The sequence below is a fragment of the Hyaena hyaena genome, unplaced genomic scaffold, assembly GCF_003009895.1.
Source record: "Hyaena hyaena isolate Hyena2069 unplaced genomic scaffold, ASM300989v1 scaffold_1933, whole genome shotgun sequence".
Taxonomy (NCBI): domain Eukaryota; kingdom Metazoa; phylum Chordata; class Mammalia; order Carnivora; family Hyaenidae; genus Hyaena; species Hyaena hyaena.
Window position 1 is genome coordinate 1 of NW_024082550.1, and position 61,337 is coordinate 61,337.

Genomic DNA, 61,337 nt, shown 5'->3' on the forward strand with positions numbered 1-61,337 from the left:
CTCTCTTTCTCAAAATAAACATTAAAAAAAATACATAAAATATCATAAACTATACTTCATCAAATTTCAGAATTCTGTTCTTTGAAAGACATTATTAGGGGCGCCTGGGTGGCTTAGTCAGTTAAGCATCCGACTTTCGCTTAGGTCATGATCTGGCGGTTCGTGGGTTCGAGTCCTGCGTCGGGCTCTGTGCTGACTGCCAGCTCAGAGCCTGGAGACTATTTCAGAGTCTGTGTCTCCCTCTCTCTCTGACCCTCCCCTGCTCAAGCTGCCTCTCTCTCTCTCTCTCTCTCTCTCCTAGAAATAAATTAAAAAAATATATTAAAAAAAAAAGAATGAGTTCACTTGTCACTGAGAAGTGACATCAGTAAAGTGCAGGGGTGGATCCAGGTTTGGTGGAGCTTGAAGTTTGTACAATTTTGGAATTCTTTTTAAGAAACATACTATAAATCAAGCAGGAAAATAAACATTTCTGTAGAAGGAGAAAATAAAGCACAATAAATTACAAATAGTATTTTATTTATTTTTTTAGTTTTTTATTTAAATTCCAGTTTGTTAACATACAGTATAATATTAATTTCAGGTGTAAAATTTAGTGATTCATCACTTCCGTCCATCACCCAGTCTCATCACAACAAGTACACTCTTTAATTCCCATCACCTATTTAACCCATCTCCCCATCCACTTCCCCTCCAGCAACCTTCAGTTTGTCTCTATTTTTAAGAGTTTGTTTCTTGGTTTGCTTCTTTGCCCCCCAATGTTCACCTGTTTTGTTTCTTAAATTCCACATATGAGTAAATCATATGGTATCTGTCTGTCTCAGGTTGACTTATTTGGTTTAGCATCATACTCTGTAGCTCCATCCATGTCATTGTAAATGGCAAGATTTCATTCTTTTAGATAGCTGAGTAATATTCCATTGCATATATACACCAAATCTTATCCATTCATCAGTCAATGAACTCTTTTCATAATTAATAGAACTGACAAACCCCTAGCTAGACTTATCAAAGAGAAAAGAAAAAGGATCCAACTAAATAAAAATCACAAATGAGAGAGGAGAAATAACAACCAGTACCACAGAAATACAATTACAGTAAAACCTTGGATTGTAACTTGTTCTGTGAGTGTTTTACAAGATGAGCAAACATTTCTAATAAATTTTAACTTGATAAATGAGCTATGTCTTGCAATACAAGTAGTACATGATGCCAAACATGACATGATCACAACTGAGCCAATGGTTCTTGAAATTTGCTTTGATACACAAGTGCTTTGAATTATAAGCATGTTTCCAGAATGAATTATGCTTGCAAACCAACGTTTTACTGTATAAGAGAATATTATGAAAAATTATATGACAACAAATTGGATAATTTGGAAGAAATGGATAAATTCCTAGAAACAGATAAACTACCAAAACTGAAACAGGAAGAAATAGAAAATTTGAATAGACCCATAAGCAGCAAAGAAATTCAATCAGTAATCAAAAATCTCCCAACAAACAAAAGTCCAAGGCCAGATGGCTTCCCAGGGGAATTCTACTAGATTCAAAGAAAAATTAATACCTCTTCCTCTCAAACTATTCCAAAAATACAAATGGAAGAAAAACTTCCAAACTTCTTCTCTGAGGCTGGCTTTACCCTGATTCCAAAACCAGACCAAGACTCCACTAAAAAACAGAACTACAGGCCAATATCCCTAATGAACATAGATGCAAAAATTCCAAACAAAATACTACCAAATCAAATCCAACAGTACATTAAAAAAATCATTCACTATGATCAAAAGGGATTTATTCCTAGGCTGTAGGGGTAGTTCGATATTTGCAAATCAATCAACGTGATACACCACATTAATAAAAGAAATGATAAGAACCATATAATCCTCTCAATAGATGCAGAGAAAGCATTTGACAAAGCACAGCATCCATTAATGATAAAAACTCTCAAAAAGTAGGGATAGAGGGAACGTACCTTAACATCATAAAGGCCATATACAAAAAATCCACAGCCAATATCATCCTCAATGGGGAAAAACTGACTTTTCCTCTAAGGTCAGGAACAAGACAAGGATTTTTACTCTCACCTCTATTATTTAACATAGTATTGGAAGTCTTAGCCTCAGCAATCAGACAACTAAAAGAATTAAAAGGCAATCAAATTGGCAAGGAAGAAATCAAACTTTCACTATTTGTGGACAACATGATACTCTATATAGAAAACTAAAAAGTCTCCACCAAAAAGTGGAGCTAAAATTGACACACAAATTCAGTTAAGTCACTGGATACAAAATCAGTGTATAGAAATCTGTTGCATTTCTATACACCAATAATGAAACAGCAGAAAGAGAAATCAAGGAATCAATTCCACTTACAACTGCACCAAAACTAATAAGATACCTAGGAATAAACGAAGGTGAAAGACCTGTCTTCTGAAAACTATAACACACTGATGAAAGAAACTGGAGATGCCATGAGATAATGGAAAAATATTGCATGTTTATGGATTGGAAGAACAAATATTGTTTGTATAAATATTGTTTACACTACCCAAAGCAATCTACATGTTTAATGCAATCCTTATCAAAATACCACCAGCATTTTTCACAGAGCTAGAACACACACTCCTAAAATTTGTATGGAACCACAAAAGACCCCAAAAAGCCAAAGCAATATTGAAAAAGAAAAGCAAAGCTGGAGGGATTACAATTCTAGACTTCAAGTTATATTAGTTTATTTTATAAAGTTTGTTTATTCATTTTGAGAGAGAGAGAGAGAGAGAGAGAAAGAATGTGTGTGTGCATGTGAGTGAGGTAGGGGCAGAGAGAAAGGGAAAGAGAGAATCCCAAGCAGGATCCAAGCCTTCAGCACAGAGTACGATGAGGGGCTTGATCTTATGAACCATGAAAAATCATCGCTTGAGCCAAAATCAAGAGTCAAACACTTGGGGCACCTGGGTGGCTTAGTCAGTTGAGTGTCTGACTTTGCCTCAGGTCATGATCTCACCATTCTTGAGTTCAGGTACCACATTGGGCTCACTGATGTCACCCTGTCAGCACAGAGTCCACTTCTGATGCTCTGTCCCCCTTTCTCTGCCCTTCCCCCTATTACAGTCCCCCCAAAATAAATAAATATTAAACAAACCACAAAAAAGTGTCAGACACTTAACTGACTGAGCCACCCAGGCACCCCAATATATTACAAATTTTAAAAGGCTGACAAATTTCATGAACATAAACAAATCCATAAAAATACTTTTATTAACTACCTTACATAGCCTCTTTAATACTTTCTATATTATATTTATTAGATTCGTACTATAACTTATGTTCAGAGAGAATGAAACAACTGTTTGGCCTTTCCTTCAATATAGTTGTATTGAAGTTTATTATTTATTTATTAAAAATGTTAAATGCTTATTTATTTCTGAGAGAGAGATATAATACAAGCAGAGGAGGGGCAAAGAGGGAGGGAGACACAGAATCTGAAGCAGGCTCCAGGCTCTGAGCTGTCAGCACAGAGCCTGATGTGGGTCTCAAACCCATGAACTGTAAGATCATGACCTGAGCCTAAGTCTGATGCTTAACTGACTGAGCTAACCGGGCGACCTGAGTTTATTTTTTATTGATGAGATTTGAGAAAAGTTTCTTCCAGCTTCACAACTTATTATTGAAAAATGTCATATAAAAATGTTAGATTGTTGTATTAGTTTGCTAGAGCTACCATAACAAAATACCACAGACTGGGCAGCTTAAACAACAAACATTTATTTTACACAATTCTGGAGGCTGGATGTTTGGTATTGGTAGGTTTAGTTGCTTCTGAGGCCTCTCTTCTTGGCTCACAGTTGGCCTCCTTCTGTGTGCATATTTGGTTGCCCGTCTTTGTTGTTTGCATCCTAATGTCTTCTTCTTATAAGGGCACCAGTTATACTGGATTAGGGCTTACCCTAATGACTCCATTTTAACTTGATTACCTCCTTAAAGGCCCTATCTCCAAATATAGTCACATGCTGAGGCACTGGAGATTATGGACTCAATATATGAATTTTGAGGGATTAAAGTTCTGCCTGTAACATTGTGAAAATTGGAGAAACATGTCTCAATTTTCTTTCACTTATGAGCTGAAAGATTTCAGTACATATTTTTTCCTGTACAGTGACTGATTGTTAATACTCTGAATTGGTGATACATTAACTAGTTTGGTGTCTATGTCTTCATGATATTGATTTGTTGCCCTATCTTTGTATATATCAAATCAGGAAAAAAAATTGAAAACATTTTCCAATGATTCACATTTCTTCATTATTTGGATTTTCAAACAATGTAGGCATCTACATATTACTACTATTTGAAATTATTACTTTCCCTTAATTAGTTATTGCTTTTGGTATTCTAAAAAGGATTTTACACTTTCCTTCTCAATACCAGATAAATTTTAATTTATTTCATTCTCATCTTTACTGCTTTTGTTTTAAAATAAGGATTTTTTAAGTCAGGCAGAGAAGGACAGATACCATATGTTTGCACATATAGGAGGATTAGGAGGAACTTAACGGAGGACCCTGGGGGAAAAGAAGGGGGAAAATAGTGGGGGAGGGGGAGGGAGGCAAACCATGAGAGACTCTTGAATGCTAAGAACAAACTGAGGACTGATGGGTATGGGGGGAGGGGAAGCGGGGTGATGGGCATGGAGGAGGGCACTTATGGGGATGAGCACTGGGTGTTATATGGAAACCAACTTGACAATAAACTATTTAAAAAAAAAGAAAATTACTAAAAGGAAAAAAATAAAATAAAATCCATTGGTTTTTATTTAACCTTTAAAAATTTATTAAATAAATTTAAATTACAAGAAAAGCTATGGTTTATATAAAACCAAATCAGGAGTTTGCAATTTCTTACTGTTTTTTAAAAACTAAACTTTTGCCAGATTGAAATTGAGCTTTCTAAGTATGCCATTTTCATAAAAAAGAAAAAAATAATGTAAGGTGTTTTAATAGCTGGAGATGCTGCATCACTGAGTATGTAATCTTGACAGGAGACAGCTTCCATTCTGACAAGATATAGATGAGAATGGAATCCCTCCCTACCATTTTGTATGTCTGGTGTTGGAAGCACTTTTACAAACTAACTTTTCCCTCCATACATTTCAATTCTGGTTCTCGTTGACAACCCACAAGCTTCCGGTGCTGACTGCAATATGAGAGGCTCATTTCTTAAACTGGCTTTGTCCATGATGCCGGGTGACTTGGCACAGAACGTGGTAGGGGTATTCCTGGAAGCCATCTCTATAATGGGACAGCTAGCAATAACTTCACTATATATGGAAATGACTGTAAATCATATAAATATATCCCACTAAACTCAAACTGAATGCATCTCCATTTCACATTTCACTTTAACTAGATTCAGAAAGTGCCTGCATCAGTGGCCATAAGGAGAAGCTGGAGTGGAAAGAGACAGAAGTATTTATTGATTGTGGTTAAAATTTCTTACTTTTGCAAATTTTATGAAATCATCTGACCATGTAAATATGGTCAAGATTCTGGAAGGGGTTGTACAGGTGAGGGCTCTGAACCTTAAACTTCTTTCTTTGTCTTCGTGAAATCTAACCTCGGTGAAATGTGCAGGAGCTCTGCTGTCCCCAATACCATAAATGTCACGTGAGATTTCCACTTAGTACAAGTGGTTCCCCAGGACTTGCCTTCAGATTAGTGTTATTCCTGAGAAAGTTTTCAATATTATAAAATGAAAGGAAATATACGTGTCATGTAGAGTTGCCCATGGTTCTCTCTTAAGGACTGTTATCTTTTAATGAGAGTATATCCCTTCTATTTGGTGTTAAAAATATCCTTCCTTGTTGAAATACTGGTGACAATTAAGAGTAAAATTTAAGTTTGCCACCTTAGATTAGTCCCTCTATGTTCTGGCTCTGCTATCACAGATTCCTTTGCTTTCAGCATGTTTGGACAGGGGGAAAACAAAAGATTGCATAGGCATAGAAGAACATTTGCCTGTTTTGCTCACATTCCTTTGATCAGCATTCAGTCCTATGGTCCCACCCTAGATGCAGAATAACTAGAAAATGTGTATGTAGGAAGGGAATGCATCAGTAAACCATAGCATTTTCTATATTACACTATCTTTTCCTAGATTCTGATAAAGTTTTCAGCAGTAGGAGTAAGATATGATCATGTTTTTAGGCCTTTAGTCTAACTATTAGACTAACATTATTTTTTTATCACATAAGATGATAACCTCAGTACCTGGTGTATTCGTTTTCTATTGTGTAGCAAATATCACAATGGCTTAAGATAACACCCAATTTTTATCTCACAGTTCTATGGCCATGGCTGTATTCTCTGCTTAGGGTGTGACAAGTCAAAATCAAGGTGTTGGCAGGGAAGCATGCTCTTCTGAAGGCTCTGAGGAATTATTAACTTTCAAGCTCATTCAGGTTGTTGGCAGAAATCAGTTGCTTGCAGGTGTAAGACTGAGCTTCTGACTTCCTTGACTTGGTGGCTTCCTTCAACTTCAAGCCAGCAATGGTGCATTAAATACTTCTTTTGCTTTAAATCTCTCTCCAATCTCTCCTGTTTTCAAGGTCTCAGTGGTTACCTTGGGCCCACCCAAGTCATCCAAGATAATCTCCCTATTTTAAAGTCAACTGATTCACAACCTCAATTATACAAGCAAAGTCCCTTTTGCCATGTAAGGTAATATATTCATGGGTGTAAAACCAGGGGACAAAGGTCATAGGAGCCAACATTTTGCTTTCCCCCACTAGGAGTATCCTACAAGTTTAGACTTTCTTCTTCTTTTATTCATTTTCTAAGCACACTGGGTCCTAAGGGACCTCCATTACCTTGCCAACTTTTCAGCCTGAAATACCAAATGTTATCAGGTTTTTTCCTCTGCCCAATTACAGTGGATGCAGAGGAGTTGGATAGTGTGTCTAACTACTGTATGGCTGGGTGTAGAGGGGACTGGAGGGGTTGGGAGGGGTCTGGTGCTATCAACAATGGGGCATTAATGAGCTTGATTCTTCCCTATTCTAAAAAGCAAACACATTGTGCTATGGAGCTGGTACATTTTCAATTCCATTCTCACTCTTATCCTTACCCGTGGAGCCGTAACAGTAACAAAACATAAAAAATCCAAAAATAAAGACTCTTTTGCTAATACTAGAAAAGACTATTCCAGTAATTCTTTTTTTAAAAAAGTCATGTGTTCCACATACATTCAGATCCTGAAGTCTGCAGTAACTTGCAAAGCTTATAGTCCAAGGTACTGAATATCACAGATTTTTCTCCTCTGTCCAAGTCCAGTCCTATGTAGAAAGTGTACTAGGTACACATTTCTGACATATTTCCAAGCAAGTTGAGTAACCAATTTGCAGTGCTCATAGGCAAAAGATGTGTTACACACTTCTTTGTAATTCTCAAAGAGCTTTCCAGGTTGCTATTAACATACTAGCAATTCACTGAATTATTGTTGGGTGAAAGAATGAGTGAATGAATAAAACTGAGTAAAGCATAATTCAACCATTGCAACATTATAAGCTAATAAAATTTAAAAAGACAGATAACAGAGAGTTCTGGTTCAAGATTGTGATGTAGGAAGACTCTGCATTCCCCTTCTCCACATACCAGATTATACCTATTAATAGAACAATTCCTTCTGAAAAAGAATTGAGGGCTTACTGAACAGCTACTGAATAGCCAAAGACAGAGAGAAAGGCAAAAGAACACGAAGAGACACAGAGGCATGGTAACCCAATTTTTCAAATGGTAATGGAGAAGGATGGTACTGAGGGGCCAAGAAAAGATTCCTCTGTCCTTGGGCACAGGTAAAACCCATGGTTTAAAAGAGCAACTGGCATATAAAAGAGACAACACTAAAACTCTGCCAAGCAGTGGAGAAGCTGCAGGAAAGCTCTCCAGATAGAAGAATTAAAGAATTATATAGTTTATGTTCCCACCCCACTTTAAAAGCTTGGGACACCTGGATGGCCCAGTCAGTTAAGCGTCCCACTCTTGGTTTGGGCTCAGGTTAGATCTCAGAGTTCATGAGTTTGAGTCCCATATTGGGCTCTGCACTGAAAGCACAGAGGCTTCTTGGAATTTCTCTCTTTGGCCCCTCCCGCTTCCTCTCTCTCTCTCTCAAAATAAATAAATAAACATAAAATTCTTTAAAAGTTTTTGTAATGTTTATTTTTGAAAGAGAGAGAGAAAGACAGAGAAAGTGTGTGTGTGTGTGTGTGTGGGAGAGAGAGAGAGAGAGAGAGAGGGAGAGAGGAGGGGCAGAGAGAGATGGAGACACAGAATCTGAAGCAGGCTCCAGGCTCTGAGCTGTCAGTATAGAGTCCAATGTAGGGCTCAAACTCACAAACCATGAGATCATGATCTGAGCTAAAGTCAGGTGCTTAATTGACTGAGCCACCCAGGTGCCCCAATAAACATTAAAAAAAATTAAAAGCCTAGACAGGAGCAGGGTCCAGACACCATAACAGGTTGGTCCCATGTCTTGCTGTATTGGGGAGCTCATGACTTCAACAAGCCCAGGGTCCATAAGCCCACACCAGCCCTACATGTACTGAGGTACACACACACAAAACCAACACAGTTTAAAAGGGCAGAGGAATGTTCTTTCTCCCTCTACTTCAAAAGCCCAGACTAAAGCAGGGTCTGGCTGCCATAAGAGATGGGTTTGGATGCCATAACTGGAGGGAGAGTGTAGACACCATAACTGTGAATCAGATCATTACAGAGAGATTGTGACCTCAGCAAGCTCAGGATCCTGAGGCCCACACCAGCCTTGGTCTCATTGGGGCACAGAAAAAAAGTCATAGTTTTTCAGAGTCAAGGAACTGCAGGAAATGTTTCCTCTCTTTCTACCTTAAAAGTCCAGACCAGAACAAGACTGGACCAAGGTCTGGCTCATCATAAGCTTGTGACCTCAGTGAGCTTAGAGTCCATGAGCCCATATCAGCTGCCTTGTGGTGCTGTGGTACAAAAAATAAGATGTGATTTTGGTATGTGTGTGTTTTGTGTGTGTGTGTGTATGTGTGTGTTTGTATTTTTAAATTTTTACTGTTTATTTTTCTACTTTTTAAAGTTGCCTTGTTTTTATTTTTTCTTTTAGTTTTGTTCTTCCTTGTTTTATTTTTCTCTCTTCTCTTTTTCTTTTCCTTTTACTTTTTCCTATCTTTCATTATTTTTTCTTTTTTATTATTCCTATAATAAGCTATGGCTTATTATGGTTTTATTATTCCTATAAAAAGCTATGGTTTAAAAGAGTAACTAGTATATATAACCAAGGGTCCAGCCAGCCAGCAAGGCACCAAGTACACACAGTCTGCATAAAAGTCAATATACATGAGGCCATTCCTTCAACTTTAGGAGAAGTAGCAGTTTCACTTAATCCATAGAAACAAACAGAAAAGCAAAATGAGGAGAGGGGAGAGATTATGAACCACAATAATGAATAAGAAAAAAAACTCAGTAAAAGAATGAAATGAAACAGAGATAAGCAATATGGCTGGTAAAGAATTAAAGTAATGATTGTAAAGATACTCACTGGGCTGGAGAAAAGAATAGAAGAACTTATTGAGACCTTTAATAAAGAGATAGAAAATATTAAAAAGAACCAATCAGAGATGAAGACTATAATAACTAAAATAAAAAACACACTAGAGGCAATCAACAGGTTAGAGGATGCAGAGGAACATATTAGTGATCTAGAAGACAGGGTAATGGAAAGCACACAAGATGAATAGCAAAAAGAAAAAAAAATTTTTAATGAGGAAAAACATCTCTTGGGCAACATTAAGCAAACAAAAACTCACATTACAGGGGTCCCAAAAAAGAAGAGAGAAAAAGAAGTATAGGAAAATTATTTCAAGAAATAATACCTGAAAATTTCCCTTACCTAAGGAGAGAAATACACATCCAAATCCAAGAAACACAGAGAGTTTGAAACAAAAGGAACTCAAGGCCACATCATCTCAAATAATAATCAAAATGCCAAAGGTTAAAGATAGAGAATTCTAAAAGCAGCAAGAGAGAAACAAAAAATTACCTACAAGGGAAAACCTATAAGGCTATCAGCTGATTTTTTTTTTAGCAGGAATTCTATAAACCAAAAGGGAGTGACATGATATTTTTAAAGTGCTGAAAGGAAAAAAATTACAACCAAGAATATTCTACCCAGGAAGGTTATCATTCAGATTTGAAGGAGAGATAAAGAGTTTCTTAGACAAACAAAAGATACAAGAGTTTATCACCATTAAACCAACCTCCTTGCAAGAATGTTAAGGGGATTTCTTTAAGTGAAAAGAAATGGCCATAGACATAATTATAAGAAAAATATGAATAAAAAGATATAAAACAAAATATGACAACATACACATAAAATGTGGACAAGGGACTAAAAAGGGAAGAGAATGGGGAAAGAATAAGAAAAAAAATTTTTTAATTTTGTTGTTGTTTTGTTTTAGAATGCATTTGAACTTAAATGACCATCAAATTAACATGGACCGCTTTTTTACTTAGGATGTTATATATTAACCTCAAGATACCACAAACCCAAACTCATGATAGAGCCACATAAAATAAAGAGAAAGCTAAATAAAACACCGTAGTGGTCACAAAGAAAGAGAACAAGAGAAGAAAGGAAGAAAGAATTACAAAAACAACAAGAAAACAAATTTTTAAAATAGCAGTTAGTACGAAGCTATAAATAATTACTTTAAATGTAAATGACCTAAATGGACACAGAGTGGTGGGATAGATCAAAAACAAGACCTATCTACATGCTGCCTATAAGAGATTTGCCTTGGATCTAAAAATGCATACAGATAGAAAGTGAAGGGATAAAAAAAAAATTCAACAGGCAAATGGAAGTGAGGAAAAATAAAAGGCCAGGGTAGCAATACTTATATCAAACAAAATAGACTTTAAAACAAAGACTATAACAGGAAGCAAAGAAGGGCATTACATAATGATAAAGGGATCAATCCAACCAGATGATATAAGACTCCACCCAGGGGTGCCTGGGTGGCTCAGTTGGTTAAGCATCCAACTTTGGCTCAGGTCATGATCTCACGGTTCATGGGTTTGAGCCCCATGTGTTGGGCTCTGTGCTGACAGCCAGCTCAGAGCCTGGAGCCTGTGTCAGATTCTATGTCTCCCTCTCTCTCTGACCCTCCCCTGCTCACGCTGTCTCTCTCTCTCTCAGAAATAAATAAAACATTAAAAAAAAAATAAAAAAAAAGACTCCACCCAAAATTGTAGCATGTAAATACATAAAGCAAATATAGACATAAAGAGAGAAACTGATGGTAATAGTGGGGGACTTTAATACTCTACTTAAATCTAAGACTGATGATAATCATGAGGGACTTTAATACTCTACTTAACTCTAAGGATAGAGCACCTATACAGAAAAATCAATAAGGAAACAGTGTCATTGGGACGCCTGGGTGGCTCAGTCGGTTAAGCGTCGGACTTCGGCACAGGTCATGATCTCTCACGGTTCATGGGTTCGAGCCCTGTGTCGGGCTCTGTGCTGACAGCCAGCTTAGAGCCTGGAGCCTGTTTCGGATTCTGTCTCCCTCTCTCTCTGACCCTCCCCTGCTCTCTCGCTCGCTCTCTCTCTCTCTCAGAAATAAATAAAACATTTTTAAAAAGTTAAAAAAATAAAGGGAAACAATATCGTTGAATGACACATTTGACCAGATGGTAATAACAGATATATACAGAACATTCCACCCAATATAATAAAATGTACATTCTTTTCAAGGGTACATAAACAAATCACATATTAGACCATAGAACAACTCTCAATAAATTTAAAAAGATTAAAATCATAGCATGCATCTTTTCCAACCAGAATGATATAAAGCTATAAGTAAATCACAAGAAAAAACTGGAGAAAATGCAAATATGTGGAAACTAAACAACATGATACTAAATAACCAATGGGTTAAGGAAGCAAAGAAAAAATCCAATAAATACATGGGCAAATGAAAATGAAAACACAATGGTCCAAAATCTCTGGGATAGAGATAGATAGATTGCAAAAGCAATTCTAGGTGGGAAGTATATAGTAATACAGGCTTACCTCAAGAGATAAGAAAAAATTCAAACAATCTAACTCCATACCTAAAATTACTAGAAAAAGAAGAATAAACAAAGCCCAAGGTGAGTAAAAGAAAGGAAACAGTAAAAATGTGAGCAGAAATAAGTGATGCAGAGGAAAGGAGGAAGAGGAGGAGGAGGAGGAAGAGAAGAAGAAAAGGAAGGAAGGAAGGAGGTAGGGAGGAAAAGAAGGAAGGAAGGAAACCAAGAGGTGGTTCTTTGAAAAGATAAACAAAATTGATAAACTTTCAGCCAGACTCATAAAGAAAAAAAAATGAAAGGACCCAAATAAATAAAATCAGAAATGAGAGAGAAGAAGTAAAAATTAATACCACAAAAATTCAAAGGATTGTAAGAGGATACTATGAAAAATTATATGTCAACAAATTGGGCCGTCTAGAAGAAATGGATAGATTCCTAGAAACATACAATCTTCCAAAACTGAACCAGGAAGAAATAGAAAATCTGAATAGACTGATAACAAGTAATGAAAATGAATTAAAAAATAAAATAAAAGTCTAGAATCAGATGGAAGTACAAGTGAAGTCTACCAGACTTCTAAAGAAGAGTTAACCTATTCTCCTCAACTATTCCAAAAGATAGAAGAGGAAGAAAAGCTACCAAATACATTTTATAAGGCCAGCATTATTACCCTGATACCACAACCAGACAAAGACACCACACACACACAAAACTACAGGCCTATATTCCTGATGAAGATACATGCAAATGTTCTCAACAAAATATTAGCACACCACACTTCAACAATACATTAAAAAGGTCAAGTAGGGGGCACCTGGGTGGCTCAGTCGGTCGAGTGTCTGACTTCCGCTCAGGTCATAATCTCACATTTTGTGGGTTCAAGCCCCATGTTGGGCTCTGTGCTGGCAGGTCAGAGTCTGGAGCCTGCTTTAGATTCTGTGTCTCCCTCTCTCTGCCCCTCCCCTGTTTGTGTTCTGTCTCTGTCTCTCAAAAATAAATAAAATGGTTTTTAAAAAAGATCAAGTAGGATTCATTCCTGAGATGTAAATGTGGTTGAATATTCACAAATCAATATCATATACCACATCAACAAAACTAAGGATAAGAGTCATATGATCAACTCAATAGAAGCAGAAAAAGCATTTCACAAGATCAACATCTATTCATGATGAAGACTCTCAGCAAAATGGGGCTAGAAGGAACATACTTCACCATAATAAAGGCATTTATGAAAAAAAACACAGCTAACATCATCCTCAATGGTGAAAATTTGAGAACTTTTCCTCTATGATCAGGAACGAGACAAGGATGTCCATCTTGCCACTTTTATTCAATGTAGTACTAGAAGTCCTAGCCACAACAGTCAGACAAGAAAAAGAAATAAGAGGCATCTATATTGGTAAAGAAGTTGAAATGTCACTATTCACAGACCACATGAAACTATGTATATAAAATCCTAAAGATTCCACCAAAAACCCATTAGAAGCAATAAGCAAATCCAATAAAGTGGCAAAATATAAAATTAACAACCAGAAATCAGTAGTGTTGCTATACACAAACAATGAAGTTGCAGAAAGAGAAATCAAAACAACACCATTTACAATTGCACCAAAAAAGAATAAAATACCTATGAATAAACTTAACCAAAGAGTTGAAACACCTGAACTCTGAAAACTATAAAACACTGATGAAAGAAATTGAAGATGACACAAATGGAAAGATATTCCATATTTATGGATTGAAATAATTAATATTGTCACAATGTCCACATTACTCAAAGCAATCTACAGATTCATTGCAATCTCTATCAAAATACCAACAGCATTTTTCACAAAACTAGAAGATATAATACTAAAATTTGTATGGAACTACAGAAGATCCTAAATAGCTAATGCAATCCTGAGAAAAAATAAAGCTGGAGGTATCACAATTCCAGACTTCAAGATATACTTCAAAGCTATAGTAATCAAAATAGTATGGTACTGGCACAAAAGCAGACACAATAGAACAGGATAGAGGTTCCACATTTATATGATCAATTAATCTATGACAAAGGAGGCAGGAATGGGGGAAAGGTGGTCTTTTCACAAATAGTGCTGGGAAAACTGGATAGCTACATGTAAAAGAATGGCACTGGACTACTTTTCTTACACTATATACAAAAATAAAGTCAAAATGGATTAAAGACCTAAACGTGAGGCCTGAAAAACAATTGGAACTAAAAAGTTTTTGCACAGCAAATGAAACCACCAACAAACAAAAAGACAACCTGTGAATGGGAGAGATTTGTAAATTATATGTCCAATAAAGGGTTAATATCCAAAAGATAGAAAGAACTCATACAATTCAACCACCTAAAACACAAACAATCAGATTAAAAATGGGGAGAGGGCCTGAACATTTTTCCAAAGAAGACACACTGATAGTCAAGAGACACACAGAAAGATGCTCAATATCACTAATCATTAGGTAAATGCAAATCAAAATCACAGTGAGATATCACCCTATGTATCACCTTACACTTGTTACAATGGCCAATATCAAGAAGACAGAACCAAGTGTTGGGGAGAAGGTGAGGAAAAAAGGGATCCTTGTGCAGTATTGGTGGGAATGTAAATTGGTATAGCTACTGTATGAAGGTTTCTCAAAAAGTTAAAAAATAAAAATACTATATGATTCATTCATTCCACTATTGGGTATTTACCCAGGAAAACCAAAAACACTAATTTGAGAAGATATACGTACCTCTATGTTTATTGTAGCATTATTTACAATATCCAAGACACGGAAGCAAAATAAGTGTCCATCAATAGACAAATACATAAGGAAAATGTGGTATATATACACTATGGAAAATTATTCAATCATAAGAAAGAATGAGATTGTGCCATTGGAGACAACATGGGTACACCTAGAGGCTATTATGCTGAGTGAAATAAGTCAGACTAAGAAAGACAAATACCATATGATTCCACTCATAAATGGAATCTAAAAAATGAATAAACAAATAAAAAGTAGAATCAGAACTATAAATACAGAGAACAAGATAATGGTTGCCAGAGGGTAAGGGGCTGGGGGGTTGGGCAAAATGGGTAAAGGGGAGAGGAAAATACAAGCCTCTAGTTATGGAATAAGTCACAGGAATAAAAAGTAGAGCATAAGGAATACAGTCAATGATATTGTAATAGTTATGTAATGGGGTAAGTAATATCTATACTTGTGGTGAACTTAGCATAATGTATAAACTTGTCAAGTCACTAAGTTGTACACCTGAAAGTAATGTAACACTGTATGTCAACTGTACATATGTACACATTAGAAAAAGACATCATATCTTGTGGCCAATGTGGGTCATAAAGTTATTACCAGAAGAAACAGCAGGTTCATGTCATGTGTTTTAACAGTAGTTTCTCTTGTTATGTCTAAACTCCAGAATCACTTTTGTTTTAAGGGCTTTTTTCGTGTGTTTTATGCCACTAGTTTATATGTTTTAAGATGGCATCATATAAACTGCTTTCCAAAGAATAGTATTTTCATAGAAAAACAGTGTTGTCATAGATAATTATAATTTTTGCATTTGTCTTTCAAAACTAGATAACACCATTTGACTCAAAGTTACAGATTTATGTCAAAAGGTAGTCACACAAAACTAAATCTAGCCTGCTGTAACTTTCTGTGACAGGGAATAAATATCAATGCACTACTGATCATTTCACTTGAAAAGAATTTTTTAAAATAGTGTGTGTGGCAATATAAGTGTCTAGGATTTTTGCTTTTCATCAAATTGCCTTAAGATTCTATCAATATAATGAAGATACTTACTTTTAAATTTTTAAATAATTTATACAAAAATAATCCCAAATTTACAGGACAGTTGCCAGAATGGATTAAAGAAATAAAAGATATCTTTCACCTACCTTCTTCAAATGTTTCTATCTTATTGCTTAATATTACTGTACAATATTTGCTGCATCACACAGTCCACTACATTAATGTGTTTCTGAACATTTGGAGAGTAAGTTGCAAAAATGTTCCATTACCTCTAGATACTCTGGTGTGTATTTCCTAAAATTAATGACATTCATATAAAAATAGCTCACCACTTTCCACATAAATATGTCAATACTGGTACAATGTAATTGTCTCATCAAAAGACACCATTCAAGTTTTGCCAAATGTCCCTTTTTGACTCTGATGCTACCAGGAGAATGAGTTGCATTTAGCTGTCTTGTCTGTTTAGACATCTTCCATTTGTTCCTACTCTTTATCTGTCTTTCATGTGCTTGACAGTTTTAGAGTAGAAGCCTGGAATTTCATAGGATGATCTTCATTAGGGTCCATGTGATGTGTTTTCATGACCAGACTCAGGCCATGCAATATTAGTAGGATTACCACTGAAATGACTCTGTGCTCTCTCTTCTCAGTGCCTCAGGGGACATGATGTTAACTCATCCGCCTGCTGGTGGTGTTAATCCTGATTACTTGTCATGTTGCTCTCTACCAGATTTCTCCACCTTAAAGTTATCATTTTCCCCTTTGCCGCTGATTAGTATTGGGGTACATAAGCAGGGAGTTATTTTAATATTTTGCTAGTATCTTGTACCTTATCCAATCTCTGCCCACCAGTTTCATTATCCTTTGAGAGTTTCTGTTTCAATCAACCTTTTTAATGGTTGCAAAAATAGTTATTCCCTATTTTCTACATTTAATAGTTAACATGTTTTAAGAAAAACTTCCTTTTCATTTTATTTATTCCTTTATACCTGTATTGACTCATGGATTCCTATTATATTACTGGTTGTATCCAGTTACTACTATTCTTTATTTTGATGTTCAAACTGTCCCCCAAATTGACCAGTGGGGGGGCCCCAGGCTCCTGTGCTCCTTTGACATGTCCTCAGTAGTCTTTGAGTATTTACACAGTTTTTGATATAAAAAGATATTCCAGGCTCATCTTGTATTTTATTTGCTTCAGTGTTACAACCAACGATTTTTCCAAAGTGCTCTGATTCTTTTCAGAAGAGAATGGTATTTAGAAACCAAAATATAAGTGCCTGGTGTGCTCATTACTACTGGAGTATCATTGCTTCTAGGCTTTCTTAGTAGACAGAACTAGGCTACTTAAGTGTATGTATATATATATATATATATTTCTTAATATATATACTTAAGTGTATATATATATTTATATTATATATAAATATATAAATATTTCCATAAATATTTCTATTTCCATATGTATATATGTATTATAAAACAAGTTCACATTGTTCTTCTGACTCTAATCCCATATTGTCAAGGCTTTTCCTAGCATTTCCCCATTCCTATGGTTTAAACACCTTTTTTTGGCAGTAAGAAACTTGGCTCATATTTTCCCCAATTTGTTTACTCATTTGATCAGTCTAACCAATTTTGAACTAAATCAGTCATTTCCTCCTTCTACTACCTCAGTCTCTCTACTTCCTATTGTCTCGTGCCCTTGGCCAATACACCTGCTGGCCTGTGCCTCCCCATTATGCCCCAAACCCTTTGCTGCATTAACAATTACAGCCATCTTGCTGACTTCTCCACACTGGGAAAGGGTAGGGGAAGGGACAAGATACTGCCTTTTAAATTTCATTTCACAAGTTTTACATGGTACCAACCTGGCCAAATTCCATTCACTTTCCATTGACTAAATTTCAACATTTTTTAGTTAAGATGCAGGATATTTTGAACAAATATACATGTTTCATATTGTTGATAATGATCGTTATGGTTAGTTACAGATAACAATACTTTGGAATGAAAGTCCTAATTGGCATTTTATTTATGGACAACCTTGATTAAGGAGGAAAAAACCCAAGGGAACATGCAAAAATACATATAATCAATGTTGGAAATAGGTGATGAAAGAAAGGAAAAACAAGAATAGGACCATAAAATTGAGCCAAAAAATGAGTGATAAAAGTGTTCCACAGACTTCTTTTGATTCAGCCAGAAATGTGACTCTAGGTTTTCTTAGCCATTCTGCCAAGTGTTTGGATCTCGAGTCCACTATTCACTAATCAGTTTCTGGGCAAGGCACTTACCCTCCCCGTGCCTCAGTTTCCTCATTTGTGAAGTGGGTATACAAATAATATTACCTATTAGACAGTTGTGACAATTAAATAAATTAATCCATGTAAAGCTCTTAGTGTTTAGCACATATTTAAATCCTCAAAAAGCCTAGCAATTGTTATTAGTTAGGGTAGGGTTACTTTATCCAGTTTATACAAGGATAAAGCAATCCAGAGACCTGAAAATTTAATATGCTTCTCACAATTTCTCAATATCACTCCCTTAACCAGACAATTAGCAGATACCTGGTCATAATTATTTTGAAATTGAGGCTTCCGTCCTCAATTCTGAAGTGTACCCATTGTGTATAATTAACGATCTATACTGTTTAGTTATCAAGTAAAAAGGGGCAGGGGTAAAAAAATGCTTAATAAAATTATGGATCTGGACAGTTTTCTTGCTTATGTCAGCAGATACAGCAAAAAGCTTTTTCCTCAGAAGAGAACCTATGGTTATGCCTAAGTGTCTGCACAAAAACCTGATGGAGACCTCAAAGCCCTAGGTCCTAATGTGACAGATCCACAAGAGAGAGTCTGAAAGATAATTACACCAATTGTCTGCCTCATCTATGAAAGAAACAATGGCTCAGAGTCTGAGGAGAGGAGTATCTGAATAAAAGCTACTTGGGTTTTCTACAGGATGTGTCCAAGTAGCTGGATGAAGTGACCTTTTGGGTAGGGTCTCTTGGTATCATTCACTTGTACCCTGGATAATGTCTATCAAAATTCTGTTTACCTTTTCATCTAGATAGTGACTAATCAAGAAATCTGGTCATACCTTAAAATTGCTATTATTTCATTATACAATATTGAACATATAATGCACATAATATGTACAGAAAAGTTTATTTTCTTATTTTTATGAAGCTTTTTTATGACTAAATTATGTAATTCATACTTAAAGTTTAAAAAATTATTTATGAAGAATATTCTCTTCTGCTATTTTGTAGTATGCCTTTTTGAAAGTTTGATTTGCTGGGGTGCCTGGGTGGCTCAATTGGTTAAGTGTCTGACTCTTGATCTTGGCTCAGGTCATGATCTCACAGTTCATGGGATCAGGCCCTTATCGGACTCCATGCTGACACCAGCTTGGGATTCTCTCTCTCTCTGTCCCTCCTCTTCTCGGGGTCTCTCCCTCTCTCTCAAAATAAATAAAGTTAAAAATTTATTTGCTAGCATTAGTGCAAATCAGAATTATTTAAGAAATGTGATTTTATGTTGTGCTTTGCATAATCAAACTATGCACTATGATCTTGTGTCCTTTTACTATTTCGATCCTCTGATATGATTTTACATTTTTTAAATGTTGTATTTATTTCTGAGAGAGAGAGACAGTGTGAGCAGGGGAGGGTCAGAGAGAGAGGGAGACACAGAATCTGAAACAGGCTCCAGGCTCTGAGCTAGCTAGCACAGAGCCCGACATGGGGCTCGAAACCACGAACTGTGAAATCGTGACCTAAGCCAAAGTCGGATGCTTAACCGACTGAGCCACCCAGGAGCCCCTCTGACATGATTTTAGATACTGATGAAATATAGCCCTTTAGATACTGATGAAATACAGCATCAACATTTCAAGTAATGAATCAGTCCTGTCCTGATTTGCAACTTGGGCATGTTGGTGACATTAATTATCACATATTTTCAAATTCTGAGGATGACTGTGGTATAGCTTCCTGCCTTTTCAAACATAACAGCCATCAATTTAGACAAAATACAGACATAATTATGGCCCTGAAAACCAGAAAGTTTGGTAAATTTCCCTTATGACTGAGCACTGTGACAATACTCCAAGTGAAGACCGAGGCCTACCAAACTTAAATAACTTTCTCTTGTGGGGGCTGATCCTCGCCCCAACCTGTCTCCCACAGAAAACACATCCTTTGACATCAGGGATGAGGTATTCCATAGCAAAAGAATCAAGCATTGGCTTAAGCTTATGTAAAATAATACCTTCCTTGACTACAGGTATCACTGAGATATTGATTTATGCTTTTCTAACTTTCACAGTGTTTTAATTTTAAATGGGAATGATTTAAATGTTCTTTGGTATAGTCTCTTCTAAAAATTTTGTGGATGTGATGTCAGTTTGCTATAATTTTTCCTGTCCACTGATTTGGTGCCTAAATCTATCCTCTCTCTCCCAACCTTCTCCTGTTACCACCCCCACACCAGAACAGAGGAAGGCTGCTGTCCCAGTAGAGGTAGACAGCTCACTAATGTTCTTTTTTTCTTTAAATTTTTAAAGTGTTTGTTTATTTTTGAGAGAGAGCACGAGTAGGGGAGGAGTAGAGAAAGAGGGAGACACAGGATCTGAAGCAGGCTCCAGGCTCTGAGCTGTCAGCACAGGGCCTGACACAGGGCTAGAACCCACGAACTGTGAGACCATGACCTGAGCCAAAGTCTGATGCCCAACCAACTGAGCCACCCAGTTCCCCCCAACTCACTAATGTTCTGTAGGTTGTAGCAGGAGTAGCAGCAGGAGGTGGGGGTTGATAGAAGAGCATGGAATTCACAGACTGGAAAATACTACCATGTGCTTTTACTTAGCAGTATCTACCATGTGAACCATATCAGAACTAGGCTCTAGGATACTTAGGTATAAATACCTTTTCCATAGGAAAGGGAGAAATATTATATCCACAATAATAACTAATGCACTTACAGTTCTTTTCTGTTAATAAAGTATTTTAATAAGCATAATCTTGTTTGAGTCTTACAATAATCCTGTGAGGTAGGCATAAAAAGCATTATTATTATTCACCATTTGGCCAATGAAATGACTGAGGTTCAGAAAAGTTAAATGAAGTTAGCATCAGATCTCACAAGTACAGAGCTTAGTTCCATAAGACCACCCCCATTCTGAGATGCCAATTACAAGTCCCAGGACTCCCACGCTTCTAGCTGACTAGCTATAAATCAGGGGTTCCCATAACCTTCTCCTCAGGTTTGATAATTTGCTAGAACAGTTAATAGAACTTTAGGAAGGCACTTTACTTACTGGTTTATTATAAAGACACAACACTGGAATGGCCAAATGGAAGAGATGTGTAGGGGAAGGTATGGAGGGGAGGGGTACTGGAGTTTCCATGTCCTCTCCCAGCACCTCAACATTTTTTAAAATAAACTGGAATATCCCTGAACCCTGTCATTTAGTAGTATTTATGGACGTTTTATTATGTAGGCAGTACTAATTAAATCATTGGCCATTGGTGACTGAATCAATCTCTAGCGTCTCTCCCCTCCTTGGAGGTCAGGGACCAGGAATGGTTTATAATAAACCAGTAAGTAAAGTGTCTTCCTAAAGTTCTGTGAAAGTGTCTAGCAAATTATCAACCTTGAGGAGGCGGCCATGGGAAATAATATAAGAATACTTACTTGAAGGGATATAGGCACCCCCATATTTATAGCAGAATACTGGAAGCAGCTCAAGTGTCAATCAATTGATGAATGGATAAAGAAGATGTGGTATATGTATGTATGTGCGCGTGCCACACACACACACACACACACCATAATGTTATTCAGCCAGGAAAAAAAAAAAACTCTTGCCATTTGCATGATGTGGATGGAGCTAGAGAGTATAATGGTAAGTGAAATAAGTCAGAGAAAGACAAATACCATGATTTCATTCATGTGTGGAATTTGAGAAACAAAACAAATGAGTAAAGGGAAAAAATGAGAGAGAGAGACAAACCAAGAAGCATTCTTAACTATAGAGAACCAATGGTTACCAGAGAGGTGATTAGGGGATGAGTTAAATAGGTGATAGGGATTAAGGATGAGCACAGGGTGATGTATGGAATTGTTGAGTTACTTTATTGTACACTTGAAACAGATGTAACAATGTATGTTAACTAGCTGGAATTAAAATAAAAACTTAAAATAATAAGTTTCAACCCTCTGATTATGCTTTGGTCTTTCTGATGACCAGCTTCCATCCTGAATGTATCTAGGAGTTCCAGCCATCAGCCTTCTCATTAGTATACAAAAGGCACTCGTCACTCTGGAGATGCCAAATGTTTTAGGAGCTGTGTGCCAGGAACCAAGGACAAAGACCAAATGTATATTCTTAACTATCACAGGTATACAAGGCTTCTCCATTATTTCTTACAACTGCATGTGAATCTATAACTATATCCAAACAAAAGCTTTAATTATAAAAATCCATTTGTCATTCGTGATTTGTAATACATTTCAATGAGAAGCTCTCTGATGTAATGATAGAATGACCTTTTTAATTAAATTGGACAATTGTAGAGCAGGCAAGGCTCTACATTATTTCCGAATGAAGAAATTGAGGCCAAGGGGCAATTAAATGATTGTTGCTGTGGTAACTGAATCTATTGATATACAAAATACCTTAAGTGGAAAAAAGGAAACTGACATTTATTAGGTGACTATTTGTGGCAGACACTGTGCTAAAGGGTTTTATATACATGATCCCATTTACTTTCCAAGAATTCTTACAGATATTATTCCTATTTTACATCTGAAGAAATTGAGATACAAGATACAAGTCATAAAATTAAAAAGTGAAAGAGCCAGAATTCAAACTCCTGTGATTCCAGAGCAGTTAGCTTTTTGCAACACATTTTCAAACTTTTCCTACTACAATCCACTATTAAAAATAAATATTACAGTATAACCCCAATACAGACATAGATTTAAATAAAGCTCTGTCAAGTATCCTTACTGTATATGATGTCCTGTTTTATTTTTCCATTAAAAATGCACTAAAATTGATGTTATGATTCATTAATGGGTTGTGACCCACAGTTTAAAAAACACAGTGCTATTTTTCCTTTCCTATGACCATTCCATTAACATTTTGGAAGAATCTTCCTTTTTCAATGCTAAGCAATAGTCTTCTTTTCAACTTTGCTTAGATCTTACATACCCAAATTAAAGGGGACGTTGTCTTAGCCTTTACTTTTTAAAATTCATAATAGCTCATGCAAAACACTGTAGCATGATTCTTCTTGTGGTCTGAGGCACTTTGGATTCCCCTCCCCCCTCCTCCGTCTTTCTCTTCCTGACCACATCCCTGTGAGGGGGCAGAGAGACCCACTGAAATCAGACCCTGTCATTTTCTGAACCAATGGGTGGTTTGTTGTTTGAGGAGACTCCAAGGACATGTCTATAAGAGGCAAATGTAGGCAAGTTATCCGCTGATTTACATTTGGCATAAAACCTTCTCTGAGTGGGTGGGTTGGATGGTGGTAGAGGTGGGGTTGGGCTATGTATCATTTACCCTGGCAATACTCCATGGGACAGGGTGTGCTTGGGTGGTCTGACATTCCTAACTCATTTTCTGGTGGATGCCATCATGTACCCATTGGGTCATCTGTATCAACCATTCACAACTCTTTCCTGGGTAATGGTCTATCAGAACTTTCAATTTCTTGGCCCACCATGATCCCCAAAGCACCATTGGTATGTCGGTGGTTATCTTAGATTTTTATAATTGCTGGCATTCATTTAGCCCTCTAGGTGTTAGGAACTGAGTTAGATACTTCACACACATTCTCTTATCGAACCTTCAGAGCAGCCCCATCATGAGAATGTTATTACAAGATTTATTATTAGCATAAAGGCTAAGTTGACAGGTAGCTTTTGTTCAGTAGTCACTTCGAAGGGGAGGGGAGGGTTGACTTAGAAAATGTTATGAGAAAGGAAGTAGGGGAAATGATGCTTGCACACATGCACACATCAAAAATTAAGTTTTGAAAGGTTTTCGTGCCTAAGCCCAGTCTGTCCTGCTTTCCTCTTTTTCTGGTCTTAACTGTCTGGGCTCTGTCACCATCTATTTCAGCCAACATTATGATAATTTAAATCCTAGAATTTTCTGTCCTTGGCTTCTCTCATTTAGAAAAGAAGATTGAAATTGGCTCTCATATCTGAGCTTAACTTTGTAATCACAGAAAGCTTAAGCTTTCAAACAGAAGAGATTTCCGTTCTTTTGCTGGGTACTGGTTCTCAGATACTAGTGCACACAGGATAATCTAAGAAGCATCTTAAAATTCAGATTCCTGAGCTCTACTAAGACAGATTCTGATTTAATAGATCAGAGGTGGTTCCCTGAAATCTACATTAAAAAATTAGATTTAACAATTTTAATCAAGATTATTCAGATTCAGGTTATCTAGGAGCCTCATTTTAAAAAATGCAAATTCTGGATACTATAAAATATATGTAGAAGTAATCTACTTTGTAGGCCTGCCTCCTTCTCAGTCCCATCTTTACAACAGACATAGATGTCCTCAAATATTTTTATTAAAGACAATAATATTTATTAATAACAACCAAGAACACAGAACTAAACAGTGCTTTGGAATTATCTAAAAGTATCCTCAGCCACATAATCAACCAAAATTCAGGTATCCTGCACAAATGTGAGGATCAGCATGGAGACTGGAAAAAGTGATGCCTGTGGCAGAGACTATTAGTGCTCTTCCATACCTGAGTGCTCCTTCACATTTCCCAGCTTCCCTTGGAGTTTGTTTGGTTGTCCCTGTGACTGACTCCTGGCCCGATGGAACATGGACAAAAGTAAAGAATCACTTGCAGACCTGATGTCTAAAATATCCAGAATAGTCTTGTACATTCTTTGTCTTTTCTTTCCCATCTTCAGAAAAGTAATGACAGGGTGCCCCTGAGGCTGCAGAGTGGCAGAACAAAAAGGAAACAGCCTAGGGGTGTCATGGTTCTTGGGTCAGGCTCTGTGCTGACAGCTCAGTGCCTGGAGCCTGATTCAGATTCTGTATCTCTCTCCCACCATCCCAAACATAAACATTAAAAAAATTTTTTTAAAAGCTTAAAAAAGGGAAACAGCCTGGGTTCATGAGTCGTTGCCCATAGGAGAGCTCTCAGGCCTGAACTGAATTGTGACATGAACAAAAATAAGCCTCTGTGTACTAAGCTGCTTATTTATTGGAACTTATTTGTTCTGGCAGCACACTCTATTATATCCTGACTAATACACTGCTACGTTATTAAAAACTAATTAATAATCATGAATGGAAATTCTTCCTTTATTGTATCAGAACAGACTGATTTGGACTAACTTGGCAATAACCTAGCAGAGCAAAGCTGGGGCAATCTTGCCAATGATCCTTCAAACCAATATCCCACACAGAACTGTTCCAATCAAATATTTGCTGAAAGGTATCAGCCTGTCTTATTTAGCATGCAAGGAATAATTGTCCACTTTTCCATCTATGAAGTTTCTGGCCTTCTGCCTTAAACTTGATCACAAAACAATCTTCTCTTTACTGCTTCATTTATCAAAGATTATTAACTTCCTCAAACTCAAAAGAAAAATAGTGTCTATGAATTAAATGGTTCTTACATTCAACAGCTGCTATATACCCAATGAGAAAATAGAAACTAACATAGTATCTGAAAGGTTGAAAAATAATAAAAACCTGAGGTATTGCTACCACTCTTCAAATTTCTTCAGAATTCAATCATTTAAATTATCCCATTATCTTTACCATAAGTACTGAATCCTGCTTTTATTTACTGATCTTAGAAAAAACTGCTTTTCTTTCTGTGCTAGAACAGTGTTTCCAACCACTAGTCATGATCTGTTAATGGGTTATAAATTAATTCAGGGAATTGAGACCTTAATAAGCACTGAAAGGAAATATGAGAGATTATCAAAGTGTGTCACACATAGTAAAGGTAAGTAATGTATTTCAGAAAAATTTATTATGATATAAATATATGCACACATACACACAGTTGATTTTTCTTACCAAGGTAGTTATGTTCTATTCGGTTACCTTAAACACTGAACCTTTGCTCTTATTGGATATGTTAGGTTAGTTTCCTATGAGCCACGGGTCACAACATTTTCATACACTGATCAACACATATCCTTGTTTCCTGTGTGTTTCTATTTAAAGACACCTTATTAATATACATTGAACAATTAAATTCGAATTCATGACCAACAGCACTATATCTCATGCCTTAATGAAGTTCATTGAATACATATTTTCTCCATGTGATGTATTACATCACTCTTGTATTCTGGAACACTAGATACCATTTTAGTGCTATGGGTTGGGGGCAATTTTATTTTATTTTATTTATTTATTTATTTATTTTTTTTTACAAATAGTTTATTGTCAAATTAGTTTCCACATAACACTCAGTGCTCATCCCCATAAGTGTCCTCCTCTATGCCCATCCCCCCCTCCCCCCCATATCCATCAGTCCTCAGTTTTTGTCAGCATTCAAGAGTCTCTCATGGTTTGCCTCTCTCCCTTTCCCCCACCATTTCCGCCCTTCTTCTCCCCCTTGTTCCTCCGTCAAGTTCCTCCTAATCCTCCTATACGTGCAAACATATGATATTTGTCCTTCTCTGCCTGACTTATTTCGGTAAGCATAACACCCTCAAGGTCCATCCATGTTGCTACACATGGCCAGATTTCATTGTTTCTCATTGCCATGTAGTATTCCATGGTATAGATAAACCACATCTTCTTGATCCATTCATCTGTTGATGGACACTTAGGCTCTTTCCATGTTTTAGCTATTGTGGAGAGTGCTGCTATGAACATTGGGGTACATGTGCTCCTATGCCTCAGCATTTCTGTATCCCTTGGGTAAATTCCTAGCAGTGCTATTGCTGGGTCCTAGGGGAGTTCTATTGTTAGTTTCCTGAGGAACCTCCACACTGTTTTCCAGAGGGGCTGTACCAGTTTACATTCCCACCAATAGTGTAGGAGGGTGCCCGTTTCTCCACATCCTCGCCAGCATCTAGAGTTCTCTGATTTGCTCATTTTAGCCACTCTGACTGGCGTGAGGTGGTATCTCAGTGTGGTTTTGATCTGTATTTCCCTGATGAGGAGGGATGCTGAGCATCGTTTCATGTGTCTGTTGGCCATCTGGATGTCCTCTTTGGAGAAGTGTCTGTTCATATCTTCTGCCCATTTCTTCACTGGGTTGTTTGTTTTTCGGGCGTGTAGTTTGGTGAGTTCCTTATAGATTTTGGATATTAACCCTTTATCTGATATGTCATTTGCAAATATCTTTTCTCATTCCGTTGGTTGCCTATTAATTTTCTGGGTTGTTTCCTTGGCTGTGCAGAAGCTTTTAATCTTGATGAGGTCCCAATCATTTATTTTTGCTCTTGATTCCCTTGCTTTTGGGGATGTGTCAAGTAAGAAGTTGCTGCGGTGGAGGTCAAGGAGGTTGTTTCCTGTTTTCTCCTCTAGGGTGTTGATAGTTTCCTGTCTCACGTTCAGGTCCTTTATCCATTTTGAGTTTATTTTTGTGCATGGTGTGAGAAAATGATCTAGTTTCATTCTTCTGCATGGTGCTGTCCAATTCTCGGGTTGGGGGCAATTTTAAACAGAAAAATCACCAACAAAAAGCACAAAATAACAAAGTGTGGCCCTAAAGAGACCAAAAAAGGACACTTATTTACAGTATGATAGCTGAAACAAGAAGCTTAAGGATTACATCGCTTGACCTCTGCTAGGAACCTACATGTAATACAACTCAAATGATTTGCTGCTCTGTGCATTGCTCATTTCCTCAGTTTACCAAAAAATGACTGTAATCTTGATTTGGATGTTATAAACAAACATTAGCAAGTTGGTTAATTACCAAATATGGAATCTTTCAATCATCAGGATTGAATATCAAAGCTGTTAGATAGATTTTGAGGATTTTGCACAGTAAGGGAAACCATCAACGAAACAAATAGGCAACCAAATGAATAGAAGATATTTGCAAATGATATACTGAATAAGGAGTTAATATCCCGAATATATGAAGAATATATATACTTAATACCAAAGAACTCAAACAATATGATTAAAAAATACCTGTTCAGCAGAGGGCCTGAACAGACATTTCTCTACATACAGATGGTCAACAAACATGAAAAGATGCTAAATGTAACTAATCATCAGAGAAATGCAAATCAAAACCACAATGAGATATTACCTCACACTTGTCAGAGTGGCTAGCATCAAGACAAGAAATAACAAGTGTTGGCGAGGATGTGGAGAAAAGGAACCTTTGGGCACTGTTGGTGGGAATGTAAATTGGTGCAGCCATTGTAGAAAACAGTACAGAGGTTCCTCAAAGAATTAGAAATAGAATTATCACATGATCTAGTAATTCCACTAATGGGTATTTACCCAAAGAAAATGAAAACAGTAATGCAAAAAGACACATGCTCCTGTTTGTTTACTGCAGTATTATTTACTATAGCTTATGGAAGCAATCCAAGCATCCATCAATAGATGAATGGATAAGGACAATGTGTGTGTGTGTGTGTGTGTGTGTGTGTGTGTGTGTGTGTGTTGTCCTTATCCATTCATCTATTGATGAATATATATAAAATGAAATATTACTCATCCAGAAAAAAGAATGAAATCCTTCCATTTGCAATGACATAGATGGAGCTAGATAGCATTATTGTAAGTGAAATAAGTCACTCAGAGAAAGACAAATACCATATGGTTTCATTCATATGAGGAAACAGCTCAATAAAAAATTGGTCAAAATATTTGAACAATAGAAAGGAACTACTGTTATCTGCAACAATATGGATGAATCTCAAGTGTATTAACCTAAGTGAAAGAATCCAGAAAAAAAGGCTATATATTGTATGTTTTCATTCACACAACATTTCGTATAAGGCAAAACTCTTTTTTTCCCACTATTTATTTTACATCTATCCATGTTGAGATGTAGAGTTCTAGTTCATTCCTTTTTAACTGCTATATAGTTACCTAATTATCTGTTTTATATTTTTAAAAATATTTATTTATTTTGAGAGAGAGAGAGAGAGGGACAGGGAGGGAGAAAATCAGGGGAGGGCAAAAGAGGGGGAGAGAGAATCCCAAGCAGGGTCCATGCTATAAGTGTGGAGTCTAACATGGGGCTTGATCCCATGAACCATCAGATCATGACCAAGCCAAAATCAAGAGTCAGCTGCTCAAATGACTGAGCCACTCAGGCACCCCAGTTATTTTATGCATTTAAAAAATATCATTCTTCATTCATCTAGTCCCCTAGTGATGGAAATTTAGGTTGTTTCTGTTTTTGTTTTTCTTTTTTGCTAATATTGGAAACAGCAATGAATATCAATGATCACATTTATTTTTTTAATTCATATTTTAGTTAATTATATGTTATTATATATATATATATTATATATATTATATAGTTAATTAATAATACAGAGCAATATTGGTTTTAGAAGCAGAATTCAGTGACTCATTACTTACACACAACACCCAGTGCTCATCACAAGTGCCCTTCTTAATACCCATCACCCATCTAACTCATCTCCTACCCACTTCCTTCCAACAACCTTCAGTTTATTCTCCATCATTAAGAGTGTCTTATACATTAATCTGTTTTGTTTCTTAAATTCATCATATGAGTGAAATCATGATATTTGTCTTTTTCTGATTAGCTTATTTTGCTTAATATAATACATTCTAGTTCCATTCATGTCATTGCAAATAGCAAGATTTCATTTTTTTTGATGGATGAGTAATATTCCATTGTATATATAAACCACATCTTCTTTATCCACTTGTCAATCGATAGACATTTGCACTCTCTCCATAGTTTGGCTATTGTTAATAATGCTGCTATAAACATTGGGGTGCATATACCGTATGCATTCCCTCCCCTAATTTTAATTTTTTGAGGACCTTCCATACTGTTTTCAACAATGGCTGCACTAATTTACATTCTCATCAACAGTGCAAGAAAGTTCCTAAGCATCTATGTGAGAGATTTGGGAGTAGGACTCAGAGACTGGGAAGTAGACAAACTTGTTAAAAGACTTAGCACTCAGTAGGATAGAGAGAATGAGAGCCATTAGACTTTTGTTTTCACCAAATATTATTAATTATAGTATCAAATAAAATAAATGCCAAAGTTTTGGGGTCTCATTTAAAAGGAATCACCACGGGGCTCCTGGGTGGCTTATCGGTTAAGTGTCTGACTTCGGCTCAGGTCATGATCTCATGGTTTGTGGGTTTGAGCCCTGAGTCATACTAACATGCTGACTTGCTCAGAGCCTGGAGCCGGCTTCAGATTCTGTATCTCCCTCTCTCTCTGCCCCTCTCACACTTCTCTCTCTCTCTCAAAAATAAATAAATGTTAATAAAAAGTTTTGATTAAAAAGAAGTAATTACTGTGCCAATAATCCTAGGAACATTTGGGTGGTGACAAGTAAAGGGCTTAGACTTCATAAAGCATCATGAAATTCATAACAGCTTCCCTTATGAGGATTTATGTGTATGTGCTGGACACTGAGCAGTTTTACATGCATTACTTCTACAATGTCATCATGAAGTAGGCAATTAATTTAGTCCAGTGGCTAAAAGCTATGATCAAAGGTCAGAAAATCTTGGCTCTGTCACTTATTGGTTGCACCAACTTAGGACCCACTTTCTTAATCCCATGATGAAGATAAGACAGTATTACCATGTATGATCATTTCAAAGCCTACATGAGATAATGGGCTTAGGTTATTGTGTATAGGGCATATCGTGTTATAAGTGCTCAGTAAGTGTTAGGTATTATAACATCATTTTACAGATGAGGAAACTGAATCTTAGAGAAACTAGGTTACTTTTCCATAGTTACACAGTAGTAACAGGCAGGAATTTGACCTAGATATATCTGACTTCAAAGTCTCTGATCTTAATCATTACTTTTTACTTGTTCTCAATATCTGAAACACAGGTCTGGAGATGATAAAATACATGTCCATGAAAAGAGAAAAACTGAAGTATTCTTTTTTTTTTATAACAAGTAAAGATTATGTGACATAGCAATTGTTTTCTCAGTCATAAGACAGTGGAAGCTAAGACTAACCAACAGACATGTCTGTTACTTGAGGTTCAGTTATAATACCCTCTTTAATTAAGATATTTCAGAGAAAATTATGCTAACTGTGGACTTAGTGGAAATGGAATAAGGAATCCAGAAGAAATGATTACCACTTTTTAAAAAGCTATTTTTTAAAATCAAAGTATAATGAACATACAGTGTTCTATTAATTTCAAGTGTCCAATATGATGATTTAATAATTCTATTATTGAGCACATTACTCAGTGCTCATCATGGTAAGTGTACTCTTAATCCTTGATCTATTTTACCTTTTCCCCTCACCCACTTCTCCTCTGGCAATCATTCATTTGTTACCTGTATTTAATAGTCTCTTCTGGGGTGCCTGGATGGCTCAGTCAGTTAAGCATCTAACTTCAGTGCAGGTCATGATCTCATAGTCTGTGAGTTCGAGCCCTGTGTCGGTCTCCATAGAGACAGCTCAGAACCTGGAGACTGTTTCAAATTCTGTGTCTCCCTCTCTCTGTTCCTCCCCTGCTTGCTTGCTCTCTCTCTTTCTCTCAAAAAAATAAACATTAAAAAATATTTTTAAAGAGTCTGTTTTTTATCTTTTTCTGTTTGTTCATTTGTTTTATTTCTTAAATTCTGCACATAAATTAAGTCATATGATATCTGTCTTTCTCTGATTTGATCTACTTACCATTGTATCCTCTAGGTCCATCCACATCATCACAGATGGCAAGATTTCATTCTTTTTTATGGTTGAGTAATATTCCATTGTATGGTGTGTGTGTGTGTGTGTGTGTGTGTATGTGTGTGTGTGTGTGTCTATCTATGTCACATCTTTATCCATTCACTTATTTAAAAAGTATTTTTGTTAATGTTTATTTATTGAGGGAGAAACAGAGCATGAGAGGGGAAGGGGCAAAGAGAGTGGGAGATACAGAATCTGAAGCAGGCTCCTGGCTCCTAGCTGTCAGCACAGAGCCTGACGTGGGGCCCAAACCCACAGACCATGAGATCATGACTTGAGCAGAAGTCAGGCACTTAATCGACTGAGCCACACAGGCACCTCCCATTCATCTAAGATGGACACTTAGGTTGCTTCTATATCTTAGCTATTATTATTATTATAAGCTACTATTGTTAGCATTACTGCTGCAGTAAACACAGGGGTCCATATATCTTTTTGAATTACTGTTTTCATTTTCTTTCAGTAAATACCCAATAGTGGAATTACTAAGATCATGTGGTGATTGTATTTTTAATGTTTTGAGGAACCTCCATTCTATTTTCCACAGCAGTTGCACCAATTTACATTCCTACCAACCGTGCAGAGGGCTTCTTTGCTCCACACATCGCCAACACTTGTTTCTTGTCTTCTCAATACTAGTCATTCTGACAGGTGTGAGGTAATATCTCACTGTGGTCTTGATTTGCATTCCCTGATGATTAGTGACTGAACATCTTTTCACGTATCTGTTGGTCATCTGAATGCCTTTTTTTGAGAAATGTCTATTCAGTTTCTTTGCCTATTTTAAAATTGGATTATTTGCATTGTCTAAGTTCTTCATATATTTTGGATATTAACCCTTTACCCACTATATAATTTGCAAATATCTTCTCCCATTCAGTAGTTGCCTTTTTGTTTTGTTGATGGTTTCTTTTGATGTGCAAAAGCATTTTATTTTGTGGTAGTCCCAGTAGTTTAATTTTGCTTTTTTCCCCTTGCTAGAAGAGAGGTATCTTTGTTTTTGTTGTTTTTTTTTTTAATGTTTTATTTATTTCTAGGAGAGAGAGAGAGAGAGACAGCGTGAGCAGGGGAGGGTCAGAGAGAGAGGGAGTCACAGACTGAAACAGGCTCCAGGCTCTGAGCTGGCAGTCAGCAGAGAGTCCGATGCGGGGCTCGAACCCACGAACCGCGAGATCATGACCTAAGCGTAAGTCGGATGCTTAACCAACTAAGCCACCCAGGCGCCCCTAGAAGAGAGATATCTTAAAAAATGTTTCTGTAGCTGAAAACTATAGCTTTTTCTTAAAAAATAATATTGTACCAGCTGCCAACTGTACTGGCATTAATTCAATATTGGGCAGTTGAATTGAACATTTTTGCCTTTTAAGCTTCCACTTATCAAAAATGCCTGGTAGGGATGCTGTACATCTGCCCATATAGACAGAACCCTATTCAAGTCCCTTATGACACCTTTATCCAAATTTAGGCAGATAGTTCAGAGTCGTAGTGTAGCCACCAGGTTAAAAGTTCCATTCCAAACTCTTAGTAATAGAATAACAATTCTAATTAAGGTTTTTACATAACTTGCTTAGTTACTAAACTGATGTAGATTTTTTTTAGTCTAGATCTTAACTTCTAGTTAATTGTTATTCTTTTACAATAAATTGGGGTTTGTTTCCCTTTGGGGAGCCCTTATTAATACCACAGTTTTCACTCCTCAATTTACAGGATGTGTTACTTTTTTCCCCAATAGCTTTACTGAGGTATAACTGACGTGTAATAAACAGCATATATTTAAAGTGTATATTTTGATAAATTCTGACATATGTGAAGCCATCACAACAATTAAGACAGTAAAAGGTATCCATAAAACTTCCCCATGATCCTTTACCATCCCTTCCTTCTACCTTTCCCCTAGCCCATGAAGACACTGATCTATTTTCTTTTTAAGGAGACTTGTAAGGAAAGTGTTAAAAATGTGGCCTGGCTTCTTGCCCTTATAGTAACATGCAAAAGGAGAGAAATACATTGAGAACGGTTAAACAAAAAGGAACCAGCATCTGACAGTAACTGAAAAATCTCTGCCTCCCCAATTGCAAAAGATGCTAAAATTAAGAGATTCACTGCTGGGAAGGCATGATCTAGAAAAAAGGCTGAGGGTATGTATGATCTATAACCCTTTGCTGAAACCTGGGAAAGTTATCCAAAGATCAGAATATTTATTTGCAAGAGAGTAAGAGTGTTCTTTGTAGATCCTTTTACTCAAACCAGAGGTCCTCTAGTTTCAGGACATTGTCCTCCAGTCATCTTAGCAAATGTCAAAGGTACAGAAGGGATTATGTTGAAAGGTCTGTGGATATGACATTCGTATAACTGAGTGAAATCTTGTGAAATCCATGGAAGGCTTCCTGAGCAATTTATATTAGTGGAGACACTGACAGTTTAGATCAAAACGGACAGAGAATATGAAATGAAAAGAAGCTGCTTTGGGAAGGTTTTTGGCTATGAAAGTAATTTCTTATATAGATGTAGGGTTATTCAAGTTATCTATTTGTTCTTGAGTGAGCTCTGGTGGCTTCAAGGAATCTATCCATTTCTATAAATTTTATTTATTGATATAAGGTTGTTTATAGTATTCCCTTTTTATCTTTTGATATTTATAGAATCTGTAGTATTTTCATCTCTCTCCTTCCTTATATTGATAATTATGTCTTCTCTCATATTTCTCTGATTAGTCTGATTAGAGTTTAATAAATATTATTAAGCTTCTCAAAAATCCAGCTCTTGGTTTCACTGATTTTCCTCTATTATTATTATTTTTTAAATTTTGTTAATTTCAGTTCTGATCTTTTTATTTCCTTTTACTTAATCTGAATTTAATATTTTTTTTGTAGTTACTTAAGGCAGAAGCCATAGTCATTGTTTTGAGATCTTTTTCTTTTCTTCTATTTTTAAAATGTTTATTTATTTTGAGAGGGAGTGCATGAATGAGAGCAGAGGAGGGGCAGAGAGAGAGGGAGAGAGAATCCCAAGCAGGCTCGACATCCAGCACAGAGCTGGACAGGGGGCTTGATCCCACAACCGTGAGATCATGACCTGAGCCAAAATAAAAAGTCAGATGCTTAACTGACTGAGCTACCCAGGTGTCCTGAGACCTTTTTCTTTTCTAACACAGGAATTGAGTGCTATAAATTTCCACCCTAAGAAGTGCTTCAGTGACATTCTGCAAATTTTGATCCATTGTTCTGTTTGCATTTTTATTTAATTCAACATGTTTTTAATTTCTCTTTGCTTTCCTCTTTTACTCATTGGTTACTTAGAAGTATGTAATTTGGCTTCCAAATATTCAGTTTCCAGAGATCTTTCTGTTGGTGACTTATTTTTCTTTGTTATTGACTTCTAATTTAATTCTTTTGGGGTCAGGAAACATACTTTGCATGGGTCAAATTCTTTTAAATGTATTGAGATTTTTTCAAAGGTCTAGAATATGGTCTATCTTGGTAAATATTCCACTGAATTTGAAAAGAATGTTTATTCTGCTGTAGATGTCAATTAGATCAAGCTGGTTGATATTTCTCTTTAAATCTTACTGGCAATGATTTTTCTGTCTACTAGTTCTGTAAGTTATTGAAATCATGTTAATTCAAGTCAAAGGACATTAGTTCACTAATCTCCACTGGTGTCTCTGTGTGAGAGAAGGTGTTGAGTTGCTCCCAGGAGTGACTTAGGACTCCTTAAAATCTGGTTAGGCCCTTTAAGCTACCCATATAAATATGCCATCTAAATAAAAACTAAGTACTGTGAAAACACAGCTTCATGGCAAATTCTCTTTCCATTTCTTTCATTCCCTTGCAACATTATTGCTTTCCCTGTAATAGTTCTATATATAAATTCTGAACTTACCACTGTTGTAGTGATATATTAGTGCTTTTATGTGGTTCACATCCTTCAGTATTATATAAAAAAAGATTAGAATATTCCTGAAAGTTCTGAAGAAATATATGAAGAGACATAGATTGTCCAGTTTTTGAACACACAAACTAGATAAATGGTTTAGAGATTAGCTGCATTATGGTATACAACTGGGGTTCAAGAGAATAGTGTTTAGAAAAGCAAAACTTTCTGCTAAAAATAACATCTGGTTTTCTATTTTGTCCTTCACAGCTAACACAAATAACAGAGATAATTAAGAGCTAAATCTATTGTCTGTCTGCACTTTTGCATACCCAGGTATCTTACAATAACTTTTGGTATTTTGAATATCTATTTTTAAAATTTAGTTTGAATACTAAACTGATACATTTTTAAATCTCATGTAACTATTTATTTAGGTCAGAGAGATTTCATGAGAGTTACTATTTATATATGCTAAAGACCCCTCGGTCAATGCCAGGCTGTTGCATGTGGACAGTGTCTTGAATTATAGCACAGAAACTTTAATACCTACCTCAGGAATGATAGGAGTCTTAAATAGGTAGTCATATTTACTAAAGAAACCTAGAGTTTTCTTAGATTGCCAACCTTAGTAAGACAAGAAATGCCAGGGTGACAGAGTTTAAGTGGCTCTTTTCAGATATGTTACATTGATTCTCTATATTTAAGATGCAAAACAGTCTTCCATGAGCTATTTAATTAAGTGAAAGTAAGTCTAGTCCCCTTGGAACCGAATGGTTCAGTGAGCAAATACATATCAGTAAGTGAAGGAAGTGGGGTAAGTTATTATGTGCTTCTTAGACACAGTGACACTTTATAACCCCATATCAGGGATCCTAAACAGTGATTGGCTGAGAAAATTATCAAACTGAGTTTAAATTTCAGCAGGTACAAAACTGTCATGCAAAAGTCCAAGACAGAGAGCCACTCTCAGTCTTCAAAGAGAAAGATAAGAAATCCTGGATTTTCAAAGTCCCTTTGAAGGCTTTTAAGGTAAGATGAAACATCCTCTTTACTCAGAACCAACAGATTCCTGTAGAAATTTGAATTTCAGAGAAGACGCAGACTTGACTTTAAGAAGTGGATAACCCCGTGATTAGATTTTTCCCTTCTCTTTTGATTTGACAAATCAAGACTATGTATTAAAAATAATGGAAAATTATGTGGTAAGGAATGCTAACCCCATCTAGTATCTTCATCACTGAAGAATAGGAATTTTTTTTTACAGCCACTGTGTTAAAGTATCAGTTGCTAATAGTCAGAAAAGGTATATTAAAAAAAGAAGCAAATATTTTAATCTAAAATATTAACAACAGAATGAGTGGTTAGAATACGCATAATTCACAAAAGCTCCATTATTGTTATTTTTATCTAGAAAAACCATCTTTCAGAATTTTTAATCTAAAGACACTTTTTTGGCCTCACCAATGCAATATAAGATGTGATGCGATTTAGTAAAAAAGGAAAGAAACAATCTCTTCCTCTCAAATAGTAACAATAGTGACATTTAAACACTGACTCTGTTAGGAAATAAATGTGGATTTAGGAATTTTATTCAACACTTTATGGTACCTTTACTCCGAAGTCTGGCTAATCCACTCAGTGATAAGCCCCACGAAGGTAGGGCTCATATCTATTTCCAGGGCTCAGTATCTAGCCCACATTAGGTCTTCAGAGTGAATGAATGAATGAATGAATGGAGTCCCAGTTTACATTTAATTTTTTGATCCCTAAAAAAATCAACTTTCCACCTAAAAGATTATATTCTTTTCTTGCCAATTGACATAAAGGGTTTTCAAAGCTAGATTATAATACTTATACTTAGGATATCTGGAGATTCTGACCTCTTTCATGTACTTTTTCTGTTTCACGATATAATAACAGGTTTGGAAAATGAAAGAGGTTTCAAGTTGACAAAACTGGGGCCATTTCTATAGCAGTCTTTTGAGCTATTCATCTACCTGTGGATATAGTGGCAAGCATCATGGTACATTATGCAATCATTCTGGAGTGGATTTGAAAGAGAGCCAAAGTAGTCAGGTTGCTGGATTGTAGTTTAGAAATGGGATGCACATAACCCTGACCTTCACTACAGGTACCTTTCTAGGACACCATGTTTCTTCCAAATCACAGTGTAGACCAGCCTTCCGCAGTCTATGTAATAATTAGGTTTGGAACTTCAAAGTACAGTATAACCCCTGCTTCCTAAACAGCCATCCTTTAACATCTATGCCTCAGAATTCTGTATTATACTTGTCCTGAGGTCACCTCAGCTTCATTTTTCTTTGAACGTTTTATTTATTTCTGAGAGAGAGAGAGATACAGCGTGAGCAGGCGAGGGTCAGACAGAGAGGGAGATACAGAATCTGAAGCAGACTTCAGTCTCCGAACTAGCTGTCAGCACAGAGCCCGACGGCGGGGCGCTGGAACCCACGAACTGTGAGTTCATGACCTGAGCCGTAGTCAGATGCCCAACTGAGACTGAGCCACCCAGGCGTCCCCCCTCAGCTTCATTTTTAACCCGCAGTATTTTTAAAGGAGGTCTAGCTATTCTTGGCTTTCTACTGAATGACTTTAAGAGTAAGCCCTCTTTTCTTCCAGAAACCCTATCCTCTCTCCTGTAAGGAATTGTCAATAATTCTATGACAGTTGATATTCACTGAAGTTTTATTATGTTTCCACTATCAACATTAAATTAAATCAAAGCTATTTTATGAAATGGAATATTGTAATCTATAAGCCCGGAGGGAGTTCATGAATTAGGAGTAAAAGTCTTTTTCCCTTTCTGTAGTAATAGCATCATTACATCAAAAAATACAACTTTCAGTAATAGCAATTTAAATTTTTGATTCACATGGACTACATTCCAGCTAGCTAGCTAGCTATCGTACCATTTTTAATGTGAATTTTAACAAGAATAAAGGATCATGTTTTTAGAAGTTCCACATAGGGGCACCTGGGTTGCTCAGTTGGTTAAGCATCCGACTTCAGCTCAGGTCATGATCTCATGGTTCGTGGGTTTTAGCCCTGCACCAGGCTCTGTGCTGACAGCTAGCTCAGAGCCTGGAGCCTGTTTCAGATTCTGTATCTCCCTCTCTATCTGACCCTCTGCTCATGCTGTTTCTCTCTCTCTCTCTCAGAAATAAATGAAAAAAAAAAAAAAAAGAAGTTCCACATAATAATTGCTATCATTTATTAAGGGATTGCTAAATACCCAGAATGGTACTAGGTTGTGCTTATACTAATAAGTATTTATTCACCAACAATTTTTTTAAAAACATGTATTTGTCTACTGAGGTTGGAATACCGTGATCACCAAGACATTCTCTTAGACCTCAGGAACTGTCAGTAGGTCAGGGGAACATATAAGTAGCCAGGCCCTGTTCAAACAGTGCAATATGTTATCAGTGAGATTTGCAGAAGGTACAAGGTGTAAAGATGATAGAAACATCAAATCCCCTTTGATGTGGAGTCAGAGAATGATTCTCAGAGAAGATTCTTCTGCTAAGGAAATTGGGATAATACTGAAGCACAGGTATTATTATCCCATAAGGAGGAAACAAACAAAGACTTAATAAAACTACTTAAATTTCTCAAGCTCATGCATCAAGTAGCAAAGGCAGAACTTGAACCCAGGTCTCTAAATCCAAACTCCATTTTCCTTCCATTGGCCAAGGCTCCTTGATGCTACTAACTTCTTTCCTTTAGAGTCTACATACAGCCACTTGTATGGATTTGGCGTGGGGATGATAAATGATTCATCTTTTAAGCATAATCTTAGAACTGGTTAATACTTAATTAAAACTATTCAGAAGAAATGTTATTACCATTAAGAATAACAAGACAAAATTATGGTTATGCCCTTTGCAACTACACAACTCTGTCTCTTCATTGGCATAGAGAGAAAAAAAATCTAGTTAGCAACCTCAGTGCTAAGCTTGATGATGCATCCTGTATGACCCTGTGAGCATTCCAAGTACGTTATGGAACACTGAGTCTTGACAGCCTTCTTGCCCAGGAAAAAGACAAATGCTTCTTGACCAAAATAATACCTTATTATTAGTGATTATCATCTTTTGCCTTATAAGTAATTCCATGCTGTTCTTTTTTTTTTTTCTTTAAAAACAGATTGATTAATATTCCTAAAGAAAATGAAGATAATTATATATTTTTGCATTTGGTCAGCAGCATGGGCCATTCCAGTAAGTATGTGTTCCTCAGAAAATCTCCTTACTTTCCTATCTCTTTTAACCTAACATCAAATAATGTATATTTCTTTAAGACTTTGAAGATAAGTTGTGCTTAAATATCTAGATTTGCATGAAAAACTTTACAAGTTATTTTTGGGGATCTCCACAAATCCAAATACGCACTCCAATTCATGCTCCCATTACTTGAATTGGAACTCAAGTCTTGTCAGATGGATTATTACTTTTAAGATTCATTCAGATTAGGGGCACCTGGATGGCTCAGTCGGCTGAGTATCTGACTCTGGCTCAGGTCATGATCTCGCCATTCTGAGTTCAGGTCTCACATCAGGCTCTGTGCTGACAGCTCAGGGCCTGGAGCCTGCTTCAGATTCTGTGTCTCCCTCTCTCTCTGCCCCTCCCTCACTCATGTTCTGTCTCTGTCTCTGTCTTTCTCTGTGTCTCTCAAAAATGAATGAACATTAAAATTTTTTTTAAAAAATTCAGAATAAAATTCATTCGGATTGTTCTCTCTTTGGCTGCATGTATAGTAAAATTTGAACATTACAGAGAAGATTAGCATGGACTTGCACAAGGATAACACACAAATTTGTAAAATTCATTCAAATTAAGTAACATTTAATGTCAAAAAGTTATGAAGACTTTAGTCATCTTTGCTCATGCCCCATAAATTTCATTCTAACATCAATGAAGGCTGCAATTTTAGGAAGTTCTCAAGAAATGAAAATAGGAAAAAAAATCAGATTTTTTCAACATAGGAGAAAATATTTCATTCAGATACTTATTATTTTTAATGCTTATTGGGGAAAATTTGGAATACACAGATAAACACCAAGAAAGAAAAAGTCAGGAAAATTAAACCATTTGTAATTGTATTAGCCAGCTGCTATAGTTAATGTTTTGGTATGTTTTCATCATATCAAACACATTGGTATTTATGTAATTAAGAATTTTCTCAACTATTTCAAATGTACTCCTGAAGGACACAGAAGTAGCAAATTACTTGCTTTTGTTTTTGCACTGGCTCTTGTCAGATCTGATATTCTCTTCAGGGCTTTAGCCAGGATTATACTTAAGGTGGGTCTTGTGCCAGTGTGGGAGGCTTGGTACAGAAACACCAAAGGTCTATCTCCTCATTTTTATAAAAGACAGTTCTCCTGAGATAAATAGTCTGGTAATAGTTCAACAAAATTGGTAATACCATGGTGAAAAATATCTGTATGCCCAGTTAAAATTCTACATAAGCTATGTAACAAGCCACTTTTGTTTTCTACCTAATTAGATTGTAACTTGGCCTTTGTGTTCTATATTTTTTCTTCATTTGGGGGAAAATGTGTGTCTGTGTGCGTGTGTGTGTGCATGTGTGCATGCATGCATGCACACAAAATCAGAATGTTTTCAATTTACAATAATTTCATTTTGGTAGGTTCCTCAAATCAAGCCACTGGAGAGACCTGCTGTTGATAAATCTGTGAATGTAAATCTTCTAGAAAAAGCAAAAGTGCCAATACAGGTATAGGATATAAAATGTGTTTCTAAGCTGTTCTTAAAATTCTATTAACTTCCAGAAAATTGATGCTTATATTTTCAGTTTGTTGATCTCCAAGATGATATCTACAAGTTATTTTGAATTGTTTTTCTTTTCCAGGATGAGTTAAATGCCAATGACACCAACAAAGAAGGTGGTGTCCTCCATGAAAATGAAAGAGGAAGGCAACAGTATGTCAAAGATGGTTACAAAGGAGAAAAAAATGACTCTGAGTGGGCAGAAGTAGGAGGGAAAATTTCCTCTACACATCCCATGTTAGTAATTGAAGAGGGGAATACTGAAGATCAAAATGGGGTCACAGGAAAACTAGAAACATATGGTTATGATGGTCCACATGGAAAAGAAGGTAGCACCACAGCAAATGGCATTTGGGGACAAGAAAGCATTATCGACAATGCTGGAATTGTAAATGGGAGCAATATTAATAGAAATACTGATAAGAATTCAAACAATGGGGATGCTGGAGATGCAAGTCAGAGTGAGGATGCCACTGTTGTCCAAGCAGATGGACATCAAATAGCTGGAAGCAAAAACAGTACAGGCCATGAGAATGAAATAAATAGGAATTCCTGTGGAAGTGAAGGCAATACAAGTGAAATAACACCTCAGAGAGAAGGTGAGGGAAATTGGAATCAGGAGGCAGGAGTAACACCAGGGGGAAGTGGCGCTGGCAATGGAGGAGATGCTGGCCTGGATAATTCTGATGGGAGTCCCAGTGGGAATGGAGCAGAGGAGGATGAAGACAAAGGCTCTGGTGATGATGAAGGTGAAGAAACAGGGAATGGAAAAGAGGACACTGATAGCAGCAAGGGCCAAGAGGGTCAGCCTTCTGGAAAAGAAGATAACGATAATAGCTTAGGTCAAAATTCAATGAGTAGTGAAGATTACGACCCTCAAGACAAAGAAGATCCCCATGGCACTGATGGAGACAACACTTCCAAGAGTGAGGAGGATTCTGATAGTATTCCCAAAGCCAAACATAGCCAAATAATAGAAGACATGCAAAAACCCAATCACAGAGAAAACAAAGCTGTGGAAAAGAAAATCACTGATAAATTAGAGCCAAGTGCTATTGGGAAGAGGCAAGATAAGGTTAGTTCGTGAAGCTGATTTCTTTCAATGGCAGTTTAAATTCTCCCTCTTCATTCACTGATGGTAACATAAAAATAAATCATAATAGGCATTCATCTATTTTTTCACTGAAGTTACTTGAATATTTAATGGAAAAGTTAGAGTTCTTATTAGACTTTGATACAGAACAATTTTTAAAAGCAGATATTTCTGAAATTTGGCTGCAAGTCTACTGCTCAATAACTGGTGTACCACGTAACTGTTCACAAAAGTTCCTACTGAGTAAAAATGTGAATGAGTTGTCTTATAATCTAAATACCAAAGTTCTCTCAAGTGAATAAAGCACATTTTCACAGTTTATGTTCATATGTTACAATGTATTGGAAGCTGAATTTCTGTTCTTCTGGTCACCTTCCCCAGTCAGATTTCCTCAGACCAACACAGTTTAGCAAGAGAACATCCACTAATCAATCATTCTTTTTTCCATATTTCCACAGGGAATAGAAATGGAAGGTCCCAATAGTGGCAACAGAAACAATATAACCAAAGAAGCTGGGAAAGTCAGTGAAGATAAAGAGAGTAAAAGACAACTTGTAATGGTCATGGGCAAAGGAAATGTCAAGACACCAGGAGAGATTGACAATGTACAAGGACCTGGTCAGAAATCAGAACACGGAAGTAAGGTTGCACAGAGCAAAACAGGTAGTGACAGTACTAGTGATGGATATGACAGTTATGAGTTTGATGATAAATCCATGCAAGGAGACGATCCCAACAGCAGTGATGAGTCTAATGGCAATGATGATGCCAATTCTGAAGGTGACAATAACAGTGATAGCCGAGGAGATGCTGGTTATAACTCTGATGAATCAAAAGATAATGGCAATGACAGTGACTCAAATGGAGGAGATGATGATGACGACAGTGACAACACATCAGATGCTAATGATAGTGAGAGTGATGGCAATGGTAACAATGGGAGCAGTGACAATGGCAAATCAGACAGCAGCAAAGGTAAATCAGACAGTAGTGACAGTAGTGACAGCAGCGATAGCAGTGACAGTAGTGACAGCAGCGACAGCAGTGATAGCAGTGATAGTGACAGCAGCGACAGCAGCGACAGTAGTGACAGCAGCAACAGCAGTGACAGTAGTGACAGCAGTGATAGTGACAGTGACAGTAGTGACAGCAGTGACAGCAGTGATAGTGACAGTGACAGTAGTGACAGCAGTGACAGCAAATCAGACAGCAGCGACAGCAGTGACAGTAGTACTAGTAGTAACAGCAGTGACAGCAAATCAGACAGTAGTGACAGCAGTGACAGTAGCGACAGCAGTGACAGCAAGTCAGACAGCAGCGACGGCAGTGATAGCAGCGACAGTAGCGATAGCAGCGACAGCAAGTCAGACAGCACTGATAGCAGCGACAGTAGTGACAGTAGTGACAGTAGCGACAGTAGCGATAGCAGCGACAGCAAGTCAGACAGCAGTGACAGCAAATCAGACAGTAGTGACAGCAGTGACAGTAGCGATAGCAGTGACAGCAAGTCAGACAGCAGTGACAGCAGCGACAGCAGTGACAGCAGTGACAGTAGTGACAGCGAGTCAGACAGCAGTGATAGCAGCGACAGCAGTGACAGTAGTGATAGCAGTGACAGCAGTGATAGCAGTGACAGCAGCGACAGCAAATCAGACAGTAGTGACAGCAGTGACAGCAGCGACAGCAGTGACAGCAAGTCAGACAGCAGTGACAGCAGTGATAGCAGTGACAGCAGTGACAGCAGTGATAGCAGCGACAGCAGTGACAGCAGTGATAGCAGTGATAGCAGCGACAGCAGTGACAGTAGTGACAGCAGTGACAGCAGTGACAGCAGTGATAGCAGTGACAGCAGCGACAGCAGTGACAGCAGTGACAGCAGTGATAGCAGTGACAGTAGTGACAGCAGTGACAGCAGTGATAGTAGTGATAGTAGTGACAGTAAATCAGATAGCAGTGACAGCAGTGACAGTGATAGCAGTGACAGCAGTGACAGTGATAGCAGTGACAGCAGTGACAGTGACAGCAACGATAGCAGTGATAGCAGTGACAGTGACAGCAGTGACAGCAAGGATAGTAGTGACAGCAGTGACAGTGCATCTGATAGTAGTGAGGGTACCAACAAGAGCAAATCTGGTAATGGCAACAATGGAGGTGACAGTGATAGTGACAGTGAAGGCAGTGACAGTAATCACTCAACCAGTGATGATTAGAACAAAGTAAAAGCCCACAAGATTTTTTGGGGGAAAGTCCAGTGAGTAATTTATAGGAAATGAAGATTTCTAAGGAAGGAAAGAAAGGGGAGATATAAACAAAAGATGTAAACATTCACAGAAACAGTGAGAGAAATAGTCAAATTGTCAGATTTGGAACCAAGTCCCCACACCCTCAGGAGAGAATCTGAATGCATGATCTTTGGTATGTGCATGTTAAAACACATTCTGAAAAGATTCTGTTAAAAGTATACATCTAAACATAAAAGAAGAATTAAAATATTTTTTAATACTTTACATAGAAACCTCGAGTAATCACGTACTACATGATAACTTCAATTTAAATGCCAAGTGTTTCAGGAAATACAGCGGGTAAACACATCTTAAAACCAACCTGTGGCGTTGCTTTAATCTTTCAGTAATTATACATTCCGGATAGATGGTCTGCTTTCTGCTGAGTAAAAGATGCTGTTACCGTGATATTCAGCTTGGCTACTCATTCATTTGCTTGTTCTAAGGAAGAAATAAACTTGTAACATGAAAAAGAAATGCAGCAACTGAACCTATCTGGACCATGGGAATAATCTATGTCATTATTGAATGGAATAAGTACAACTTAGAAAACATTTAAAGAGTGCTAGTCAGAAAATAAGTCAGAGGCTGGTTTACATAACAATCTGATGTATAGTATTACATTACTGCAAAGCACTGAGAATTTAGCATAATGTTCCTAAAACTATTGACAAAATTGATGCAGTGCTTAGAACAGTGTCTTACCTCCAGTAGCACTCTCCAAATATTAATAAATAAATGATACATGAAGGAAGGACTCTTAAGAGCTCGTTCACTTTTTGAACTCTATGTTCAGAGATCTGTTAAGTGGATTCAGTATTTTTCTACTTTAGTCTCACCAAGTCAAACTTGGTTCACATTTCCCTTTTAAAACCCTACATGTCCAAACTCTCAAATCAGATCCTGACATTCCCTTCTCACTGTTAATCTCTTTAATAAAGCCAACAGTTGCAGCTAGGTAATGCTTTGGAAATTACTCTTCTTTGAGAGGCATATAAGCGACTATAATCTGAGCATGGATTGTTCTACTTTTGCATGAATTAGGGTAATTCTTAGTTTTGAGGTGAAGCCCAAACCCTAGAACATGAGGATTTCAAAGGTATATGCAACTAAAATGTGATAATTAATGGCGGGGGGAGATAGAATTTGTCATCCAAACTAGGAAGTGTTTGAGAGTGAAGAGGATGCTATCAATAATTACCTGGGTACAGGAGGTAGGTGTAAATTGAGATTGTTCAGCAATACTGGGAGACACAGTAAACCATAAACCTTTAAGGTATTTTTCAAGATTTAGTACAGATGATTCGTAACTTCCCTCTTTCCCTTTAGGCAATTATTTTAGGTTTATCTAATTTAAAGGTAAAAACATATGTAGCAAAATTCTGAATAAAACTTCTTTGATGCTAATTTTCAACCAGTCCTCAGTTGACAATTTTCTAATGTTAGGTATATTTTATAGAGAGTTTCAGTAGGTTTTGTTTCTACCTTCTTTCTCCTTTAGTGCAAGAGTTTCTTAGTTGAGATCAATATTACAAGGAATATTGCTGAAGGCTTTAAAAATGCTACTATTCATAAACTATTCATACTCATAATACTGTAACATTTCAGGTCCCTACTATATTATAATCATGTAAATGTCTCCAAACTTCTTTCCTTAAAATATGCTCTAGATTTTTAAGTTCATTAGGCTTCAGCTTTGTTTTTGTCTTTTTTTAATTTGTAAAGTGTGGCTTCTAATACCTGGGTCACCTATTTTTAAAGATTGTTATGAGCATTAAGTCAGGAAATGGATGTGGAATCTTTGTAAATTATACAAATTATGTAAATTAAAGAGAATGAATTTTGAATTTTGGTGTTACAATAAACCTCTATTTATGTGACTATTCACAAGGAAAACTCCCTTAATCTTAATGGGTTTACAAGTCCCTACTCCTTACAACACATTTTAGCTGTTTTTAATTGAAAAAATAATATGTATATGTACAAAACAAAAATTTCAAACACTATGAAAAGGTATAAAATTATTAAATCTTCATCATCCCAGATTTCTAGTCCCCTACTTCTCTTCCTTGAGGCAATTCCCATTACTAATAACTTGTGAAACTTTACAGAAATATTCTATGTACATATAAACACCTATGTTCCTCCCCGCCACCTTTTTTTTTTTTTTTTGAGAAAGAGAGAGAGAGAACATGTGAATGGGGAAGATAGGCAGAGGGAGAGAAAGAATCTTAAGCAGGCTCAATGCTTTGTCCAATGCTGAGCTCCATCCCACAACACTGGGATCAGGATCTGAATTGAAAACAAGAGTCAGCTGCTCAGTTGATTGAGCCACCCAGGTGCTCCACATATGTTGCCCTTTTAAAAGGCAAAAGATTTATACGACCTGAAGAGAAACCAGAGTATGTTCCCCTTTTAAAAACACATGGAAGTCTATTATACACAGTGCACTTGTATTACTCTTTTTTAACCTAAGAGTGTACCTTGAATATTCATAGCACAGAGATTGACATTTTTCCCCACAGTTGTGTTGTATTTCATTTTAAGCGGCTATAGATATTTAATCTGTCCCTTTTTTCCATCATTTCTTAAGCCATTTCTGATGAGAGTCTCTGCAGGTAAATACCCTGTTAATAGCTCAGGCTGCATAAACTCCCAACCAGTTCTTAAAAAGACTTCACCTTAAGTATATGGGGGATAAAGGAGATGCTCAGAATCTAGGGCTGATGTCAAAAACAATGAAGGAAGACTATGATCCTGATTTTCTATTATAATATCTACAATTACCACTGGATCTTCAAGGCAAAAATAAAAGTGACCCTCTAAAAGGATGTTTCAAGAGTAGATCCTTCGAATATAAGAAGTCTGATATTAGAAAACAATATCTGTTTTGTGTTATTTTCTGGAATAAGATTAGTAAGCTATCTGCTAATATTGCCCATGGCAACAGTATTTTTTAAATTACTTTTCATTTAGTGTCATGAAATCAATTTAGTGACTCATGTCATACATTTTATAAAATAAGAGAATAAAAAGGAAAAATCTTAGAGCATCATAGGTAGTATTTTATGAAACCTAACAATATTTGCCTCTCCATGCATACATACACACACAATATCTAAGTATGCATATACTAAGACATGATTTAAAATATTGTTCTGACTTGCTGTAGTAAAAAAAAAAAAAAAGATTTGAAAGCCATTGGTTTAGAGAAGAATTATAAAGCATTACAGCTGCTAGTTGTCATTTCATATTCACTTTCTACATTCACTTTTCTCTTTACAAACCTGTATATTTCTTTCCCACTTGACACAGTGGTTTAAGAAGAAATAAAAAAATAGTGGTGTATGTATAGGAGGTGGGAAAAGTGGTGATGGGGGGATGGGTTTTTGGGGGGATGGGTTTTTGGATTTATTTGTGCTACAGGAAAAGAGCTGAGGTAACACTGCCATCTTTTGAACAAGAGGCTATCATGGTGACTTTGCTGAGGATTCAAGTTTTTTATTTGGTGACATGGTGACATGGGTTACTCTGTATCTGACTAAAGATGAATGATCGTAAAATTGGCTCTCAGCAGTTGTCTTATCCTAAGAATAAGGATAAGATATTTAACCTAGGAATTCCTTCCGCACCTGCTCATACCACAAATCAGAAAATGTAGTAAGGGTTTTGTTTGTTTATAAAATATGGTTTTTAAAAAAATTTTTTTAATGTTTTATTTATTTCTGAGAGAGAGAGAGAGACAGCGTGAACAGGGGAGGGTCAGAGAGAGAGGGAGATATAGAATCCGAAACAGGCTCCAGGTTCTGAGCTGACTGTCAGCACAGAGCCCGATGGGGGACTCAATCCCACAAAGCATGAGATCATGACTTGAGCCGAAGTTGGAATGCCTAACCGACTGAGGCACCCAGGCACCCCCTATAAAATATGTTTCTTAAAAAAGTTTATAAAAAGGTAACCTTTAGAGAGTCATATCTACCCATATAAATACATTTTAAATTATTAACTGAAAAGGGATTTCCCAGAAGTCAAAATTGTTTTATGCTTTGTAATGGAAGTTCTGAAAAACTTTGGACCAAAATAGCTAGGAACAATTTTCCTCTCCCTAAAAGGAGCAGGAATAGAATGGTCTAGTCATAGATGAAAATATCATTGTGTTCTCACAGTGGTCCATTCACTGCTGCTTGCAAGCAAATCCTCTAGAGGATGAAACAAGTCAATAACAAAATGTTCCCAATCTCCTCCCTCTGCACAGGAACCTTGGGTTCATATGCTAAAAAATAAAAGTTAATCCCTACAGTACTCTCATGTAGCTCAGAAAAATGGTTTAAAGTGTAAAGATCACAATATGTTGGACCCTGTGTGTTTTCTAGTAGTTTGCACAGTCCCAGCTCTGCTGAAATGCTGTATTTACAGAGAGCTTTCTCAGAAGGTGCTTCTCTTACTCCTAAGTCCATTATTTTGGGCTTTGCCACTGGTTATATGCCTTCTTCTTTTACCCTTTCCTTCTTTTCCTCCCTAGTATTTTTCTCTTCAAAGAGATGAAGAAATTGTGGCAAGGAAATCCCTTGTCCTTTGCAGAATTTAGTTCCTGGGTGCCTCCCCGTGTGAGGCCCCAGGCTAACCCCATAGTCAGGGACTGCCAGGCCTGAGCTTATAGCATGGCCTTTTCCCCTGCTTCCACCTTTCAGTTTCAACTAGATGGGACCCAGCTCCAACTCCCTATTATTTTCCTCACTTGAACCCACTGAATCTTTCCTTGCTATCCCAACTCCACCTATCTTCAATCTTAATGAAAGCAGAAAATACTTAGGCTGTAACAGAGTTAAGCTTGGCACCAAATCACTTCTTGTCAACATTATCCTAATATCCTGATTCCAGTAAGTAGACTCTTTCGTCATCCCCAAATGACAATCTCCTTTAATCTTTCTAACTGGGCTTCTGCATAACCTTCTCCTCATGTTCTAGTATACTGATTAGAAGTGTCTCAGCCCAATCAGCCTAAGATCACCAACAAATCTGTTGTCTGATACAATCAGGCTTACTGACCTGATGTGAGGAAGGAGACTGTATATAAGAGCAACCTCCAGTATCTAGGCAAACAAAGAAAAAGAAAGAACTATTACAGGAACTTGGGAAAGGGTAAAATTTAGGTGATATTTAAATGAAGTAGTGTTTAAGAGGCTCAAAGCAAAGCAGGATTGTGGCTAAAGGATTCATCACTAGGTCTGGACTGTGAGGTAGACCCATGCTCCATTGTCCTTGGAAAGTGCAGTTAAGATGGATGTGGACTTTTCGGATTCTGTGTCTCTTTTGCTCTCTGCCCCTCCCCCGCTCACACTTGGTCTCTGTCCCTCATAAAAAAAATATATATATATATATATTTTTTAAAAAGATGGATGTGGACTGCTGTATTCAGAGACCCCTTATATGAACCTCTGCATCTAGGCAGTACATTGAGACTGATTGTCTGTGTCCAAGGGCCTCAGATCCTTCAGGCAAGAGTGTTTCTTAAAAATTTTTATTGATAGAATTTTAAACATCAGAGTCTCTAATAATCTATAATTTTAGGGAATAAAGTTTCTTAGTGACTAAAAACACAGAAGTCATTCAAAGTAGAGGGTTATGTCATTTTTCAGTGTCCTTGAGAGTGAGATTTTTTTTTCTGTTAATTTTTCAGCTGGCTTTAACTGTGTCTGTTATTCTAGTCTGATAAATGGTGGGTAGAGTTCTACTCATCCAGCCCAAACTAATTTTTATCTTCTTAGGAGATATGTTTCTGCTAAAACCAAGACTCTGCTTATCTTGCTAGTCTTTTCCCTCAAATCTGGCAGAACTCTTTAATGGTTGCCTGTTCTTTAAATATTGCCCATTCTATTTCACCACCTTTGATTAAAATTTTTTAATGTGTTATTTAGTTTTTGAGAGGGGATGGGGAGAGAGGGAGAGAGAGAACAAGGAGAACAAGTGTGAGAGTGGCAGAGAGGAAGGTTCTGTGTAGGCTCCAGGCTCTGAGCTGTCAGCAGAAAGCCCAACGTGGGGCTTGAGTTCTTGAACCCTGGATCATGACCTGAGTGGATGTTTAACTGGCTGAACCACCCAGGCACCCCTATATCACCACCTTGTGACTTTACATCAATCCTATGATTTCTGCTTTTTTTCTTTGATTACTCTTTGTACCCTGAACACACACTGTTATTTCCTCTTAGTCCCAGGGTTTTGCACACAAATTGCCCTGTTTAAACTCTGCAACATGGCACTTCTCCACTGCCATTTCTCACTGCCTCATGGAGATAGGGAAATCCATGTTTTGTCTCCTTTCTGTCTACTCCATTTAGCTATTAGAGGCCCACAATAATTGGTCAAGTTCTGGTAGTTAACAGTTCCCATCTCTAACTGAGCTTGAGGCCTCTTCTAGAGGTCAAATTGTTGTGCACTAACTTTGTAGATGTTTTCTTCTCAGAAATCTCTCTAACTCTAGGTTTCTGAAGTTTAAGTCTTAATTTTTACGTATGTCTCCTCACCTTTTTTGGTTTTTCTTAAGAACAGTTAAGAGTCTGATGTTTATAACTAGTTCTGGCTGTTATCTTTTGGTAAAGCTCAAATTGTTGTCAGTCATTATCTGCCAGTTGTTAGGATTGACTTTCATTTTCAAGAAAGTAGATAAAGAAATGTAACTGTTTTGTTCAAGGAGGAAATCTTATCACAGTCTTCTTTTCCATTCTGACTAGAACCAGGATAAACAAGATAAGGAAACTACAAAAACAATCAGAAAAAAAAAATCCATTTTAGTCTTCATGGCTCTACACTTTAGTAAAAGACGGACATCTTGAAACAAAATGGCTGTTGATAAGTAACCTTACCCTAGATGTATCAGATAGATAAGCAATAACTCAATAATATTATAGTTGTGAATACATAAATTTAGTCAAATGTCTTCTCCCTTACCTTCTTTACTTATCTCCAGAGGAGTGTTTGATGGGGAAATGTCCCAATCCAGGATGTCTATGGCTAGAGCTTTGGCAACACCATTGACAACAACTTTAACTTTTTAGAACTTTGAAATAATTTTATCCACTTATAGGTGCATATAGTATCTACACCAGTGCTAATCAAAATGTGGCCAGTGGAGTAGTTACAACCTGTAAACTGTTTTTGTTAGAGTTTAGAAGAACAGGAATTGAGAATAAGCTTTTATAACACTTATACCAACTTGACATTGCCATGAAACCCAAGTGTGATAATTTTTCTAGTAATTCATTTTCATTGTATTTGTATAAGCATAAATTCAGGAAACATGTGGGAATGGATACTAAGGATGTGGGATAACAGTAGAAAGAACATAAAATTGGATCAGGCTGAAGTTATTGATATGGGCTCACTAAGCAGAGATTCTGCATTTAATATTGCAGTTCAGTAAGTTAGAAAGTACTGTAAGAGTCCAGCTTGTTGGTTGATTGAAACATGGACAAGAAGGTGATGCACAGTGAGTGAATTGGAAATGCCTGACCTCCCTTGAATTGATGTAAAGGAAGGGACTCATAAATTCAGGGAGACTGAAATTTTGGAGTGGATTTGTCATTTAAGATTTACTCACCTATACTGGAGGGTCTAAAAGACATACCTTCATCAATACTTTGAGAAATACATTTTTAAGGGGAGCCCAGCATCACCGAAAATCTCCATGATCACTCTTCTCTATAAATCAGACTTTACAGTGGGAATCTCAGCCATTCAATTTGAAGCCTAAGTGCAATGAGGATAATTAGATCCCTGAGGTGGCAGAGGCCAAGTGGTGGCACTCAACTGCCAAAGGTAAGGTGGGTATGGTTACTGTATTGGAAAGCAAAGTCAAAATAGCAATTGAAATTATCTGACTTGTGTAGATGTATAGTATTGGCTAGTTGATTATGGTGCTCCTAGAAGCGAAATTTATGGTGAGCCTAATACATTCTTTATCTGTATAAGCAGAAAAGTTCTATGTCAAAAGTCCAATTCAAATAATGAAAACAGAGATTTACACTTCCTCAATCAATTCCCAGACTTGAAATGGTTTACAGATCCAGAAACCCTTGAGGAAGGACTTTAAATACACTACCAGAAACTTAAACTGCTGATCTTTCTCCTAGCCTTCCCCAAAGGGACCTATGGCCTATTACCAGGGTAACTGTATATCACTGGGGAAAATAAAGCAATGAGACATTGTGGAGACTACAGAACACTGACTCTAAACAGACACTGATTCTAGGAGACTCAAAATGTCACTGCGGCCCACCAGTCAGAGCAGGGCTAATTGCAGTCAGGTGAACAATTAGCTCAGGTCCATCTCACAGTGGGTCCAGTGGGTCCTCAAACTCATTCTGTCATTATATCCCCAATTGCAAGACTTATAATTGGAGTAAACATGCTAGCAGATGGCAGAATCCCCACACTGGTTTCCTGACCTGTAGTGAGAAAGTCCAGTGGAAGCATTAGAACTGATTCTACCTAGAGGCGCCTAGGTGGTTCAGTTGGTTAACCGTCTGACTTCAGCTCAGGTCATAATCTCATGGTTCATGAGTTTGAGCCCTGCATCAGGCTCAGAGCCTGGAGCCTGCTTCAGATTCTGTGTCTCCCTCTCTCTCTGTCCCTCCCCTGCTCATGCTGTCTCTCTGTCTCTATCTCAAAAACAAACATTAAAACAATGGAAAAAAAACATTTTGTCTTCCATAGTTTATTTTTAAGTTGGTTTCCATATAACACCCAGTGCTCATCCCAACAAGTGCCCTCCTCCATGCTCATCACCCCCCTTCACCCCCCTCATCAGCCCTCAGTTTGTTCTCAATCTTCAAGAGTCTCTCATGGTTTGCCTCCCTCCCTCTCCCCAACTGTTTTTTTCCCCTTCTCCTCCCCTATGGTCCTTTGTTAAGTTTCTCCTGATCCACTTATAAGTGAAAACATATGGTATCTGTCTTTCTCTGCCTGACTTATTTCGCTCAGCATAACACCCTCAAGGTCCATCCATGTTGCTACACATGGCCAGATTTCATTCTTTCTCATTGCCATGTAGTATTCCATGGTATAGATAAACCACATCTTCTTGATTCATTCGTCCATTGATTGACATTTAGGCTCTTTCCATGATTTGGCTATTGTTGAGAATGCTGCTATGAACATTGTGGTACATGTGCTCCTATGCATCAGCACTCCTGTATTCTTTGGGTAAATTCCTAGCAGTGCTATTGCTGGATCATAGGGGAGTTCTATTGTTAATTTTTTGAGGAACCTTCACACTGTTTTCCAGAGGGGCTGCATAATTAAAAAAAAAAAAACCACATTTAAAAAAAAGAACTGACTCTACCTAGGAAAATGGTAAGTCAAAAGTGATACTGCATTCCTGGAAGGTTACAGAGGTTAGCGCCACCATAACAGACTTGAAAGATGCAAGGGTGGTGATTCCCACCACATCCCCATACAACTATCCTTATTTGGCCAGACCAAAAGACAGATGGATCTTAGAAAATGACCGTAGGTTATTGTAAATTTAACCATGTAGCGACTCCAACTTAGGCTGCTATACCACATGTGGTTTCATTGCTTGTGCAAATTAACACATCCACTGGCACTTGGTATGTAGCTCTGATCTGGCAAATGCCTTTTTCTCCATCTCTGTCCATAAAAACCACCAGAATCAGTTTACTTTCTGCTGCCAAAACAGTAATACAACTTCACTTTTTACCTTCACTATACCTATCAACTCCCCAGCCCTGTGTCATAACTTATTTTTGCAGGGATTTTGATTGCTTGTGCCTTCTAGAAGATTTCACATTGATCTATTCCACTGATGCACTCATGAGATTCTGCTGACTAGACCCAGTAAGTAGAAACTACTCTAGATTTACTGGTAATATATTTGCATGTTAGAAAGTGAGAAATAAATCTTACTAAAACTCAGGGGCCTTTTACTTTGGTGGAATTTCTGGGTATTCAGTGGTATGAGGCATGTTGAGATATTGCTTCTAAGATGAAAGGTAAACTGTTGCATCTGGCCCTTCCTACAACTAAGAAAGAGACACAAGGTGTAATGGGCCTCTTTGGACTTTGGAGAAAATTTGTTCTTATTTAGGAGTGTTACTCTTGCCCATTTATTGAGTGACTCAAAAGCTGCTTGTTTTAAGTGTGGCCCAAGAGAAGAGAAGGCTCTGCAATAGGTCCAGGCTGCTGTGCAAGAGGCTTTGCCACTTGCTTCAAATGACCTAGCAGATCCAATGGTACTTGAAATATCAGTGGCAGATAGGGATGATGTTTGGAGCCTTTGGGAGCCCCTACAGGTGAACTGCATCATAGGCCTTTAGGATTTTGAAGCAAAGTCCTGATATCATCTGCAGGTAACTACCCTCCTGATGAGAAACAGCTCTTGGACTACTACTGGGACTTTGTAGAGACTGAACACTTGACCATGGGTTACTACATAACCATATGGCATTAGCTTCCTATCATGAACTGGGTGTTACTTGACCTATGATGCTATAAAGTTAGGCATGCACAGTGATACTTCATCATTAAATGAAAGTGTCATATATGTGACTGGCTTGATAGAGTGGTAAAATGGCCTCTTGAAGAAGCTCACTACAATGTCAGCAATTTAACATCATGTTGTGTTTTCTGTTTTAACCACCGGACTGTAAACATCCTCTAGTTCAGTGGATGGAACTTGAGGGAGTTATGCTGAGTGAAATAAGTCAGACAGAGAAAGACAAATACCATATGCTTCCACTTATAGGAGGCTTAGGAGAAACTTAACAGAGGACCATGGGGGAGGAGAAGGGGGAAATAGTTGGGGAGAGGGAGGGAGGCAAACCATGAGAGACTATTGAATATGGAGAACAAACTGAGGGCTGATAGGGGTACGGGGAGAGGGGAAGGGGAGGTGATAGAGGAGGGCACTTGTTGGGATGAGCACTGTGTGTTATATGGAATCCAACTTGACAAGAAACTATGAAACTATGGTGGCAATACTTTGCACTGGGGCAAGGTTCCAGAGAAAGCTGCATGTGTTCTGAATCAGTATCCAATATATGGTGTTGTTTCCACTGTAGGATTCATGAGTCTAGGAAGCATGGAAGTAGAAATTGGAGTGGTACCATTCACTATTATCCCTAGTGATCCACTGGGAAAATTTTTGCTTCCTGTTCCTGTGACCTTATGCTTTGATGGCCTAGAGGTCTTAGTTCTAGAGGGAGCAATGCTTCCACCAAAGAGACACAACAATTATTCCATTGAAATGGAAGTTAATATTGCTTCCTGGCCTCTTGGAGCTTCTCATGCCTCTGAAACAGCAGGTAAGAAGAGAATTATGGTGTTGGCTGGGTGACTGATCATGATACCATAGTGAAATTGAACTATTAGTCCATAATGGAGGTAAGGAAGACTATGTCTGGAATACAGCACATCTGTTAGTATGTCTCTTAGTATTACCATGCCCTGTGATTAAGGTCAGTGGAAAACTAGAACTACCCAATCGAGTCAAACTATAAAAGACACGCATCCAATCTTTCTCCATCTGACATATCTCACTTAGCATAATGGGCTTGAAGTCAATCTGTTTTCTCAAAAATGGGAAGATAGCTTCCTTTTTCATGGATGAATAATATTTCATTGTGTATATGGAATCTTTTCTGCATCTTTTTAATCCATTCATTCATGATGGGCATTTGGGTTGTTTCTACATCTTAGCTATTATGAATAATGCTGTGATAAACATGAAAGTGCATATATCTTTTCAAAATCCTCTTTTGAATTCCTCTGGGATATACCCAGAAGAGGAATTGGTGGATATTATAGTAGGTCTATTTTTAATTTTTTGAGGAATCTCCATAGTATTTTCCATAGTGGTTGGACCAACTTACATTCCCACTAACAATGTATAAGGTTTCTCTTTTCATCACATTCTTGTCAGCACCTGTTGTCTCTTGTCTTATTAGATGGTGACAGTAAAGGTTTTCACACATTTCTATCATGACTGCCACTGGTCTGTCTTTGACAATAAGATGCATCTTAAAAGACTTACTTGCAGATTTAGCTACTCTTTTCCAGGACAACCTTTTTCCTTTTGCAAACTAAGAGTTGACTTTTTTGGATTTCTTTCATTGGCTGGCTTGTGGAGAATTGAAAAAAGGAAGTCCCAAGTAGGACAACTTGGGGAACTGATGCTATGGTCTATTTTAAGCATCATTTAAGATTGGCAAAGAAAAATGAGGGACATGATGTACTCAGTGCTATCCATTTTTATTCTACTAGCAATTTTCTCCAAGATCAGAACATTCTGAGGTCTACAGATTGGAAAAGAATCAATTTCTGTGGCAGACTAAAATCAACCTTTTTCAAATAACTAAGTTGTGGTATTGTTAAATTCCCAAAGTCTCCAAATAGCAAGATGCAATTTTCAAATGTTCTCACAAAATGGAAATATAAAAAAATATATTTATCCACTCCTAAACCTCAATAAAAAGAATTAATTTAACTCCATTATGGAGAAGAGATAGAAATGTTTTAAAAACAAAAAAATTTGGTGAAAAAAATTATAAGCACTTGTTTACTTAAGATTAAAATGGTGAAATTACATCAGGAACTCAGAGGAACTGACCTTGATCACATTCAATATTAACTTTCTAAAAAAATATTTATCTAAAAGATGTTTTACTATTATATATGTATTATTTGTATACATGTATTATATATGTATTACATGGTGTATATATATAATATACTTACCTAAAGACATTAAAAATGTATAACTTTAACAAAATTTACAAAACAAATGCATATGTAGCTACCAAGTTACAAAATAATACTGCTTAACTCCCCAGGAGCTGCTTCCACACCCTCTATCCCATTCCTGCTCCCAAAGGCAATCATCAGCCTAACTATGTAATCACTTCCTTGCTTTTCTTTTCACTATTACCACTTAAGTATGCATTCTAAAATACTATCATTTTAGTTTTGCCTACTTTTAAACTTGTATAAATGATATCATACAATATGGTTTCTTCTATTTTTGTATTCTTTAGCTCAACATTGTTTTTCATTATACATATTGCTATATATCTTGTTTTTGTTTTTTTATTTTCATTGATGTTCACTGTCTGGTATATAAAATATATGACAATTTGTTTATCCATTCTACTGTTGATGGACTACTTTTTGACTATTATGAAAAATGCTGCTATGAACGTTTATGTATATGTCTTTGAGAGCACAGAAGCATACATTCTCATGGGTATATGCCTAGAAATGAAATTGCTGGGTTATACATTTGCATACATTTAGCATTCTGTATGACTATCAGAGGGCTTCTTTGGTCCTACTTTTTCTGTACCCAGGCTGAGCTAAATGACTCTCTCTATGTTTTTGAGCCCATCTGTGCATACCCGTATCACTGCCTTTATCAGAGAATCATCAAAGAATTGCCAACTCTTTTTACATTTTTTAATTAAATAATTAATTTTTAAATTTACATCCAAGCTAGTTAACATATAGTGTAATAATGTTTTCAGGAGTAGAATTTAGTGATTCATCACTTGCATATAACACCCCAAGTTCATCCCAACAAGTGTCCTCCTTAATACCCCTTGCCAATTTAGCACTTCCCCCAACCCAAAACTTCTCCAGCAACTCTGTTTGTTTTCTGTATTTAAGAGTCTCTTATGGTTTGTCCCCCTCCCTCTTTTACATTATTTTTGCTTCCATTCCCTTATGTTCATCTGTTTTGTATCTTAAATTCCACATTTAAGTGAAATCATATGATATTTGTCTTTTTCTAACTAATTTCACTTAGCATAATACACTCCAGTTCCATCCATGTTGTTGCAAATGGTAAGATTTCATTCTTCTTGATCTCTGAGTAATATTCCACTGGATGCACATACCACATCTTCTTTATCCATTCATTGGATATGATCAATGGACATTTGGGCTCTTTCCATACTTTGGCTGTTGTTGATAGCACTGCTATAAACATTGGGATGGATGTCTACTTCAAAACAGCACTCCTGTATCCTTTGGATAAATACCTACTAGTACAATTTTTGGGTTGTAGGGTAGTTCTATTTTTAATTTTTTGAGGAAGCTCCATACTGTTTTCCAGAGTGGCCACATCAGTTTGCATTCCCATCAGCAATGCAAAAGAGTTCCTCTTTCTCTGCTTCCTTACCAATATATGTTATTGCCTGAAGAGTTAATTTTAGCCATTCTGACAGGTGTGAGGTGGTATCTCATTGTGATTTGAAAGAATTGCAAACTCTTACTCTAAATCTGTGTTATACCATGTGGTAGCCACTAACCACGTGTTAAACATTTAAGGTTAGAGTAAAAAAAATTAAATAAGAGTAAACACTCAGTTCTACAGTTCCCTTGGACACATTTTAAGTTCAGTAGCCATGTATGGCTACTGGGTACCACACTGAACCATCTAAATATAGAGCATTTCCATGATCCCAGAAAGTTCTATTAAATATGCTTCCGTAGAATGCTAGCTCCTCCAGGGCCCAGGCTATAGTGCATTCATTTTATATCTTATGCCTGACCCAGCAGGCTTTTGGCAAATGTTTGCTGAACTAGAGGAGGTTTTTTTTTTTTCTTTCATAGTTTGTTGTCAAGTTGGATTCCATATAACACACAGTGCTCATCCCAACAAGTGCCCTCCTCCATGCTCATCACCCCCCCCTTTCCCTCTCCCCGTACCCCTATCAGCCCTCAGTTTGTTCTCCGTATTCAAGAGTCTCTCATGGTTTGCCTCCCTCCCTCTCCCCAACTATATCCCCCTTCTCCTCCCCCATGGTCTTCTGTTAAGTTTCTCCTAAGCCTCCTATAAGTGGAAGCATATGGTATTTGTCTTTCTCTGTCTGACTTATTTCACTCAGCATAACTCCCTCAAGTTCCATCCACTGAACTAGAGGAGGTTTACAGTCCGGTGGTTAAAACAGAAAACACAACATGATGTTAAATGAGGTTTTAAAGGCTGAGAACATTACAATAGGGGCTGATATAATAGTTCCCTAATGTTCTAAAGATGTGAGGGGGCAGCTTATCTATGTAAGGCAGACCTAGAAACTATAAAACAAGACGACCCACTTCCAGATTATAAGGGAGAGAGAGGAGAGGAAAGCAAAGATTTTTCTGGAGAAAGTTGCATTACACGTGCATTACCCCACTCCCCATTCACAAAGTAAAAGGGGGATAAGGAGACAGCTGTTTTCTCCTCAACATAGCCAAGTGAGAAAAGTATTAAGAAGACCATTTAAATAGCTTGCTGGAGGAACCTAAAGGCTTCAAAAGTATGTAAAATCCCTGCTCTGTCATTTGCTGGCTGTGGAACACTAGGCAAGCTACGTAATCTCTTGAAATTTCAGTTTCTTCATTTGTAATTTTGAATAATGAGAGTACTTATTTCATAGGGCTAATGTAAGAATTAAATGAGTAAACCAATGCAAGGTACCCATAACAACAACTTATTTAATTTTATTTGAGCTGGGTGTTTTGGTCGACAAATTCCTTTCACTGAATATCTTTGAACATACTCATAAGCCAGCAGCTTTTAGTAGGCAAGAAGAAAATCTAGCTATCCACTAAACACGTGTGCTCTTTCTCCTACAATGTGAAGAGCTGTCCCTGGGAAGCACTTGTCCAACTCAAGACCACATGCCCTTCTGCATTCAGATATGGTCTTATCATATATTATCATGAATGGACTAAATTCCCTTTATGGAACGTGAGTAAAAATGATATGTAATAATTCTAGGCAGAATTTTCCTTTTTTCTTCCTTCATATATTCTATCCACTATGTTTTGCCTTAGGTAGCAGACAAGTGAGTTATTAACTATTTTAAGTTCATGGTGGACTATTATTTTATTATTTTTTCCTTTTTGCTTCAGTCCCCACACTCTAACTCTTCTCCATTTCTCATAACCTTCAGGCAGCTGAAATCTTATATTTTGGATTATACGTTTCAACATAAGTGTAACTTAGAAAACTATTGTGTTGTTTTGGGTATGTGTTTTTTGAATTCATACAAATAATATGGTGTGAGAGGTCTTTTTAATACACATGTATAGATTAAGGAACTGATTATCTATCATAGACTATTAATTCTTTAAGATGTGATGTTATGCTATACTAATACTTTGCATGTGTTTTTTTATCGGTAAATCTAAGGTAGTTTTCAGTGCCTAGAACAGTTTCTAACACAAACAAGATACAAACATCAACAGCTGAGTAAATTTTTGACAAATATAGAAATGCAAGCTTAAAAAAAACCTAATTGTTTCAAAGAATAAAACACTAATTTGAAAAGATATATGCACCCCTTGTTTACTACAGCATTATTTATAATAGCCAAATTAGGGAAGCAGTTCAAATGTTCATTTTTTTTTTTTTACAAATAGTTTATTGTCAAATTAGTTTCCACATAACACTCAGTGCTCATC

The 61,337-nt window shown here is 37.0% G+C and overlaps 1 protein-coding gene and 1 non-coding gene across 2 annotated transcripts; both read left to right on the plus strand.

The window, feature by feature from the left end:
• The first annotated feature begins 39,875 nt into the window (after nt 1–39,875).
• On the plus strand, nt 39,876–44,801 carry LOC120226945 (dentin sialophosphoprotein). The gene is made up of 4 exons (XM_039225117.1): nt 39,876–39,926; nt 41,359–41,445; nt 41,581–42,573; nt 43,050–44,801. Exons 1-4 carry the CDS (start codon nt 39,876–39,878, stop codon nt 44,799–44,801), a joined length of 2,883 nt encoding a protein of 960 aa, XP_039081048.1.
• LOC120226946 lies at nt 40,438–40,543 on the plus strand. Its single transcript, XR_005527123.1, has one exon. It is a non-coding gene; the product is annotated as a U6 spliceosomal RNA (small nuclear RNA).
• Nucleotides 44,802–61,337: the final 16,536 nt, after the last annotated feature.

Coding starts and splice junctions, on each gene's coding strand:
- LOC120226945 (XM_039225117.1), top strand. CDS start 39,876: ATGAAGATAATTATATATTTTTGCATTTGGTCAGCAGCATGGGCCATT. Junction 41,446..41,580: donor AAGCAAAAGTGCCAATACAG/GTATAGGATATA, acceptor TTTCTTTTCCAG/GATGAGTTAAATGCCAATGA. Junction 42,574..43,049: donor TTGGGAAGAGGCAAGATAAG/GTTAGTTCGTGA, acceptor ATATTTCCACAG/GGAATAGAAATGGAAGGTCC.